The sequence below is a fragment of the Corvus cornix genome, chromosome 6 (genome assembly GCF_000738735.6).
Source record: "Corvus cornix cornix isolate S_Up_H32 chromosome 6, ASM73873v5, whole genome shotgun sequence".
Taxonomy (NCBI): domain Eukaryota; kingdom Metazoa; phylum Chordata; class Aves; order Passeriformes; family Corvidae; genus Corvus; species Corvus cornix.
In genome coordinates, this window is record NC_046336.1 from 5809985 (window position 1) to 5881706 (window position 71722).

The 71722-nt window shown below is 41.4% G+C and overlaps 1 protein-coding gene across 2 annotated transcripts; it reads left to right on the plus strand.

Annotated features, from left to right (window-relative positions):
* The first annotated feature begins 9247 nt into the window (after window positions 1-9247).
* CACUL1 (CDK2 associated cullin domain 1) lies at window positions 9248-54308 on the plus strand. Of its 2 annotated transcripts, XM_039553776.1 has the most exons (9): window positions 9248-9595; window positions 15713-15839; window positions 20068-20170; window positions 30703-30798; window positions 35239-35341; window positions 46212-46301; window positions 48740-48878; window positions 50708-50751; window positions 51253-54308. In XM_039553776.1, the coding sequence occupies exons 1-9, from the start codon at window positions 9337-9339 to the stop codon at window positions 51291-51293; spliced, it is 1002 nt and encodes a 333-aa protein (XP_039409710.1). In that variant the 5' UTR covers window positions 9248-9336; the 3' UTR covers window positions 51294-54308. The 2 variants fall into 2 exon arrangements, with proteins under 2 accessions (XP_039409710.1, XP_039409711.1); XM_039553777.1 differs by lacking the exon at window positions 30703-30798.
* Window positions 54309-71722: the final 17414 nt, after the last annotated feature.

Consider the following 71722-nt stretch of genomic DNA (forward strand, 5'->3'; position numbering starts at 1 on the left):
GGTGGGGGCTGTGGAAGAGAAAGGCGACGTCTGTCCCTCACATACCTCGCTATCAGACAGAGCTAATGAATGGATATGGACAGGGAGGGAGGCACCAGGACATATGAGCCACTCTGAGTCAGAGTTGCAGCAAACCCACAGCCTGACACTTAAGGATTTTATTGACGTAACGTCACAGGAGAATTATAAGGATAATGAGGATAGTTTCACAGATACTTATAGCTGCCTGGGAAAAAGCACAAAGGTGCCTAAGTGAGTGTTTTAACAAGTGGGAGATAAGGGCTTTTATCCTGAATGGATTAGAGGACAGAGTTGGTTTCCTGACACTTAATGAAAGACAAGAACTGGATCATAAAGAACCTTGAAAGTGCAGCTTCTGTTTGATGCAATGGAGAAGAGGGTCCAGAAACCCAAGAGGAGTCTGAGATGATTTAGTAACCTGGTTGGTTTGCTGGATAAAGGGGGGAAATAGCCACGTCTGTTGAGGGGAAGAGAAAAAACCAGGCCACTGTAACAAAGGAAAGAACCTGCTCAGGAGACCTGCACCTTTGGGGGAGTAAGAGAGTGTTAGAATCCTGACTTCAGAGAAATTCAGTCTTTCAGTGCTGACAGGCAATGATCTTCAAAAGCACACTGCATTTGACCTGAGGCCTTGGGAAAGGCTTCCCAAATTATGTGGTAGCACTGAGATTGTTACTGTGTAATTAAAAAGAGATTTGTTATGTCACTGGGTGGAATATGTAGAGATGTAGAAAATTAGGTTTATGGGATTTAGTAACAAGATGGAGGATTTTGGATGTGGGTTTGTTCTTCTTCTTTCCTCCTTCCTCTTCACAAATCTGGGTGTTCTTTTATTGGTTCAAAAAACCCGCAGTGCAGAACATGAATAATTAGTTATTGGATTATAAGTAAAAATAAATTAGTTGGCATTCCATAATTGGATAGATTGGACTTTAAATGGCCTTGGAAGTTAGAACTCGGGACCATTTTCTACCTTGTTAACCTAAGAGGCATATTCCATACAGCTGTGCTATAGATAAGAAATAATAAACATCAATTAGAAGAAGAACCCTGGCGTCTCCTGCATTTAAATCTGAACTCTGAGTAGTACAAGAACTCGTGAATCAGAGGCAAAACGACAAATAGAGAACTTAACAAGAGAGGGTGGATGCCAAAATGCTACCTGAAGCAGTTTTCAAGAAGGGCAGGATGTGGGACACGAAGGCCCAGGCCAGGGCAGCAGCCAGGTGGAGTGGTGGGACTGTGCCCAGGGAAGAGAAGGGAAGGAGATAAGGTTGTGAGTCCAGAGGGAGAGTTAAAGACATCTTTGAGGTTTTTGATATGCTGAGGTTGTATTGCTGCCAGAAAGGAAGGGAGGAGAGAAAGTGAAGCCAGGGACACAAACACAACATGGGCGGGGGAGGAGAGGCTGAAGGGAAGAAATAACTGAAGAAGTAGGAACAAAATTAGAGAGTACTGAGCAAAGAAGCCAGACGAGACAAGATTGTGGGTGGTGAATGATGCCACAGCTCTGGGCAGACTGAAGAGGATGAGGCTGAAGCGCTGATAGAGAAGTTTGATTAAGATAAGGCCACTTGCTGTGCTGGGAAGAGCAATAATCGTGAGGGCTAGAGGCGACACTGTGTGCCTTTGATCCTTGAATAACAACACATAAAACCCCCTTGCATTTGTTATTTCTGTGTTTAACTGTCTCTAAAACCTCTTTTATTCGTGTAATTCCTTTCACCCCAAAGTATTTTACAGAGGACACTAGTTTTGGCCTGCAGAGATTTGGGAGTGAACCAGAGCAGGTGTCAATTCTGGACGATGCAAAATGGAAAGTGGGAAGCAGCAGCAGGTCCCACAGAATACATGGGTGTACCTTCCTTTGAGAGTATTAAGTTGAAAGCAGATGAAAAAACCTCTTTTAAAAAATTAAAAATGAAAAATAATTCTCTTTACAACCTTCCCCACTTTGACAGCTTATGGGGAAAAAAAGTTTTAATGGACCAGTATCTCCTCCCTTATAACCATGGAAATAAAACAGTCTGGTTTAAAACTGAAGGCATGATGAATTCATGCATTATCTTCCAGCAGGAGGAACTGTGGATGCTATTTTTCCATTTTCTGAGAAAATACAAATAATGAGGAAGTCGATATCCAGTATCTGATACAAAACAAAGACTGGGCGCGCACTCTTTTGTTGCTGCACGATGGTAGCTCACGCCAGCCCAGATAAGTGCTGTGCAAATTATTTTCCAGAATGCCTTAGATGTGAAACCCAGTGAAAGATGTGATGAAGAAAGCTTTCCTGTCTGATTAAACAGCCCTAGAAAGGCCTATTTTTGAAATAGCAAGAGAACTGCTGCTTAACCCTTAAAAACATTGTGAAAGACAGTAATCAGCAGCAGGGCTCTGCACGGTAAGGCAGCAAAACATTGCTCTGTAAGGAAGGCGCTACTTGTTCTCCTTTATGTATGGTTTTCATTTGTGCAGTGATTCTTCCTCCCCACCCCAGGCTCCCTTCCCACATTTCCCCCCGAGAAACTCACTTGTGGCTACCAGAGCTATATTCTAGGCCTTCCAGTAATCTGCTGCTCACTCCTGGTGAGGATGTATCGCACCCACAGAGCCGTTATTCAAGCAAATCCCTGACTTACATTATCACTATTTATCAGTTTTCCTGTGTTATTGCTCAGAAAACCTTTTCTCCTCTGTGTTCAGCCCTGCAGATGACTGGCTCCACCTCTAGGCCAATTACAGTTGGCTCTACAGGGTGAGAGCTGCTTATGCTCAGGTTTTTATTTTCATTTTGGAGAAATCAAACCAGAATGTTTTGTTGCATCGATGGATCTCAGTCACAGGCACATTTCTATTGTTACACTTACCTGATTAAAGTCTAGGAGGAAGGAAAGTTTTCACTCTATTCACTCTTATCATGAAAAACTCCCAAATATTTCCTAAACTTCTTACGTAAATATGTTGATAATGTCCCTTTAAAAAAAACGATCCTCACTACTGAGAGGATACTGTTGGCATCAGGTAATATCAAAATACTTTTCCCTTTTCACTTTTCACTTTTTTTTTTTTTCAAATGACAAAAGTTCTCATGCTTTTATACCCAACACATTTTTATATTTGCATTCTCTGCTAAAAAGCTGGAAAAGGAAACATGGGTTTAAGACTAAAGCTCAAAAGCTTTGGGAGATTCTCTGAAAATGTCACTTAGCGCATACTTTTATGTACTTTATTTTACTGGAACCAAAGTTTCCATGGACTCTCACATACACTCTGAATACATTCTGAGAAAGAAATTAAATACTTAATGACAAAATAAACAAAATCTGCTCTGGGAAGTCTATAGAGTTTGCTTTTTGCTTTTAGTCAAGAAGCACTTATTTGATAAATGGGGTGCTTTTAGAGATCTTAAAAGAGATTGCACACCCCAGTGGAGGCGGAGGCTCAGCACAAGATTACTGGGAGATAATGGAGCAAGTCAAATGGGAAAACATGATGAAACAGCAGAAAATTTACATGCTGTTTTGCTTCTTCCTTTTGCATTAATAAAACTGGGGCTTTTGTGTTTATTTCCAAACGTTGCCTGTTGCTGGATGTGCCCACGTGCTGGATGACCTTCCCAATCCCGTGGTCCCAGCTGTGGACAGCTAATGCCAGGCTGGGAAACAGCACTGAGGAAACAGCCTGGGCAGCTCCAGCTGCCTGGTTCTGTAAGGGACTGAACACATTTTCAGAGAGTCTTTTCTGTCGCTTGCCCTGGCCCAATGTCACCCAAATAAATGAGACTGGCTGACCAAAGGCCCAAAAACCAGCCAAAACGAGGTTACTAATGAATAGCAGCCAATATATTTTATTATTTAACAGGAACTCCCCTTGATATTGGCTTATGGGACAGAATAGTCTGGTCATGCCTGTAGTTAGAAGGATTAACCCATATCGCATGCCACAGAAATGCTTGTAGTGCAAGCAATTTTTGCTTTATGCTAAAAGAATTGGGCTTTGTCTTGGTGCTGTAAAACCAAACCCAGATGAGCAAAATACATGTCCTGTTTTACAGGGTACACATGCCACCCACCCTGCAGCCCTCAGGGCTGGGCTTAGGACACTTTTATGTGCCTGAGTGATGTGACAGAGCATCCAGAGTGTGCTCAGCTGTGGCTCTGGCCCAGGGAACACGGCTGTGCAGGGCTGGCTTGTCTCCTGTTCCCATGGGCCAAATACTGAGCTATTCTCATATGCAGGAACTCAGTGACAGAGACCTTGAGATAATCCTGTTAAATAATTTATGAGGGAGGAACATGTCAGGACGTGGCAGAGAAAGGTGACAGGACATACACAACACAGGGCAGGTATGGAGCAAACCTTAAGCTCTGACCTTAAACAGAGCTTGTGGATAAAAGGGCACTACTTTTATGGGAAGCTAGGTGAGGCTGGTCTTGTTAATTATAGCAAATTAGTGTACTCAGGACCCTCACACCAGGCACAGATGATGCAGGGAATTGGACCAATAGTGGGGGAAACTGGAAAAATTTCAGTGCATATACTCCTGTAATCATTGTGCCCTTAATATCTTGGTGGTGAGAGCATTCAGACAGAGAAAGGGGAGCTGGTTTGAAAATGCATTTGTGTTTTAAACATTTTCACACAGTTCTGGGTTCTGTCCTCTTTGTAAGGCTGAGAAGTAGAATACAGCCTTGCTGAAGGACAGAAGCAGAGACACGCTTGAGCCTTGTGTAAAACTATCCCATGTACCCTAAATGCAAATGATCAAGCTGACTTTTTGCGTATGCACCCAGGGGTACCAGGAGCAGACCATGGTGCGACTCCTTTGCTCATTTCAGGAGAATATGAGCTGATTTGACTCTGTATTTTTGCTGTGCCCTGCAAAGCAGCTGTATGGGACAGCACACGGAAAGAACAGACATCTCTGGAGTGCCCATGTTCGGCTTTGATCAGCAGCTCACATCTACCCTGCTGTTCTCTGCCTGTTCCTTGCCTGCTCCCTAGCTGTGCACTTCTCTTCCCCACCAAAGGCACTCTGCTGGCACCTGGCAAGAGCACGCTCCTGCTGTCTTGGTGGGAATTAGCTGGAATTTCCTTTGTTCACAATAGACCTTCTGCCTGTGGAGGATGGCAAGGATTGTTCCTCTTGAGGCAGGTGATTTCTGCTTGTGCTGTGACACCTTCCACCGAACTCAGAAACTGATGCTTCAGGTAAAACGTGTGAACAGCCTTTATTTCCCAAGGACTAACCATATAAACTGTGTTTTTTTGGTTTTTTCCCCCCTAGGCAGAGACCAACTGAGACATTGTGATACAATGCAAGAGACTGTATATAGTTAGTGTGCATAGATTATATATAGTCATGAAACACTAAGGGTGGTCTCTCCATCCTTTAACTGGCACGTTTTCAAGAAGACTTTACACTGATCATCTTGCCCAAAGTAGGAGTTGCTATTGAAAGGGGTATGCCACAAATTGCCAGACTGCAGAGGGCCTATCAGTTCCCTGTGCCTGAGCAAATCATCAATTGTCAAAATATGTCTCAAAAATAACGAGCACCTAAACCTCCTTTTAGGTTTATCTGCTCTCTGCCAGCACTCAGCAAGGGGCTGTCTTATTAAGCATTGAAAGAGCTGTGTTGCATGCTCCTCCTGACACACTGCTATTTAAGGCTCTGCTTAGCATTAATTTTTCTTTCTTGTCGGAATTATTTTCTCTTTTTATTTTGTTTTTAGAACCAGAGCAATAAATCTGAAAAGCATTTTACATGCTGTGTTAGGGCTTGATTGAAACCCCCTTGAAATCAATGAATGCTTTCCTACTGACTGCAGTGGAACTGGTGCTTGGGAAATAACGAAGAAGTGTCTATTAAAATAAGGATTGTATCCATGTCATAATGTTTATTACCAATAGTGGGAAATAAACCAAAACATGCATGTCTTTTCCCAACATGCCTCATATATCATTTAACTGCTACCTATATACACCCAGCTGGGACACAGAGTGCAGAAACAGCTCTCCTGGGGTACTTAACAATTCTGCTTTATAAACACAAATAGATGAGAAAAACAAAATCCCCTTATCTGATTGATAGAAATGTTCATATAAAATTGAAATTTTGCAAGAGGAAACATCCAGCATTATGCAAGAGGAAACATGCAGTCTGCTTCTGAGAACCTGGAAGGAAAAGCTTCCTTGTAGTCTCATTTCTGTGAAGATCTGTGTAGAAAATATCTCTTTAATGCCTCACACTTTCCATGGATGGGTACTCTTAGGAAATCTCGATCTTCCTTTTTAATTTGTAGCAAAGCTTGTGGCTGCGACCTGGTTAACAAAAGTTGTGAGCCAAAAAAAAAAAAAAGAAGAGAAAAAAATATGATGAAGATGTAACAAAGGCTTGTAATACTTGTCTGGGTAATTACATACAGATCCAGGAGGCTGAAATGAAAGTGTGACATCTGCATGTTACTTTGTCATCAAAATTGCTGCAGTCTACTGATGAGCTAGTTACAATAGAGACAAGTCTCAAGTCTCCGAGGATGTTACAGAGATGTGAGGATCCTCAGGTCTTGACAGAACTGCATTTTTATGTGGTATTCTCAGCTATTAGCGAAAATAATTATAGTTGTGGTATTTCAAAATGTAACTTCGCCGAGAAAGTATTTAAAGCCTGAGTCGAATTTTCGCACGCTGATGAGGAAAAAAGGAAACGGCACAGAGAAGTCTGCGTGCAAAAACAAGGGCTGCTGCAGTGATGAACAATTTGATAGTGCCTTTATCAGCGTGCAGGCGTATTTTGAATAGCATGAGCCCTGGATGACTGTTGCAGCTTGTCATTTGCCTTATGGGAGGCAAGAAAGGGCTTCTTGTTTGATTGGTAAGATGAGCTGCCTTGTTGCACAAGACAATGGAGGAGAGTAGGCAGAGAAATGCTTGGTGAAGTATTTCTTAAGCTTTCTTGGATTCCTGCCACAAGGAAGTGCAGTGAGTGTAGTCAAAGTGAATGGAGCGTTGTGAAAAGGAATTAGAAGGGCAAGGTACCTTTAAAGATTGTGGTAAAAACCCCCAAACAAGCACCACCAAACCAAACCCAACCCACAGCTGGTCAATAAATTACAGAGATGGTAACAGAAATAGGTGTGGGCAACAAGAGAGCAGGAAAGAGAAAAGAAGGCATTTTAGAATTGAAAATGAAAAGAGGAAATTCTAGAACTGAAAAATGCTGGGTTTGTCTTACTTTTCCACTGCTCTTAGATGTTAACACAAGCACTTTTGAAATTAGTAAAACAAAGATAAAACTCTGCTGATAAGAGTAAGTTTCTGATTCCTCCTCAGGTCACGATGTTTTTAAATACTGGCAAACAATCTGAGACCCACTCCTGAGATCAGCAAGAGCAGATGAGTGGGAGGCTACAGTGGAGTTGCTCTGAGGGCTGAGAACATAAACATGTCTTCCTTGAAGCAGTGAAGATATGCAAACTCCATTTACTTTTCTTCGTGGTTATCAGAGAATCACAACACTTACCTAAGCTGAAAATGGTTTGCTGCTTTAGCTTTCCAAGTTTAACATCCATTATAAATGACTCTACTGGTGCTTGCATTACATTGCACATTCAACTCATTAAACACAAATTGTAGCAGAATGAACAAAAATGTCCTGTCTGTTCTCTTTCCAGATGTGGTTAAGGTGTAGATAGAAACAAATCAACAGCCAAAGCAGGCCTGTGAATATGCTGAACCTGTTATCTGAGATCTGTGCATGATGTGCCAAATCAGCTTTTGGACTCTGAGACCAAATTGTGACTTGCTGGTGCTTACCAAGGTGGAAATTGGAGAGAAATGTCAGTTGGTTTGAGCAGAGCATTGATGTTCAAGGTGTGATCTTTACATCTAAGGGAAACATTGTTAGTTCAAAAATCTTTAGTTAGTTCAAAGTCCCCCCAAGCAACAGGGACAAACTGTTTTCATCACCTGCCGTTATCAAAGTGACTTGAGATGGTTTCACAGTGCTGTGAAATCAGTGGCATCTTCTGCTTTTATAAAACAGAACGATTTTGTTTCATGCTAAAATAGAGCCTGGTGCTTCTATTTGAAAAACAAATGACATGTTTTTCACTTTTTATGAGACATTTTGGAAAGAAGGCAAGGCACCTCTGATTTTAACTACGTTCTTCACTTTTTTTTTTGTTTGCCAAGCAAGATCAAAAACCGACACAGTGGAAATCTATTTTCAGTAAAAACCCACTACCTATTTCCGTACTTCCATCACAGTACCCAGGTGAAAATGAAAATAGAACTTAAAGTAAGTGTACTTGAAGGCAACTAGGCAATATTATCAGAGAATCATGGAATATGAAGGGGTTGGAAGGGACCTTAAGGACCATCTAGTCCCATCTGCACTGCCATGGACACGGACACCTTCCACTAGGCCAGGTTGCTCAAGGCTCATCCAAATTGTCCCTGAACACTGCCAGGGATGGGGTATTCATGACTTCCGTGGGGAACCTGTTCCAGTGTCTCACCACACTCACGGAAAGAATTTCTTCCTAATACCTGACCTAAATTTCCCCTCTTTCAATTTGTATCCATTAATCCTTGTCCTATAACTTCAGTTCTCGGCGAGGAGAATATTAAAAAGTACTTTTTAACTGTTACATCGTTTATTGCAAGACAAACGGTTTTATACACTATTTGTGCAGGCTATTCCGCCTACTAACAGGAGAAGGGAAACGCTGTAAGGGAGCAGCGTTGTGCAGGGACTTCACAGGTCCCAGAACAGGCTGGGCTGGAAGGGACCTTAAGGATCGTTTGGCTCCAAGCCCCGCCATGGGGCGGGACACCTTGCACTAGCCCGGGCAGGTGCCGAAGAGCGGGGAGGGGGCTGACATCCCGATCTCTTTTCCAGAGGGTGGTCCCTTCCCGGCCGCCGCGGGCCCGCCAGGGGGCGCTGTCGGCACGGGGCGCGCTCTCCGCTCGGGCGCTGCCGGAGCCTCCCCGCTCCAGGGAAAACCTCCGTGGCATCGGAGAACCGGCAAGCGCGAACCCCAGGCGCGGGCGGGGAGGGAACCCGCGCCGACCGCGCCTCCTTCCGCGCTGCGCCAGTCGCTCCGCCCCATAGGACTACATCCCCCAGCATGCCCCACGCCGGTGCCGCCCGGCGCGGTCGCCGTGTTCCGCCCGGCGCGAAGTGTCGCGCGGCGCGGCCGGAGCTGGGCTGGGGCCCGGGCCGAGCCCGCCGAGCCCCGCCGGGCCTGAGGCGGCGGCGATGGGCGGCGGGCGCTGATCCCGCCCCGCTCCCGCAGCCAGGCGCCCGCCATGGAGGAGGAGAGCATGGAGGAGGAGGGCGGCGAGGCCATGATGGACGACCAGAACCACAACAACTGGGGCGCGGGCGGCTACGGGCGGCACCTGCTCGGGGAGCGGCTGCTGCCGCCGGCCGGGCCGCCGCGCCCCGCGGGGCCCGAGCACAACGGCGCGGGGCTGCGGGGCTGCGAGCCGGGGACAGCCGCCGGCAGGGCGGGGGCGGCCGGGGCCATCGCCGCCATCAACATCAGCGCCTCGACCTCCAAGTTCCGTGAGTGACCCGGGCGCGGGGGGGCCTCGCCTGCTCCGCTGAACCCGCTGCCCCCGCTCCCTTCTGGGGCCGGGCTCAGCGCTGTCCTACCCCGACGCGGGTCTCGCCCCGAGAGGCTTCTCGAAGCGAAGTCAAACGGGTTAAGGCGCTTTGGAAGGCTAAAATAACCTTTCCTCGCACAGCGCCCCAACTTCTGCTTTCCGGGCACGGTAGATCTGGCTGTAGACCTGGGAGAGTGAGCGTCGGCAGGGTTTTCGGCTGCTGCTTTTTCTGAAGCCTTTTAGCTTAGATTGTACTTTCCTGTAGACTTTGTCTCTCTGCCTGAAAAACCTAGAGATGAATTGGAAGCCAGTTTGGGATTGCTGGTGGCAGATGTGGGCAGAGCCCCTGGAAGGGGCATGCTATCCCAGAAGGGACAGGTATCTACAAAGGCCTGATGAGAACGACCGAGGATTAACTTACCCAAGTTAGCCCCAAAAATAGAATCATAACATTACAGAATGGTTTGGGTTGGAATGGACTTTAAAGACCATCTTGTTCCAACCCCCTTTCTGTGAGCAGGGACACCTTCCTCTAGACCAGATTCTCTCCTGGCCTTGGAGGGGTTCCAAAATGGCTTTCACGTGTAGCTTTTAACAAAAATGGCATTTTCCCCCTATTTTTTTCTGAGCTGGGATCGAGGGAAGGGAAGATCTTTTGCTATACATTTCAGTTCTACTTCTGTTTCCAAAAGTCATTTCTCTGGGCAAAATAGACCTTTTTTTCCCGTAGAATGTCGGAAAACTTGGATTTGGATAGTTAAAAGCACTCCTGGAAGTGTAACTGTGTAATTACCACGATAACATTTTGATGGGAAATGCACTTTATTTGGTGTGCCCTCCCTGTGCTCCCCAGTGCTCTCTCACCTGTCCATGTCCAGAGATGATCAAAGTCTCAAAGTTCAGGCTTCTGGATTTCTGCTTCTCAGGTAGCCTGGGTTTTGTGGCACATGGCCAAGGCTGGCTGCTTTGAAGTTGGGACTGCCGGGCTCTGTGAGCTCCCTGGTACTTTGCCTGCCTTGCTTGTCAGGGCTCCAGGTAGCTTGGGGTGGCTTCTAAACAGTCGAGACAGTTGAAATGAGATGTCGTTCAACCTTGCTAAACTAGGCTCTTGAATTCCTAGTCCAGACATTCAGAATCTTAGTTTCTCCTTCTGTGTCAGAATGAAAATGGTTTTCAAGCTGGACCTCCAGCCAGTGGGAAGGTGACTTTCCAGCTAATCCACAATTTATGTCTGAGGGGGAGAAGCAGCAGGAGAGCATGATTTTGCTTAGGATGTGGTTTCGGAGTTCTTGTTTTCACTTCTCCAGCACTGGTATCCCAACGTAATATCTTACTGATTTTTTTTTTTAAATTATTTTCCTGCAAAATAGAAAATTCTCTAAGTGAAATTCATTAGAACTTTTCCACTCCTTTGTGTTGAGGATAGTTGTGATGGTACATGGAAATGAATAGAACAAGTCCAGTGAAGTAGTGTTGACTGAGAAGCTAAAGGAGCTGAGTTGGGATCCTGCCTGATCTGATCCTAGCTCTGACAGAGGATCCCCTTAATCACCTTTGTTTAGTTTTCACACACAGAAAAAAGGGAGAGAGGTCGCTTTGGATGTAAATGTTCCCGAAGAGGGAAACAGCGAGTGCTGTTTCCCTGCTGCCTGCTCTGTCCCAGTAATGGCAGAACACGTGCGGAGAAGCTGTTTGCCAGTCCTGAGCTTGATAGGAAAGTTGTCCTCCGCTGCATGAGGCAGTTCTGGAGTTGAATGAGCAACAAGTCCCACCTTGCTTCATGAGGCAGAGGCTGTCCTGGACAGAGTATCCTTCCTGTCTTTCAGAGGGGCTAAATCCAGTTCTCCTTCCTTGAGATTTTGGTAAGACTGAGAACTAAAATTGGAATAATGCACAGTTCATTTAATAGCTTTTCTTAAATAGCTTTTTTTCTACTTGAAGCAACTTAAGAAAAACTTCTGTGTTATGGTAAACTTTAAATACTTACAGTTGATCAGCTTCAGTCATGGTTGTGGATTTATAAGGCAATAGTGTTGTGAAAAGTATTTTGCAAAGCACATGAGGGAGAAAAGAAGACTAAGAACTTTTAGTACTTTAAGGAAAACTCTTCTGTAACAGTAATTGCAGCATAACTCGATTGTGGTGAACAATGAAGAGTTTCCTTCTTGTTTCTTTTACCCTTTTCAAGCAGGGATGGTTATAAATGTGGTTGATGCCAGTGCCATTTGGGACAGGCACATGTGGTGGCTGTGTGCACTGGCATATCCATTAAATCTGTTGCCTTCCCTGTTGCATAACATTGTTCAGTGCAGTGTGTGTGCACTGCTGCGTAGGCAAATGGTCTGATGAAGAAAAAGTTGCTTTTACTAACCAGCCTTAATGCAGGCTGAGAAACAGGTTATAAAAATAGAATAGAATTGGAAGCAACCACAGGGCAAACTCATAAGCTTGCTAATGTATGCTGGGATGTGTCAGGCAGGGGGGCAGAGCAAAATCTATTGTGAAAACATGCACATGGGGGCTGAGAAAAAGGAAAGCACAGGGCCACAGTCTAGATGAGTCTTGGACAGCTGCCTGAAGAGTTTGTACACTTTAGCAAAATACAGAGGATTGTAGGGTGCACTGCTAATTGAGCAGTGAAGTTTTGTGTATGTCACTTGGTGAGATGAAATACAGCTTCTGAAAGATGCTTAGTTGCTTTCTTTCATTTTTATTGCCAGAATAAATGACAGATAATTGTCAGACTGATGTCTACATAGTTGGCAGTAGGTTGGATCAGCCATCCTGCTCTGTCTCTTGTTTTTTAGCTACAGATTTGAAAAAATGAATGTGTGTAAGGTTTTATTACCAGTTTCGTGGGAGATCTATATCTACTCTTGGTGGTTTGTTTTTTGTTGTTGTTGTATTTTTTTTTTTTTAATCTTAGTGGGTTTTGCCATTCTTTTTATTGAAGTTGATATCAAAGAATTTGGTAGCTTGAAGCAGCCAGTGTTTCCATTTTGACTATAATACTGATATATCTAGGTTATGATAGCTCATGCATATTCTTTTTTACTTAAATGGTTTCACTGCTGCATTTCACTTAAAGTTTTCCTTTTGAACTTTTTTGTGTATGGAAAAGCAGCTGTTGTTGCTCAAGCTTTACTTGTGAAGTCTTTAATAATTCTCTGGAAAATACTGACTTCTTTCGATTCTATCAGAATGATTTCTCGCCCAGCCCCACGCCCCCAAACTTGCTGAAGTTGGGTAATATCCTGCATTCTAGCATGCTTGCTTACAAAATATCAGTGTCACTTCCCAGAAACCAACTAAATTTCGGTTTGGGAGCAGAAACTGTTGGGCAAATCCTTTTAAATCTTGAATACCTAATGTAGGGATAAGCATTTAAGCATGACATCCTAAAAAGATAGAAAAGTAAAAACTTAAAGGACAGTCTGTCTTTCCTTGCTAAGGATCCGTGTGATTCCTTCCTTCCTGGTCTCGACCTTGTTCTTGCAGACTTTGTAGTTGGAAGGTCTTACTTTACGCCACCCTTCACTTTTGTGTGTGTAAGCACTGCCAGGAGAAAAAGGACATTGCTAACTTGTGGTAGTTGTTAAAATTTTAAAGTACTTTGTTTTCTGGATTAAAAGAATAAAAATAGTGATTATTCGGTTTATAGTCTTGGACTTCTAGCTATGTAAATATTGTGGTAGGCTTAGTTTCAGAACTGAAGTGTGGAAATCAAATTACATAGTACTTGTAAGAGACTTTTGAATGAGAATGAAGCTTTTCTAGAATGTTACTGTGAATTTATCAGTACATTTTCTATGCAAGTCTCATGGGGCTGTTCATAAAAGCATTTTGTCCTTTACCTGTGCAGCATGTCTAATGGGCAGACCTTCCTGTCTGCTGCTGTTTTTTTTTTTTCCATATTGTTAAAAAAAAAAAAAAATTAACATCTCAACAGCCTGGTAAAACTATTTTGCAGTATTCTCAATTCTTACTTGACTATTTTTAAAAAATTAATAGGGCTCATTTAGTATGTTAAACCAGATGTGGGCGTGACTATAAATTGAAATCTTAAAGCAGGACTTGGTCTAATGTTTATGCTGACTTCAGTGTAATATTTTCTGTGGAACAGAGTGGTTCTGTGGAGGCCCATCTTTTTTGGGGTAACAAAGTAAAAAACAAAAGCTCAAGTCTTACTGCTGAGTGTAAGCAGGAATAGTAAAAGTACTGTGTGGAGCTGCTCCTGAGAACATGTGCCTGGAGCATGGGCTCTGTAAGGGATGAGAACTCAAACAAGGCATTGCAAGGCAAGGAATAAAGGCTGAGTTTACTGCCAGGGAGGTGCTCTGCTGCTGCTGACTGCGTGGATGCTTTTAGTGGGGGAGCCGACTTGTTGGACTTGTTAACTGAAATGCTGGTGGCTGTGTACCCAGCCCTGTGACCACCATTCACCTGTTAGCAAACAGGGATGTCCTTTTGGATTGCACGCTGGGCTCTTGGGGCAGTGTCCTGCAGCACGTGGTAGTGGGGACCTGGCCACTGCTCAGACACCTTGAGGTTAGCTAGATGTGATTCTGTAACAGCTATGGAGCAAGGGTGGACCCATGGCTATAGCTGGGTGAAGAGGAGCCGGGAGTGCTGCACTAACATCTTTCTCTAACCAAAGTTTCTGGCTGAAATACCCTAACAAGACACACAAAGAAATCTGTAGTACTTGCTTGTACAGAGAGAGTTCCAACACTTCCTTGTCTCACACCTCTCTCTATTCCAGGTTCTCTTTATAATCTTTTTTTTCCCCGCACGGTACTCATAACTGTTTTGCCAATTTCCTTAGAATTGTTCCTCACAATGCTGCCAAAAGTGACTCACTCGGCTCCTTTCAACCCCTTGTGAAAATACCTTTCAAAAATACTGCTCCTCAAACCCAGCAGTGAATCTACATTTAAATGTGTATTTAAAATTCATCCCTAACCAAAAGATTTCTCTCCAGTGTTGTGTCTAAACTGGTCTGTGTGGGGTGAGAAGTATCTTTATTCTCTGTTCCATATAGCCCAGACTTATATGCGCAGTTCAGATGAAGAAATTATTTTAGATTTCCTGTGCTGGATAGTTTTGATCCTTTTTTATTTTGATAGATTTGATTTGATTTCATAGCTTGAATTCAAATCATAGGTTTGGTTAAGGTGCTGTTGGTTGCTGAGGGCTTTTTTGAGTGGGTGCTGTGAAGCCGTGGTGGTGTGACAAGGCAGGGAGGTAGTGCTGAGAGTACGGCCCTGAAGGGAGGGTGTGAACCTGTTGGAACTGAGCCACGAGTGGTTGGTTCAGAAATCCTCCCTGAAAAGAGAGATCCAAACCCTTCTGTGGCTTTGAAGGCACCCTGAGTCACTGGTGCAAGAGGGTGCAGTTGGAAAGCTCAGGAGGAAGATCAGGGAGCAGTGGGGAACGCTAATTTAAACACCTCCTATTCTTCCCTGCGGTGATCCTTATCTGGAAAAGGAGTGTAATTGTCCCTGCTAGAGGGGAACTGCAATACAGATACAAAAAAGTTGCCTGGAAGCCTAACTGAAGTTGAAGGCAGAGGGAATTGCATCAGCTTTTAGACCAAGGAAGGTGCTGGTCCCACCTGAGACTTGTGAAATTAATACATCTGCTGGGAAGGATTATTCAGAAATAATAGTAAGTCTTGGCCAGAGCTTGTTCTCCTGAATGTGAAGATGCCATGTTAATAATTGATTCTGAACTGCCACAAAGTTACATAATTCATTAATCTGAACTAATCTTTTTATAAATTTTTGTCATTATATTTTCATCTTAGAACTCCCAGGGGTTTGCTTTTCCTTGTTACTTGGGCCCCAGAGAAATACCCAAGCATTGATTTGGCAGGTTTCCTGATTTCATTTTTTGTAATTACAAAGATACAAATTCAAGTCTGGACTTTAGTTTTAGATGAGGTTGTCTTGGTGGAAGTGAGCTGTTCCCAGGTCTTTTGGCCTGCTTATTGGTGTGGTGTGAAATCACAGAGCATTCACTTGCTTCTAGTCTTTTAGGTGAAGTTACTAAATCTATTCTTGTCTTTTTCTTGCAGTAATGAATGTTATAACAATTGAAGACTATAAGAGCACATATTGGCCAAAGTTGGACAGTGCCATAGATCAGCTTTTAACTCAGAGTCCTGGTGACTACATCCCTATCTCCTATGAACAAATATACAGGTAAGGAAATACTTTAAATACTACACAACTTATTTTTTCTTTAAAATGAAATGTTTATTTGATCTTGCTGCCTATGCATATGGGAACATATAGACAAATGGGAAGGTTATGTGAAATACAATACTGTTTAAATAGTTAGAATGAGTAATAGATAACATATCTTGACATACTGTGTTAACAGGAATAAACGTTAAAGAATTAAAATGCTGAAAACACTAACATTAAAATAAACTCCATCACAGTTGCTTAATGTAATGTACTAGGAAATGTATTAAAGTCTCAACATCCTTTTCTCCAAAGAGATTGGCATGGTAGGCAGTTGACTTAATGTGTCAGAAGGCTTCTTTGTCATATCTAATTTGGTGTGGTTGATGTGCAGAAGGAAGTAGAAGCACCTGGTGCCAAGGTCCTTTGATGTAAATTGTCATTTGTGTGTTATGCCTGAGGTGGCTTTGGTGTGTTCTCCTCTTGCCCAGCCATATGCAGTTCCTGGCTGTTGAAGGACACTCCTTTGCATCTCCATTCTTGTCTGGAGAAGGCTTGGGCTGTACCTGTCTTGGAGCTGCAGTTTGTTATCTAATCACACACCAGAACTGTCCTTCAGGCTAAGCTAATGCTCAGTACTGGTGATGGTGGGGGATTTGCTTGCCCATCGTACTGCTGCTCCAAAATGCTAAATGCTTTAGAGACCTGGCAGTTTCTTAAGAGATTAACTAAAATGGAGATTGTTGTTCTGTAGGTGGCAGGTATTCAGGGTGTTGGTGAAATGGATGGGAAGTGGGGGACTGCTGCTGGATTTACTGGCCAAGATAACTGTTAAAACCCCTGGCCCTTGCCAGCATCATAACTGTAGCACTGCTGTCTTGAATTTCTTCACCAGTGTTGCCCTCTGCAGAGTAATGCTGCCAGCTCTGTCACTGAGGGCTCTTTTTAGAGACTTGCAGCTCTGTTGCCTCTTGCTCTTAGCCACTTTATCTCTGCCGTTTGAAACTTTGGATTAGGGAAGCAGATAAAAAAAAGGCAGGTGTTTAGTTTTGCCCCTTAGTTCCTGTTGAAAACTTCAATAAACTTCCTCTTTCCTCTCCAAACTTTTGGAACTACTTTTATCAGGACTCAGATATCATGTGTATAAATAATTGAGATGGTCATTTGAATTAAGAGAGACGGTTTTAGTGTAAGTAATCAAAAACCTTCCCAGCTCAAAATCCCCAATGTGCAAACAATCTGCAGTAGGACATATCTCAGAAGTCATCTCTGATAAAAGTAGGTGTGCAAAGTTAATGGTTTAATTATACCTAGTTATGGTTTGCACATAACTGGAGTTTATCCATGTCACCTTTCTACTTCTCAAAAGTTTTATTTACTGAAGGACTGGTGGGTTTTCAGTTTCGCATGGATAACCCCTGTACATCTGGGGCACTTGGTGCAGGACTCTAATGATGCATGGATAACTGTTACATGTGTTTTACTATTACCAAAGCTAAAGATTTTCCATAGTTTAGTGTTACTGGTAAAGCTGGTGTGTGTCAGTTTTGTTCTAAAAATTTATGTCTGTGGTTGTAATTATTCTGCCACAGCCTCTTCCAACCAGGAGATAGATTTTCGTTTTTTCGTTAATATTTTTAGACTGTTCCTTTGATTGACAGTCTGGACAAGATAGATTGACAAGGGAAGAATAATTGATTTTTTTTTTTAATTGAATTTAATAAGAATGTTTGCTTGGAGTATTGTTGAGAGTCTGTAGCAGACTTGGAGTTTAGATCTTCTCTGCTTCTAGAACTGGAAGAACAGCCTAAAGAACTAGGCCAGTTCTTTAGTCTGAAAGATAGAATGTTTCTTGAAGTGGTTCAAACAGCTACATTTTTTTTTTTCTTCACAGTGAAACTGAGGTGAAAATACTACTGTATTTTTGGTCATCTTTGTGCTAACTAAAGGAATCGAGGCTTCCATAATGCAAACTCAAAATACATTATTAGAAACCCAAACTGCTATATTTGGCATGGTCAGTGATAGCTGTAGCTGCCTACTCCCCAGCTCTGAGAGCTGTAAGATAACTTCCAAGGTGTGTATGCAGATAATTACCATGGACCAGTTGATCAGTAAGGTATCAAAGTGTCATTAGTGTCTGTTTTCAACTGCGAGCCCAAAGCCTGCCTGTGGATAGTCACTTTCTGTTACTAAAGGGTTGGATAAATTGGCAGAGAGGTGTGAAGGAAGGTTTGAGATGAGGAAAATGTGCTCAGCTAAGTTGCACTTCTGGCAGCCTGCACTGCCTCCCAGGTGCAGTGCAGTTTTCTGTTCCTCAGGACAACTTAGAGAGCTTGAGCGTTCATCCCTGTAAACCACTGCTTACCCTCCAATGTCCTTTTTGGGACTTCCTTTTCCTAAGGTGTTTGGTTATGTTAAAGAACTAACAAGCTCGTGACTTCTTTTGGGTAATATCAGGGTAAGGATGATTCACAGAATTAGCCCACAATCAGGAACTGAAAACAGGATCTCAAAATGGGGAAGGAATCTCTAAATAGAAGTGTTCAAATAAAACGTAAACATACCCTGTGTATACATGGGAAGACTGGTGTGTGACTACAGAACATGTTGCAGAAAAGAGGCAGCAATAGTCTGTGTAACACTAAGGAGAAGTGTGCTTTAAAATTCAGTTTAGTTGCATGCAAATAAAGCGGTCAGCTTGTGAAAGTGGCTGTGTACTAGTTAGCTATGGAACAAACAAATGTATGGCCATTTGCTGTGGTTACCCAGCTGGCCGATTTTGTAAGAGATACAAATATCAGTCTCACTTTTCTTATCAGTGTTTCTCTCTTTGATCCAAACTAAGCTGATATTTTTGCTCTTAGAAAATGGTATTGTACCAAAATAGCTTTTGCAGTTGCTTGTCTCAATGTAGGATCTGCTATTGGTAGACTTGATGTGAAAGAAAAAGGATGACCTTGACTGATAATATTTAAATAATATCAAACTACAGATACTTAGTTATTTTTAAAATACAATAATACCAGAGGTGTGGGGGTGTCTTTTGGTTTTTAAGAAATAACATGGTTCACCAAATAAGCAGACTTTCGCCATCTTTGTAGTTTGCCTGTCTTAGCACCACCTTCTCAGCAGAGAACTGGAAAGTCTTAGTTCCTGTACACAGTGTTGCTGCCCTGTAGCTTTGGGCTTTTGGGGCCCTTGAAAGCCTGCAGAATTCAAGGCTGGGGTCTGGACCTCCCTGGAAGTCAGTTGTTTGCACATGTCCTAAGAGCAGTCTCTGGCCTAAATTGCTCGCTGTTACAGTTCTTGGTACAGAGGAGGGGAGAGGGGAGCAGAACAGAGGAGATGTGACTTGCTCAAGATACCAGGTGAAGTCTCCCTGGGCCTCTTGGGTTTGGCAGCTAAATTTCAGAATGCTGACTGAGGAGTAAAAGCTGCTTGGTACAGATGAATACTGGTGCTAGTCCTGACAGCGATGACTACTCTAATAATATCTTGCTGAAAGTAATACATGTATTTGTTTTACAACTGCTGTAAATATGTCTTCAATGAATAGCTTTATTTTGCAGATGTTATATTGCAATATGAGAGCAATAAAGTGTTAAGAAGCAAAGGTAACACTGAAGACCAGAGTTAACACAGCAAAGCCATGGAATGCAGAATTAAAGTTTTGTTGCTCTTTTTCTGCATCTATCTTTATTGTGAAAGTGTAGAATTTTCTTCAAATATAAGTAACAAAGAATGAAGTAACATGCTTGGGTCTGTAATTTTAGAACTTTTCCCATTTCTTTTTAAAGCTACCATGGTTTTGATGCAACTTCTATAATACTTGTCAGTGTTACCCTTCTTTTAGTAAGGGTTTTGCCCTAGAATATTCATAAAATTGTTAAACCTGTTTATTGTAATGGAGACTTCATTCACATAGGAGAGACAAAGCCAGAAGTAGGAATGTGCTGTTGACAGAATTGTCCTGGCTGTTTTGAAGTGCACTGTTAAGAGAACTCAAGTTAAAATGAGGTTGGGGAGGGGGAATGGGATGGACACCCCGGAGCCTCCAGGGGAGCGGTAAGAGCCTGCTGGAACTCATTCCAAGCTTCGGACTGTATTTAAAAGTTCAACAATCATTCAATTAACTCTATTATCCTCTAAACTGAAACTTGAACAAAATGTTTTGAAGTCTGTTACCCTTCACTGCAAACTGTTGTAAGTTCATTGTTTGTTCCTATATTTGTTTCTGCAGTTGTGTGTATAAGTGTGTATGCCAGCAGCATTCGGAACAGATGTATAGTGACCTAATAAAAAAGATAACTAACCACTTAGAGAGAGTCTCAAAGGAGCTGCAGGTAAGAAGCTGCACAATCTAATTCTCTCTTTCCTGGGATCTGTGATTATATCAGAGCAGCATGTAGGTGGCCCATGGAGGGGATTGCTATTAAGACTGATTTACATTAACTTACAAAATTGTCTACTACTTCATTCACTAATGGGCTGTCAGACAGAAAACCAGCTACTAGGTTGGCACTGCCAGACCTTGGAGGTCTCAACCATGTGGAGAGCAGTGGCTAAACCTGAATAGATGATACAGAATGAAAGAATGGAGAATGGGAAATCTAAAGTATAATCTGGAATGTAAATACCTCAGTCAAACATGATCTGAGCACATGAGATAAATGTCTGCCATTCCTGTGTAAATGTGTATAAACTGTTTATGGTTCTTGTGCACCACAAGCAGCACAAAACGGAAAATCTAAAGGAAAAAATTTAGGTGAATTAAATATAGATTGTGAAGTATAATTTAAGAATTACTGCATATGGAATTCTGTTACAGCTTATTCTGCATTTTTCTTGCCCATCTCTAGATGTCAGTGGTTTACAGCAGTCGTAATATATACAGTTTGTATTTCCCTATCCTTCTCTGCATCTTACTTGTGCATCCATGGCTGTTTTCATGTCTATTCCTTGTTGAACATTCCTTTTAGACTAGAATCTCCAGATATGTACTTGAAATTGTCACTGCTGTAGCAGCAACACTGCTTGATTTTTCCCTGCAGCTTTTTTCACTTCCGTAACTGATGTCTGAGTTCTGTACTCAACTGCAGTGCATGAAGTAGAGATGCCAAATATAAAGAAGCTCTAAACTACAGCAGCTTCTTCAGTGCTTCTAACACATTGATAACTAATTTCTGTCAGCCCAAAACACTCTTAATGCTTTAACTGCATCAGATATTTCTGGCTAAACGTGCATTCCCACGAAAATATATAGCACTGTGATCTCTCTGATGTCCTTTTTGTTGCACTGTTTTCCTCTTGTGGCTTTCCTTATAAAGAAAAATAACTATCCAGCATTTAATAGGCATGGTATTTGCTAGGTTCTTTCTTCTTTTCTCTTTTATGTTCTCTTTATTCCTCATGGAGTGACAGCCTCAGTGTTCTGTAAAAATTGCTTGGAGTTGGTGAACATAGTATTTAAAATAAAGCCTTCCCTTGGTTCTGCTGAGCTGGTGCAGCCTGTACATTTTTTCTCCTGTTTGTGAGAACTATGATTCATTTCAGCTATACAGGTTTGACCAGTTCTTCTGATATATCCCATGGTAATACACTGCTTTAGTTTGATTTCAGTTTGGGAATACCCCAAATTCTTTACTCCGTGCTAGTCCTTGACTCCTTTCTCTTAAGTCCCAGAACTGAGGCAGCTGATTTTAAAGTTTGCTTTAGCACATATGAGCCTAAATAATTCTGCCTAAAACCAAGGCTGCCTTCTGAACATCAGCTTGCTGAAAGAATAGTTGACAACTGTTTAATGCAATCTTAGCCTTGCAAAAGCTTCCTTATGTAGGTTAGACACACCTGTAATATAACAGGATACCATCTTTGTGTGCATTATGTGAGTTTTGTCTGACGTGTGAACATGACTTGGCTTTTGGATGACAAATGGATCTTTTTGAGCTGCTGGAGGTAAAACTCACATGCCTCAAAAATTGTTCTATAAAGAAACTGTTTTAGCTGTGGGTTGTGAAATTTACTCTTAAGAAATTACTACAATGTATTTTATTATCCTGATACTTCTTTGATCTTAATACATTTTGGTGACATTCAGTCACTCGGGGTTTATGTTGAAAATGCAGTTCTAGATCTTTATCCTAGCAACAACAGCAAATTACTTTGTAAATGTTAGTTGCTTGGAAGTTTCTGGTTCAGACAGGCAAACAATAAAAAAACCTATATATGTGAATCCTTTTAATGCACAGTTTGTGGTGTTTCGCTTTCTGACATAATCTCATTCACCTGCCAGCAACATTTGAGAGTTCTGTTTGTTTGGCAAGCTATGACTTGATGCAGGTTGTTAGTTTTTAATGTTCAGAGATGCAAAAGTATCCCAGTATAAGCAGGAATGTTGGTGTGTGTCAGAAAACAGATGGTTATGGAAACTGAAATGTCAGGCAAGTGCAATGTCTTGCTCTGGACAGGCCAGCACCTTCTTTGCATAGCACTATAACAGCTAAATGGCAAGTGGGCTGCAGAATGTCTGCCTGTAACCAACATGCCAGAGCAAGCTGTCTCCTACAGGAACCACTCATCAACAGCCAAACCAGTAAAACCCAGATACCAAACAGTAAAAGTGGGAGCACCTCAGGGGACTGGTCAGACTTGCTCTTGCATGGATTTAGTCTTAATGGAGTTTGGTTTCTCTCTCAGGGCATTCACTGCAGAAACTCCCCATATATATTTATTTCCCCCCTCCCTGTGTGTGTTGTCTGAGCAGCTGGCCACAGCTGGAGTCAGCAGAGTGATGGACACATGGACACGTGGGTGTCCTGAGCTGGGTGTCCCAGGCACTGTGCTGGCACAGTCAAACAGTCCCTGGTCATCCTGTGTGACTTCTGCTTTTCCAGACTGCAGGACAGCTTGTGTGGTGTTGGTGTTGCCCTGTGCATTTCTGAGGGATTGTTTCACAGCTTTTCAGCTCGAGAGAGTTACTTTCAGTGGTGGCAGAGGCCATAGGAAAATGTGGCTGGGCTGGTGTATTTTTGCATGTTGGACATGGGGTGCTCACTGCAGTGAGCAGTGGTTTTTTGAGTGAGTAATGATACATTTAGATGAGATGAATTGCTTGTCATCAGGCTGATATGGGGCCTCCTGTATGCCAAGCCATTTCCAGCTCCCTCATTACTGGATCTGTAAGTTGGTGATCCTTTCTTGAGGCTGCTGTGGAGAGACTCCGAGCTAGGATTGCTTTCCTTTCCTACAGCTGATGTCTGACCAGCTTCTCTGCATTAGTTAAGACTGAGTTTTGCCATGTGGAACTTTCAGTAATTGAGTATTCAATCTCCCTAATTCCTGAGTTGATAGGAATTTTGGATTTTGTCAGCTTAAAAAAAATAACATGTTGCTGCAGAAAACACAAATTAACTTGTTTCCTGTTGTCTTGAGGTCTGTGAAGCCTGTAGCATACAGATGATTTTTCTAGGATGCTGTATTTGGAAACATTTCACTGGTAATGGACATGGGTCATTATGCTGTGGTTTGAAATAATGTCAGCTGTTTTTGTGGGTAATTGCTGAGTCATTCAGATGTATGAGGTAGGGTGGATACACAAACATATGCTTTCAGATTAAATACGTCTCTCTTTAAAATGAGTAAAACTGTATTTGCATTAGGCAGTAGTGTTTCTGGCTTAATTTATTCTTATGCACTCTGATAAAGTAATTTAAAATCAAGCACTCTTCCCATTACATATCTCTTCAGCAAAAGATGGTGGAAAGTACTTAAAGCATTGACAATCAGAATGTGCTGTGGCTTTGAGCTGGCTTGTTACAAACATAGCTTTTTTGTGCAGGTGCAGTGGAATATTTTCCTTTTAGTTAGAACAAACTCAGTGCTTCCTTTGTGAAATGACTGAGAGCTGAAAGCCATTTATTTGTCATGTTGCACCTTTTTTTATCTAGAGGAGAGAGAAAAAGGGATCTGTTGTTTTCTGTTTGTGGTGGGGTGTTTTTTTTATGATAATGTATTATATTTTTTTTATAATGAACATGACTGCACTGAGGAGTCACTGGTGTTGGTAGATAATTTGCATGTCTGCTGTTTGGCCCCCAGGACCTGCAGGTTTATAGTCTTCGTTGTGCAATGCCAGAAAGGTTTCCTGCCTGATATTAATCTTTACAACTTCTCAGCCTCTTGGCTTGTCGGCTCTCAAACCAGTCAGTGCAGTGCATGAAAGTATTGTCCCACTTGCTGTTTCCTTGGGAGAATGTGCATGGGAATCAGGTGTCCTCAATGAGGATTTTAGGGTGCTCAAAGAACCCCTGGTAAAGGTATCAGGAAAAGCAGCTTTAATATTAAAGTGAAAGCATGACAGAGTTCATTGTCAAGGCTCACACTATAACTACTACATGGTTAAAGCACGCAGAGGAAAATCAGACTAAAATCAAGCGGTCTAAAAGTAAAATCACCCAGAAATGATCTGTGTGGTGGCAGGGAATAGGAAAAGGGTAAGGATAGGAAGGAATGATGGAGACCCTCAGAATAAGTCACAAGGTTCAGAGTGGATCCCTTTGCCAAACTCAGCCTCCAACTTGACCAGCGGTTTAGGCCTAATGGTTTTAACAGCATTTAAACTTAACAGCACTTAATCAATAGCCTAATATAAACAATTTAATAAAAGATTCTATAGAATTTACAATAAGCAAAACAATAACTCACAGGCCTGTCTTGCCTGTGAATCTAATGTACTTAAGAATCTAAGAGAGCAGCATTCCCAGTGTATTTGCTGTGGCACATTCACACCTAAACACACACAGAGTTAAAGGAGGCACTGCTGTCATCTGTTTTCAAGTATAGCTTAGCAATATCTTGTTGTGGACAATCTGTTCTTTCCTTGCCTTTTCCTGTCTTATTTGCTGTCTTGTGTTTACCTTCCCCTTGTCCCCTGTGATTATATGGAGTTTCCAGCCAGTGGTGAGGAGCCGGTCATCTCCTGCACCTACTCTTTCTGAAACACTAATCTGATTAATACAAATGCCTTATTCCAAACTTCAGATGAGGTTCTGAACTTCCTACTTTATTTGTGTTTTAGAAACTGTTGTCTATTGAAGCTTAAGTGGCTCGTCATGTTTACCCTGTGGGTTTTGCATGTGGTCAGGGTGCCGTAAAAATGCATCCAGGTAGTGCTTTGAGGGACTGGTAAAACTGAATTTCTAACGGTGGGCAGAGTTACATACAGGGGACCATCTCATAGCAATTCTTGATATTTACACTTTAAGGTAGTTTTACTCCAGATTGTTTTGCAGAGATGTATTTTGCTTTCCCTCCAAGGTACACTGGTGATTACATTACCTTTATAAAGTGCTGTATTGTAATGGAGCAGTTATGCCAGTCTGTGAAATACAGCTTTTGGCAGCATCATCTGTGGCTGCTTTTTGTGTACACTTAGTAAATCAGGTTGCTAATGCAGGCATGATTAGACTTTAGTAATGTACTTCTGCGAGGCCATTTGCTCCACCCATGTGAAGAAGCCAATTCTTACTACACTGTTTGTATGGGCATTGTCTGACTTGGTAGCTAAAGGAAATACAGGGAGCCTACTTCAAAAGTCATGCTTATTTCTTGTAGCATAGAAGTAACACTTAAATTACGTCTGGTAATTTGAAATCAGTTGATTCCCTGAAATAATATCTGTAGATCTAGCAGTTTCTCAAAGACTTAAATAGAAAACAAATCTGCCTCCTCTATGCTCTGCTTTTAGAAAAGATCAGAAATAGAGGTGGAGAATGGAAATTGAGAACTTTTTTTCTAACTCTTTCTTAATAATTATGTTAAATCAATGGTGTTTCTTGGAGTCCATTTGGGCCATCTGTTAATATCAACAGTTCATTTTTTCAAGAGGAGATGCAGACTGGGCATTTATCTGGTCCATAATATTTAAAATGGGAAAAAACCAAACCCAAATATTCAGAGCTGTAGGTATTTATCCATCAGTTTTTCTGGGAGAACATTGCTTAATTGTGTGTGTCTGTGAAACAAACATTTACTGCTGTGAATCCCACTGAACTGAATCCGATCAAATGGATGATTTGAACTCAGATGGTGGAAACCGGAAGCACTATAGATGTTTGTATCTTTATGTGTGGACATCAAAAAGATGGCTTTTAACTTAAGTAGTAGGGGTGACCATATTGCCAGAATTGCCATTAAAAATGACATTACCATCAGCAAGTTAAGCTGAGAGAAGCATTCTTGCCTGCAGCTTTTTGGAAAGGCTTGTAGTCCTGCAGCTCTGTTTAGTGCCTTGTCACACTACACTGGGGCTGCAGACCCTGATGCAATTACAGAAAGATATAAGTAAATACAGCAGTAATGAATATATATTTAATAGGTAGAAAAGCTTCTGAAGATTTCTTACTGCTAAACGATTTTGATGGTCTTTAGATACAGTGTCTTTTTGTTTTACAAGCATGTAGAGTGGGAATGGAACATGGCCCACACCTGCTAACCTGCTGTAAGACAGTTACGTGAGAAAATGTCATGAGGCTGTACAGCTTTGAACAGGTTTGAGTGCAGGCTTGACTAGGAAGACACAGCCTTTGAATCAGTTGTGCTTTGGTTTGATGTCTGTTTTTTGTAAAAAGTTTTAATAATACCCATGTCTAGTGAGGTAGACCTGGGCATCACATACATTGCAAGGCAAGGTAAACAAATTATATTTTCTTGAGAAAGAACAAAGAGTGGTTTAGAAGATTCAGACCACTTACATGAGTAACAGGTTAATTTGTGTAGTCATAGCCATTCTCCCTTTTCACTTGGCAGGCGTGGGAGAGATGCTGCAGCATATGTGCTGGCATTTTGGCAGTGAGCATATTCCCAGGAAAATGGAACTGCCCATTCACCATAGGAGTGTAAACTCTACTAAACATACCGCTGATTGTGCCAGGTGACTCTTCATAAATAGATTAGCTTTGTGTTCCTCAAGCTGTTGTCTCTGTTTCTTTCTTGTGAGCCATTTCCAAGTCGTCTTGAGCCAGAAGCTGCCTTCTGATTTCATATGTTCAGTTTAAGAGTGATATTGAGACTGGTTTTCAAGCTGAAAAAACCCAGATCTTTTTCACATACATAGTTTCTTGCCCACAAGTGCATTGAAATGCCTACATATTAGATTTCAAATAAGGGAAAGGTAATTCACTATGCAGGATCTCCAGTTGCTTGTTTTGACTATCTCTTGTATGTCATCCTTTCTCAAATGTGTTTTCTTGTTACTTCTCATTTCTGTTGGTGCTGAGATGTCCTCTGTGGTGTATAAGGAGATGAAACTGTGTCTCTAGCATCAGCTTTTAAACAGCAACCATAATATTTTATTCTAAGAAGCAGTTGACTCACAACCAAGCTGAAGATGTTAAACAAATGCAACTGCATCAGAGTTTGAGAAATCCAACCAAACATTGAATGCTCCTGTGCACAGACACACAATACAGTTTTTGCTGGAAAACTGTTCTTAACCTTATGAGTGGTAGATAAGAGCAAATGTAGGAGAGGATTTTTACTGCCTGTCTGTATGGAGTGTTTTAAAAAAACCTCAAACAATCCAAAAAACCAATAAACTTACAAAAAAACACCCCCAAACCCCTGAATTGACAGTTTCATAAGATTCAGGATGAGGAGTGAAGGAATGAGGGATCCTCATCTTTCCTGGAAAACCTTAGGCTAGGAGTGTGTATTTTGTATCTTTGAATAAGCTTCTGTAATACATCCTTCAGGTAAGATAGGAGTGGATGTAAAGACTTAATAGTTGCTGGGGAGTTGTAAGAAGTAAATGTCATGCTTAATTCTGCCCCTCCCCTTGTAATTTAAACAGCTGAATGTATGTGTTCTCTTTTTCTGGACTAGGACCAGGAGTAAAAAGTGTCACCCAAAGCAGTTTTTTGGGTTTTTTTCTTGTAATAGCTATATGTGAATAAGTATAGATTTTAAATGGAAATTATGCTCTAATGATGGCCACTTAAAATAAAAATATTAGCAACTTCTGTTTACTCATGAATTTGTTGCTATGTGCTGCTTTTTAGTTCACAAAATTCAAGTAGTTTGTATAAAACTAATCCAGCTTCAGTTGCTGTCCTGTAAATGTGGATGTAGAGATGTGGAGAAAGATCCTGTGCTCAAGCAAATAATTGATTTCAGTTTGGAGCAGCCGTACTATAACTGTGATGAACAGAAAACAGATTGTTCTGTTTTCCCCACACAGATTACAGTACTTCATAGGTGAGCTGTGAAAATACTGTTATTGATTTCTATTTGGCTTGGGTATTTTGGTATTTACAAGTCAAGCTTTAGTTGAGCAGAGTTTGATTGTCAAGCTTGCTTTTTTGTTGTTGTCCATCGCTGTTAATGTCTTGGCTGTTGAGGCTTGACATGAAACACTGCCAGAATAAAACTGAAAAGTGACATTTCATGCTGATAAAGCAGACAACACCATGATTTATGCATTGCAGAGGTTAAAACTAAGGCCTGATATCTGCCTGACACTAGTGGGTGCTTCCTCTGAAGCTGTCAGGACCTCTTTTAGCTTTTTCTGGTTTTATCCAGAGCAGTTGTTTTCCACTGATTGCAAGGTGTGGTGGTGGTTCACAGCTCCCAGGTATCCTTCCATTAAAACACTCCTGAGGTCATTCTCAGGAGACAGCTGGGTGTACAGACGTTGTTCCCTCATAAACAGCCTCCCTTACTGTGACATGGGCTTTGGGAGCGGAGCTAGCAGATTTCTCATCTGCAGTGGAGAAAAAGGGTATCAGTGCTTATGTCCCCTGTCGAAAGTGTGGCAGACTGGCTGTGTGTACTGCTGAGATTAAATCTGCACTGCCCAGCTTCTGTGTTTTTTTCTTGTTGGCTTTATTGTTGTTTTGGTTTTTTTTTAATGAAAATGGCAATCTAGCAGCAAGAGAAGAGTGGTGCCCTGTGTCAGGCTATGGCCTCCGTTTGTCAGACGTGTTCTTTCAAGTAGAATTTTCCTTTTGCTTTGATCTTAGAAGCTGTATACCAATCAGAGGATATAACCATATTTAAAGTTGAGGTTGTAAAGGAGTGAAGCAGGAATACATACTGCTTAGAAACGCAGATTTCATTGCATGTTGTTTGCAACAAATTATATATGTAATGTGTATATGAAAGGGAGTCCTTGGAGCTCATAGCCACTTTTATACGTTGTTGGCATTTTGAACTAAAATTTGTTTGGCCACCCCTGAAAACTGCATTTGCAATAAGATTAAAACCTTATGATCAAAATGAGGAATAACCATGTATAGCCTTTGGCAACTGCATATGGAATAACACTCTTTCTTCCTTTGCCAGTTTTGCTTTCCTTTCTGAACTGTCTGCTCTGTATTGGTGTTTGCTGTGAAAATTACCCATGTGTTCATTAAGCATATTAAGAAGGGAGGCAAAAGAAGCTATTTTAAAGGAAAAAATCCCCTTTCATAAATTTAGAACACTTAATAGAGCAAAATATCCACATAAATTTTAACTGTTCTCTTAGGGCCCCTGGTGAGTGTCTGTACAAAGGCTGAAAATGTTTGTGGAGATAGCTTTAAGTTCTGATAAGGTGGTCAAGGTGCAGCTAAGCCCTGAGTCTTTCTCATGCCACAGATGCTTTGGCTTTTCGGAAAATCTTTGTTTTCTTGCAAGGTCCCAGTTACTGCTGTATTCTCCATCTTCTTTTGGCTTGGTGCTGTCAGAGGGGAAAACAGTGCAGGGGAAGAGAAGTTTTGCTTCTCATTAACAAGCAACACCTTGCCCTTGCATTTGTATAGGTGTATCTCTATGTGAACAGTAGGAACTCAGGCAGCCACCCAGCCCCTCTGGAAAGACAGAAGCAGGGGTTGAGCCAGAGGCAGAGCAGTGTATGGGGAAGGATTGGGGTGGAGAAGTGGATAGTGGAGGAACATGTTACTGTAGCTCCACTTCCATCTGTGGGCATCTAAGTGCACTTCTGAATGCTCCAGTGCAGCTCCCCTGCACACCTCCAAATGCATATTGTAACAGAAACAGTGGTTAGTGCTTCCCATTTTTCTGGTTCTCTTCTCAGTTTAACTTCACTTGCTGCTGAACAGATCTTTTAAGCTTCCTTATTCCCTAATTTGAGAAATAGGGTATTGTACCCAGAAAATAGCACATTCAGATTTTGTGTAGCCAAGTTTAGGCTGGGGGTCCAGGAGGAAGCAGTGTGCTGGAGCAGGTCAGGGGATTTCCCCAGGCCTGACCTGGAGCACAGGACCCGCATGCAGAACTCTCTCTGAAAATGTTGCTTTCTTTGTGGTCCTTCCAGCTGAACCCCCTGAACACTTGCCTTGCCTTAGGTGATCCAGCAGTAGCTTAGAAGGGTTTTCTGTGGAGGACAGTGTTCCCTGGAGCTGGAAGATGTGCCACTTGCCAGCTCAGCTGCAAAGCAGCAGCTTAATGCCACCCTGCTCTTGTGGGTGGGAAAAGCTCAGGGGAGTGGGAACACACACTGCAGCACTTGTGCAGATTTGGGTATGGATTCTAGGCATGACAGCTGGTGCTTTCAAAACAAAGCCCTGGTCTTTAATAAGTGTTTTTATTTGCATATGCTAAATGTCAGTTTGTTACAGGCTCACTGTATTTCTTACTGAATGGACCTTGTGCGGGGCACTGATGTATAGTCCTAGGCAAAACCTAGTTACTGAAGGGAGATTGGTTTTGCTGGAGGGAGTTAGAGCAGAAACTCTGGAATGATGTGTGGCTTGCTTTGTGTGGACCTACTGTATCAAATCCTTTGTAGCTGTTTGAGTTTGCTATGAAAGCATAGCCCATGCTGTTCCAGATCTTTCTCTTGTTCAAATTACAACCTGACTTTTACGGTTTCTTGCAGGCCAGCCCTCCAGATCTCTATATTGAAAGATTTAACGTAGCTCTTGGACAGTATATGGGAGCATTGCAGAGCATTGTGCCTCTTTTCATATATATGGTAAGTTTTAGAAAATTCTTTTCAAATGAATATGTCCATACACAAGATGCTGACTGAAAGTGAAAAGAATAAAATGGAGCTAATAATGATTTTTGACATGTAAAACTTATGCTTCATGCCTAGTTTTGGTGCCTGCCTAACAGTACTGATCAAGTTGTATGGGGAAAGGAAGGGGAAGCTGTGCTTTTTAAATGCAGAGTTTTGCAGTTGGTTTCTGCCCTAATACTTCTTTCTGGGAGTGGGGAGAATGGTTCTGATTTTGATGGGAAAAAAGCCATCTCAAATAGTTCATTACTTATATCTTTTTGAACAGAGATAATTTATTGACTTGTTAAGTTTTGGCTTCTTAGTTTGGGCAGGTTGTGGAGATGATTGTTTTTTACTTTCAGATAGAACAGATTCAGAAAAGATGGGAAGAAATGTGTCTTGGAAATGTCTTTTGGTACTTGATAAAGCTATTTAGAGTGTTGGATAGATGAAGACAAAATAATGTTTATAGCACTGTCAGGCATACTTGGAGTGGTTCAGAAACCAATAATTTACATCCTTTTTGTCAAAGTACCAAAACTTTTATTGCCTTTTTTTTGGTGGTAGTGAATAACTTAAGCTTGAAATTTGTCCTTCTCCCAGAAACTTTCCTCGTGTTGGCATTGCTTAGAAGTGAAAAAAAAAAAAAAAGGGATTAAATAAGCCTCAAACTCTTCAAAGTTTTTCTGATTGGTAGTTTCACAGAGTTTGGGGAGCAGTATCCTTTAGAAGGATCTCCTGTGTTTCAGTGAATTTTGGTAACTTGCTACAGTATTTTGGCATAGTGTTACCGTACAGATTTGTTGCATTAAAAGAGGAATTTGCCTTTCTGGAACTTGGTGTTTTCTAATCTGCCCTTTTATTTGGTTCCGTTACCTGTTGGTTCTTCTTGCTGCCAAAAGCAATGCTGACTTGGCTCAGCTGTATAGCTGGTTTATAAGGCTAATGGCAAATCAGCTGTCAAACTTTTTCACTGAAATAATTTATTAATCAGTGTTGTGCATGATGTGGGAAATACCTCTAGAGAAGTCAGGATGAAAAATGTTTGTGTTTCTTAGTTTTTTCTGTATGTATTTGGAAGTACTTTTATGTGCAGGTACTCTTGCAATCTTACGTTGTAGTGTCCAATCAAGTTTTCTCATATAGCAACAACAGTTTCCTCTGTTTGGTCCAAAGATACAACTGAAAAACAACTGCAAGAGGTGAAAGCCTAATTACTCTACAGTCTAAATTACAGCTTTGCAGTTGCTTTAATAGATACTTTTCAAAAAGTTTTGAAGTGGACCAAGTTGTTAAACTCTGCCTTTATGTCAGAGGTGACGAGGCTTTCCTTCTCTGTGATTGCTTTAATCAGGAGTTTCCAAGGCTGTTGAGTTGCTTGAGGACTTAGTTCTGAAAGGATAATTATATTGCTGCTTAGGAGAACTTTTAATGTGCATTTAAATATTTTTTAAATCTATGAAGCTGAGGAAAAACTAAAGCTTTTATGTAGAACTGGAATATGGCATAGTATTTTGTCTTAGGCTTAGTCCTGTGTGTCTTAATAGCAGCAGCAGCACTTTTCTTTCCTGATACGTACCAAAGCAGGAAAGGTGATTTCTTACCCTGTGTGTGTATGGTGACCAAGGGGTGTTTCCAAGCTTATCAGGAGGGATGGTTGAGAGGGCTGACCTTGCAACTGATGGGAGTTTTTCTTTTTCCTTCTTTTGCTGGGAGCACTTTGTTTTTTTCATTGGTGATGGATTTTTTCAGTCTTAGGCTGCTGCAGCAGGTTTGTCAGAAAAGCACGGAGGCCAAAAGACCCTCTGAGATTCTGTGGCTTTACGCTCCTTCAGAAGTTCAGGGATGTAACTGAAGGTAAAATTAAACTGGAAGTTAGGGTAATACACAGTGCTTTATTCCTAGCAGAAAACTGGTTTATAAATTTAAGTGAGATTATTCTGGGTGCTTACAGGTTGTACATATCACAGTATGCTATACACATGAATGAAAAAATATTTCTGCTTGAATAAAAAAGTAGAATTTAGATGGTATATTTTTCTTACAGAATTTCAGTTTTTCATTTTACTTTGAGATATAGCTGAAAATCTGTTATTTTATCACATTATGTGAGCCTAACATTTGTGAGCACTGTGGTTTTGGGATAGTTAAAATTTATTTCATTGCCTGCAGCATATTGTTATCCCTACTGGTATTGCACTTTGTTGCTTATCAGCCAGAGGGCATTTTGTGTGTGTCTGTATACACAGGTATATGCAAGTATGAGGTGGTAAGCACTCCTATATACTGTTTTTTCTTCTTTCAAGTACTTACTGATCTCCTCTTAATATTAACTGAGTTTTATCTTTTAAGATTTGCCAGATTGCTTTATCGTAAGGTATTTAGTAGAATTAATGTTTGTATCATACCTGACTTTCTCAGTTACTCACATCTGCTTACCTTTTAGCTGTCAGTTAGACCTTTATGTGACTTGAGACATTTTTCTAGAAATACTGGCACAGCCTAGGTAGTGACGTGTTATACAGAAAATCTTCCTGATTTACCCCTAACAAGGATGGGGAAGGTGACAGCTCTTCTGCTCTCTCCTTTCAGCACTGTGGATTGGAAATGAAGCACTTAAGTTAGATGCTCTTTCTTTGTCTATTTAAGCTCACACAAGTGGAACATATTTTTGGAAAGGTGTTTCCAAGTGTACAGAATATTTTACATTTGTTCTTTGTTTGTACTGTCTTGTAACTGCTGGGTTGTGGGGGTTTTTTTTGGTTGCTTTCCTAGTGAAATTACTAGAATTAAAAGTTTAAGCTTTCCAGCTCCTGAGCAAAATGAGGCACCATAATTTGGCCATCTTGTGCAAAATGGTTTAGGAAAATGGTCTGGTGAAAGGCTGTAGTGTGGTGTGTAATTTAACACTTTGTCAAAGTGTATCTTTACTTGCTGTGGGTTTCTGTTGCAATGGCAATTCACCATTGATCAAAACCATTACAAATAAGTTAGTCTAATTAGGTTATTCTCTCTGCAGAGCCTTTCCCTCAATCTTTGTTCACAGGTCCAGGTGAGGGGAAACAACTGAGTTGTAGTCCTTGATAAAACCTCTACAGGCAGGATACCTTCAGGAGGGAACCACCAGCAGCAAGTTTACTAAATTTAAAAAACCACCTTTTTAAGGCTGTTGTCTATCACTGCAACAAACTTAAACTACAATAGGGGCATGTATTCAGCCCTCAGACTGCCTTTGTTCTACCAGGTTCAGTCTTTATTAAAGGTGACTAACTGCTGGTGAAAGTTTGCCTCAAAAGTTTTAAGGGGTTTCTGCCTGGACAGGTTGTTACGGTGTGTTTGTAGTTTTGGTAATGGCCAAGAGAACAGGTTTCACACAAAAACATGAAGATTGCTCTCTGTTCTGAGAGTTTGTTCCAGTTGTGTTAAATGCTTTAGTGAACAGGAGAAAAACTTAATTTAAAGTGTGGAAAAACCTTTCTCCCTTAAGATATCCCTGTTCTAGTAAATGCCTCAGATAAGTGGGTTATTTTTGAGTTGATTTTCTGGTAGGTTATCTGTTTAACTCTTTTACACCATTTGTCCAAATTATTTAATTCAGCTATTCCACTTCCAAGCTAGCTTTTTAATGATAGGAGATTTATCTTGAAGCAACTTTTTTCCCTCAGCATTTAAAACACGTCTATGAATAAAACACAGACAAGAAATCTTGCTATTAATTGCAGGCTGGAAATGGAGCATTGATACCAAATTAGGTATTGGGGCCCTCGAGGAACTCCTGAATAGAATTATCTCTGAATTTCCCTCAAAGAGATGAATTAATTGTTAATGCTGAATGGGTCAAAGTAATGGAATCCTAAAAATTTTAATGTAGTTCACTTTTGTATAGATTTATATATATCACTTATTTCCACAGCTGATTAATTCTGAGTAGCTGTCCTCTGAGATTGTCAGTGAACCACAGAAGTGGATAGTTGTACTGAGGATTTATTATTGTAACCTATCTCTTTTAATGGTTTAATTGCTTTTAGTCATTGTAAAAAATATTTTCTTTCATTACAAACATAATGTCCAGCTGTATTTTGGCATTAAGAGAATATATAAAATTTTTAGAAGTTCTAAAATGAAGTGTTTTGTGTACAAGCTCTCCATTCTGGATCAATATGGAGATTTAGTTGTAGATACAGAAAACAAAATAAATAGGTATGGCTGTATGTAAATAGGTTTGTCACCAATGTTTTTTGTTGTACAGGAATGTTCTGTTTAGTTTAAATGCAGTCACCAAGGAAACACTTTGCAGGTGAAATACTCTACGGATTTAATATTCTGAACTGTTTTTATTCAGGGAGAAAAAAAAAGTTTACTTTATTTGCTATTATGAGAAACAAACTTGAAAACTTCTGTCTTATTTTCCAGAATAAATTTTACATAGAAACCAAGCTTAACAGAGACTTAAAAGATGACCTTATAAAGCTGTTTACGGAACATGTTGCGGAAAAGCACATTTACAACCTAATGCGTAAGTAAAGCTGTTGACTTTTCTTATAATGGAAGCCTGGAGAGCCACAGTGCTTTCAGACACTATGAAAATCCACAGCAAATAGGGATAAAATGCCAAATATTAGTGAACTTCAATACAAATTCCTTTAAGGCATGAGAAAATGTGGCACAGTTCAACTTTCTTTTTTTTCAGAAATCTGACTTTGTATGAAGTAATGGTTTGCTTGAGATCTGGGGGAACCAGTATTTGTTTTCCCCTATGACTTGTGATTATGGCATAATGAATGTTTTATTGTTCTGTTGTTTATGCTGTTGCTTTTTAACTTCCTTACCAAAATATTGACAGGTGTCATTAAGAACGTGGTGTGGTCAAAAAACTGTGATACCTCTGGGGTTATTGCCATGATGTACTCAAGTACTGCTGTAGTTGGTGAGCTGCAGAATGATGACAGCAGTTTCTCTCTAAGGTTAATGGGTTAATGCAAATATAATGTGCTTCAAGTGATACCCACAGGAGCACTTAACGGGAAGCGTGACTCCTGTGGTGAACCACAATGTTTGTCTGAAACCTGCCACCTCTGAGAGTGTCTGTGTGAGCACAGGGAGCTTGCTGCTGGCCTGCTTTGCCCCTCAGAAGGGCAGCTAGCGAAGCATTAGAGCGATTGGAGTGGAGTTTATTGCTCTTTTTTTCTTTGCTCGGGTAGCAATGCCCTGCTCCCTCCAGCTGAGGGAAAGGAGCTGTGCTGTTGTTTCAGGCTCACTGAGAGGTGACATCCTGGGCAAGGGGTGGGTGAACAGGGTGTCTACGAGGCCAGGGAGCCTGGCATTCTGCAGTGATGGGAGATCATCAGCTCTGATGAGGTCTTCTTCTTGCCATCTGAAAAAGTCACTAAAGAGCAGATCACATCACCTTGGAAATAGCAGAACAATGAGGAGTGCCCAGCCATGGGCCTGATGTTTTCTTTTGTGCCAAAGAGAACTACTGGTATCATGAAACCTGGTAAGATGATTGCTGCAACAAGATTGTGGAAAATTTGGCTGATATTGCCTTAAAATGTTCACATTTTTCAGGCAATTTTTTTTTTTCCAGTGGCAAAGCAAAGGTGTAACACTGAATAAACCTGACATAAGCGATGTCAGATGTGTGTTGCTAAGTAATTAACTTTCTGCAGTGATAATAGCAGAATCAAATAGAAATTGCAGATGAATTGTTGAAAGGAAAAGACCTGTGGTGTTGTGTGTGTGTAATCAGAAATGCTTTTTCCCAGCTCTGTTAATTGCAGAAGTAAAATGAAAAGAAAAAAATGGAAAAAAAAAAAGTAAGCTGTCTGTGTTGCTGTATATGAAGTGTCTTGTTTAATGAGCAGCTTCCTTGGGTTCATTTCAGTCTGACCATCAGTTTGTTAAAGCTATGTTATTTGGATTTTATGTCCCTTCTAAGTAAGATGATAATTCTGACAGGCATGAACTCCTAACTGTGATCTGATTTAATTAAGTCTTGGATAAGAGGATCTATAAATTGAGTTAAAGTATGCCTAAATAAAATTTTAAACTTGCTAACAGGTTCTTGGGAAATAATTGAAGATACACAGCACATGATGTAGTACTGCAAATGTGCTGAAAAACTTCTAGTATTGTATTTTTTTCTGCCTTTCTTAGCTGTTTTTTTCTAGCTTCCTGAAATTCAAACCTTCCTTTTTGGAAATGTCAGGGCTCTATGAAAATAGAATGCAAGTTGGTGTTTGTTATTTGCTTTGCTTCCCAATGTCAGCGTTTGGTGCTCTTTGCTGATATTTGATACAGATTTGGTTCAGCAAAAAGATGTTTCTGTATTGTGAAGGGAAAAAAGTGCAGATATGAATGGGGATACTTTGGAAATGAAAGTCAAGTTGTGATCTGCATGGAGAAATGAAATCCTGGGGCTGTTTTTTTAAGATATGTTGCAACTGCCACTTCAGTGAGAAGAAGGATGCCTTCCTTCTGTTTGAAAAAAAACCAAATTACAAAATTGGTTTAATCCATTTGTGATCTAGACTTGGAGGCTCAGAGTAACATCTGCTCTCACTCCTGAAATTTGTTGCTCTGTTTTTTTGTACGAAGTGGGTTTTGTTTATAGTACCTTGTCATTCTCTCAGAGCCTGGAAGCTGGCATTTCTATTTGAAGCTGTGTTCAGGAAGGACTGTAAGTACATTTCAGGTTCATTTGATTTTTGAAAAAGTTCCTGCTCCACTCCAAAAAGATGGGGGGGAAGAAGCCGGAAGAGCAGTGCAGCCCTGATCAGCTCAGACTCCCCCAGGCTGGGTTCCCTTGTCCCTGTGCTGGCTGGTGGGAGGCTGGAAGGTGCAAGATCAACAGCTGCAACAATGGTCTCTGTGATTGGGAGCACTTCTCTGAGCACTTGGTTGCAAAAATTAGAGCGATCAAGGTGTCAATTCATTATTTACAGAGGAAATATTGCCTAAGTGAACATTACTTTGACAAATTTTTCCTCTACCAATGCCAATTTGGTTCCATTTAGGGTTTGATAGATGAAATTTTTTTTTTTTAAAAAAAGCACTTCACTATCTGGAGCACTTCAGTTAAAGTAAATGCATAATAAAAACCCACAATACACAGATCCATGAACACAGTTGTGTTTGTGAAACACTTTTACACCCACACATTTATCAAGTCAATGCTCTTCAAATTAAAGTGGGTACATTTGAACTAAGTGAATATAACCTGATTATTTTCCTTACAAAGCCAAAGCTGGCTCTTGCTGATAAGACTGCTGCATTCAGTGGCAAAGGAGAAGTTGCCATGTGTAGAAGTGCTTAACTGAATGTAACAAGCAAAGATACAGCATCTTATTTACAGGAAGCTTCAGAAATGAGGGTGGGAGGGGGAGAAGATGCAGATAATATCCTCATGTCACTAGGGAAGGGGTGGTGGAGAATGTCATCTTTGTTCCTGCTACAGTCCTGCGTGAGGTGACTTGTAAGCAGAAAAGCTCAGAAATAGGTTTATTTTCTCCTTATGCACCCACTGTCTCTTCTGATAGTCCTGCACTGCAATTTCCATGCCCTGGAAACATCCTACCTGTTTATTCTCATCTAGAAAAATGGCAATCACTGCATGAAAGTGCATAACAGCTTCTGAAACTCTCTACTTCTAGTACTTGCAGTGGGTAAAATTCAATGGCAGAGTATTTGCAAGTAACTGCCACTCTTCTCCTTTTGGACATTGGCAGCTTAGTGCCCAAACCAAGCTCACTTTTGAATCTAACAAAAGAAGAAAAGCCATTAAGGGCATAGTGTTGTGTCTCCTTGGTGGAGAGATCACTTGGGTTTAAATTACAAGAGTTTGCAATTACTTCTGTTCTCTTCCTGAAAACTAAAGAAAGGACGGTGAATGCTAGGCTGGAATCCTGCTCTGGGAGGTTGGTGAGGTTCCCAGCCATCTCCATATTGAGCAAAAAGCAACAGAAACTCCAAGCTGGTCATAGAGGTGAAAGCTGGTTTAGAGGGCAGTCTGAGTCAAATATATATAGAATTCTTTGCTTACAGCACTGTTTGTGGGGGTAGTAGGATGTATCAGATTGATTATGGCACTTCCAAATAAGCCTTATCATATCTCTGTAGTACTTCAGCCATTTATATCTGTGTGTGTAGGGGCTGTTTCTTGCCTTAGACATTATTGTTGTGAGTTCAAGAAGTTTTTTACTCTTCAAAGAGCAATGTGCTGGTACAGATCGTTCAGTACAAGTTGGTTCTTCCCAAAAAAACATCTGTCTGCACTTTTGTACAGTAGTTACTCAACTGGGAAGTCAGGTGAACTTTATGAGAGGGAAAATAGCTTTGTGCTGCACTTCTGATTTTGTTCCTGTTGCCTGGGGTAGTTACAGAATCAGCCACTGAAGCCTGAGCACACAGAGTGGTTACTGTGTGTGGATTCTAAAGGCACGCAGGCAGTTGCAGAGTGTAGTTCTCCATGTCAGTGCCTGTGTGGGTTCAGAGCTAAAACCCAGTGTAAAAATACATCACATAATTTGCTGAAGTAGAAGTTTTTCTCATGGTTTTCCAAGGAAAACTTCTTTGAAAAAAGTCAGGAGGAGGGAGACCACTCACAGTCTACTTCATTATGTTTTCAGCCTCTAGCTAATTACAGAGGAAGCCTTTTCTCTGAAGATTTTTACATATGACAGCTTTGTTTCTTCCCAGTTAGGTCACTTGGATTCAGATGAGGGGAAGAGATCTTGTTGTTCCATTTTATTTTTTTGTTGGAGGTGTATTAAAGTTCAATAGAAGAGCGGTTTATGTTGGAAAAGGTTTTCCTTTATAAAAACAGGAAAGATATTTCCACTGCATTGGTGTTTTCTAAAAAGTACCAGAAAAGTTACTCGAGCATTGGAAAGGGTTGCTAACAGCTCTTTTAACAATGAAGTTGTCCAGATTTTTGATGCAGCAGTAGAAATGTAATGCAAAATTACAGAGAATGAATCTATTTATAGCTGTTAGAGGTTGATGAATGTAGCTGGCAGGATGTTGCCTGTGCAGGGATTCTCCTGTTGTTGTGCAGTGGCTCAGTAGGAGTGTTTGTTGCTCTGTGGGCACCCAGCCCTACGTATTTAGCAGCTGTGTTTTGCTGTGCTGACCTCCCAAAGCCTGTTGATGTCAGTGAAGCAAGGGACCCTCCTCATCTCTTTGGCTGTGTGCTGCTTTGACAAAATGCCTTTCACTAATAAATGCCGTATCCAGCTTTTGTTTGTGAATACAGAGCTCTCTGTTTGAGAGGAGCAGTGCAAAAGGCTGAGAGAAGGACTGATTGATGCCAAGTTCATGGCCTGACTCTACAGCTACAACAGAAGTGTGCTGGGGTTTTTTTATTCACTCCCCATGCCTCACCCTTTGGCAGAAATACACAAGAAAAAGATGGATTGAATTGACATTCACGCTGTTTGAGGTGACATTTCTTTCCCCTCCCTCCCTTTTGACATCTGTCTCAAACAATCTGCATATGAGAAGCAGCCTGTTACTGCCTTGATGCACAAACTGTGGAGAAAATGCCCTGACAAAGGGAGAAAACACTCTCATGGTGTTTCAGCTTCTTGCAGAGAGCATTGCCCCCAGCCTTTCTGTGTGCTGCTGACAGTGAAGGAGTTGTTCATTGTGCTTCTCATTTCCGTGTCACATCTAATGACTGTGTTTCATAAGGAAAATGATCTTGTTCTTGAATGTCTGTCCTGAGTTGGTTTTGACAGAAATGCCTAGAGCATCATTATAGGTTTGGTGCAGCAGAACCATGGGCTTTTATCTGAAAAGTTTGGGCCCTGTAGGCAAAGCTGGGGGTTTCATTGCATGGTTTAGGCTAAGTCTGCATTAATCAGTGGGGTGGTGTAAAGGGAGCAGAGTATAAAACACCTCTGTGTTGATGTTGAGGACCCAGTGCTGACCTTTCCCTGCTTTTTGGAGAGTTTTATTTCCCACTTGCTAATGTCTGCTCCTTTGGACAGAGTGCCAAGGAGTAGCAGTTCGAGCACATCTGGTTTAATCTTGCCCAAAAGGAATTGAAGTAATATGCTCCAAGGCAGCTCTGTCATACCAACCAAGGAGCAGCAAAGTGGGGATGATCAGTGAATTTGCTTCAAAATCACATTTCTAATCTGAACTAAAGCTTTAATATAGAAACTGCCCTCAGGCTTTCGAAATCATTATTCTTTTTGGTTTGGGACACAGAGTGATGACAGAAGCAATGTGTTTTAAAAATGTCTTTTTGGATTACTGAGGCCCTTTCCTTCTGTAATACATTGGATGATATTCAGCCTCTAGACACTGCTTTGTTTTCTCCTAAAACTCTGAAAAGTTAGTATGAGAAGAAAATCTGCACAACTCCACTCTGCCACGTTCATAAACTATATCTCTTGCTTTTTAAGTTTAGGAATGAGACAAAAACAAAGGGAGATATCGTTAAAAAATAAATATTAAAAAAGGCAGAATTACTGGCCTGTGGAGTGTCTCTGTCCTTAGAATTAGCATATGTGTCAGGATAGGTAAAATAAAATATTTCTTCCTCAGGGCCTTAAAAATGAAGAAAGGTAGTGGAGCACTAGGAGGAAATAACAATTAATTCCAGTGTGTTTGTGCTAGACTAAAACAGGGTGATTTCTGTTAGAATTCCTCTGAAACAAAAAGCTAATGTAGCCTTTTCTCCAGCTATAAAGCTGTTGAGGTTCCAGCTTCTGACAGTAAATGATTTGGGGGGCAAGAGGGTTCTCTAGCAGAAAAGGTCCTTTTTTTAAGATGTAGGGAAAGGATGCATTTATTCTGAAGTTCCATATTAAAAATAATTTTAAAAGAAATTTATGCATCTACAGGATTGTAAATTTCAGTATTTAATTTCTAGCTTATTTCGTCTTGGCAAATAGTTTAATCACTTCAAATTTCCAATTCTAACCTTATAAACAATGTTCTCCTTCCTCTCCTTCCTTCTTTCCTTCCAAATATTGGTAGACACGGTAACTGAGATCTGTGAATCTGGAAATCAGCTGCAGTATTGTTCCACTTCTTTTCTGGCCTGTGGGGAGGGTACTGAGGTGCTGCTATTGCAGAAAAGTTGACCATTCCTTCAAAACTCTTGTCACATTAATGTCACCCCTTTCTTAGACTTCAACAGTTAACCCTGCACTCTCCAGGGCTAAATAAAGTAGCTTTTGTAGCTGTTAATCTTTTACACCCCCTGTGCTCTGCAAATCTGATGGAATAATCAATATTTACACACTGAGCAGTTTAAGGGTGCCATTGCTAATACTGAAGTCGCAGCTGTAATTTGACAGCTAAGGACTAAGTAATTGTGTTGTAACAATACTGGAAGCAGTCTGCGTTGTTACCAAGTACTGTAGAACACATTCAAATTCTTTAAACAGCAATCTACATGCAAATTTTGCCTCTGAACTAAACCTTTCATCCAAGAGTTTAGGACATTTTAAAAAGTTGCAGCTACGTTTCTTATTTTCCTTGTTTCATGTTGATTAAGTTGCAGCACCTCAAATTAAGTTGGAAAATACAGTCTCAAGTAATGACCACCATGGTTAATCTGGCTCCTTGTCAAAGAAATAGGAGTAATATTCCAATTTCAATAAGGCCTCATAAAAATATAAATGTGAAAATACTACCTTATTTTCCAATTATACAAGTCCCAAAGCATATATCTCTACATTTATAGCTGTGTTTTTCATATTTATTCTTTTTACAACACTGAATATTTTCCGTGTGATTAAGGCTCAGAATTTTTATTTTGTAGCATTTTTATTAGGTACTTAATAAAGCTTTTGGTCTATGTAATGAGTATTTTTAAAGTAAACTGTGGCTTTATTAAATGCCTAGTGGCAAATGTGTAGTAATAAAACCAAATTTTTATCTCTTTTCTTTTCTGATCTACATTTTAATTCATTACAAACTTATAAAGAATTTAAGTTGGTAAAAATTTGTTTTTAGTTCTGTTTAAAGGAAGATAAAATACCAGGATCATGAGGAGTTTGATGTAACTGCAATTGTGAGGGTTAAGCCAAAGAGAAAGTCAATTTTCATTCAAAAGGCTTTTGAAGTTCTAGGTCAGTAATTAACATGGAGGAGCTGTACCTAGATTAAAGGAGTGAAAAGGTAATAAATGATCAAGCTTCATCAGACAATTTAATAATAAAATAGGCAGCAGGTAAAAAGACCCCAACAAGCCCAAAATGCCAAATAACAGCAATAACAAACAAGCACAAAAACCTGACCAACCTTAGAGAAAAAACCCACAACCCAAAATGGCAACAACAAAAACTTTCAGCTGCATCTTGGGCGCCAGCAGTGGCAATTCCCTCCCTGTTTAATTGCTGTTGGCATCTGGGTTCGATCCAGTGCTTTGCATGGACTGGGATAAAGGAACCATCTTCAAGGTGAATGGGATTTTATGACAGTGAAGTGGAAAGGTTTGTGTGGTCAGATGGACCCTGGATAATTTAGCTGAGAGAAAGGCAATTTATCCTAGTACAGATTTGACTCTGTGGGATCTGCAGGTCCTCCCAAGGGGCAGAAATGATTTAGGTATGATTTGTTAAAATAGCCTACTTTGTAGTTCTGTCAAAATTACTACAAAGGGAGGAAAAAACCCCTGGTTACTAACATGCAAAAGTTTCACTTTTCTGCCAAAAAAGTTACATCTTTGCTAAGTAAAGAAATCTGTTTTCAAAGGAATGTTGAAGAATAGAAAAAGCTTTTTAGAACAGCTAAATCCTAGTTTTTGAAGTCAATCTTGAGTTATAAACAAGTGAATTTGAGCTTGTTAAGATATCATCTGCTACTCCTGGAATTACTGGGCTCCTGGATCTTGCCCCAAGTGCCCCACTGTAATTAGGAAGTAGCTTAGTGTTCAAGGGTTCTCCAATGCTGCTGTGCAGTAACAAGGTACCTTGATTACTGCAGAGTATCTGAAGTGTTGCAGGTTCATACCTGACTTATTCCAGTGTTGTTCATTCATTGTTCCTCAAAAATCCTTGAGTCATTTTGGGTATTGTGTCTTACCTCAGTTCAAGAATCTTTCAAATCATCTTGTACCTTTCTGCAATTAATGCATTTCATCATGGGAACCCACACTTCTCTTCTTTGATTCTGCCAGGAGTTATTTTCAAGACTATTTACAGGTTAATTAACCTGTTTGCATGTTAGTTAGTCTGTAGAATGTGATATTAATTCATGAACACTCTGGAGGTGGTCAGATGGTATCATGGTGTCATTACCACTCTCATTCAGCTGAGGTTCAGTTTTATTCTGCCTCTCCCTCCTCTATCTTTGTAAATGCTGCAGGTGCAGTTCTGGGAGTAGGTAGAAGGAGTCTGTGCAACTTCTGTGTTGCAGACTCTCACTAATGATTCTAATAAAGCAAGAGTCAAAGCCTTAGTATTTGTTAGTCTTTTATAAGATTGTAAAATAACAACAGAGATAATTTCAGCATGTCTGGCAGAGCTGTTTCTATTCCTTGAGTGAGCCTCTCAAGAAGTCATACAGGACTGAATGAATGTCGAAGTTTGTTTCATTGCAAAACTGAAAATGAATTTGTGTGCAAAGAAGTTTTACATCTTTGCATCTTAATTTACAGCTTTGTCTTTAAATTTACATTGAGATCTTTTGGTTCTATCCAGAGGGGAGTCTTGCTTGTTCTTACGGAAATTGTTCTGAAAACACAAATCCTACAGCAGTGCTGTTCATTTTTCGAGGCTTGATGTCCAGCTTTTGGACAAGCTGGGTTAGTTTAAACTGTATGGCTTATTGAACAGGATATTCTTTAATTTTCTTTATTGAGAATCAGGTAATGCATGCCATTGCATTGTTACATTGTTGAATATGATACTGTCATGCTTTTATTTATTGACTGTAAGTCAGGCGTGAGTGATTTAAATCTGCAGTGTAGTAAGTGATATGTGCATTTCCAGAAAGCAAGATAGGAAATACTAATTTCTGAAGCTGCAATAAAGTGATGAAGATTTTTTGTTTTAAATAATTTGTTTTGCATATTTTAGGAATGTAATTTAATGTGCACATATTAAGAACAAATTCACAGTTCTTTGGGTACTTTGCAGTTCTATTGGTGATGCTTAGGCTGAAGTGGCCACAGTCTAATTAAATATATAAATATTTGTGTATGCACACACATTGTTTGGATTGTGCATTACTGTCACATTATAAAGCACTATGCCCATTTTAATTCAATGATTTCCAACTTTCTTGGCTGCCAAGAGGCTGTTTGACAAATCTTTAGGAAAAGGGCTGTAAATATGTCATTACAGAACAAATCACAGGCTCTCACACCCTCAAGGCTTCAGCTGAAATGAGCAAGCACTTTTAAGATGGCTCTTTGTAAAATAAATGCATCTATAACAGTTAAATATAACAACTGTGATTACTTGAAGGTTACAAAAGAGTACTTCGTTTTAATTTCCCTATGACATGAGCACTTAAACAGTTTCAGAAAGATAAGAAAAAACATGCTACTGAAGATTTTTCTTTCTATTTAAGTATTCTAGTGGCAGATGCTGAAGCCAGAATTGGAGATGCTCTGAAGGTTAAAAAGCAGAGCTTCTCCAGTGTAAGCCAAAGAGATATGTCCCTTAGGTAGAACTGTAAGAGTCAGTTCTCCTCCATATGGTGGGCGCAGAAAGGTGCTCAACTGCTTGGTAGAGAAATGAAAATCAAGAGGTAGCAGTTTGTTTACACCTTCTTAATTTCTTTTTGTGTGTGTATTTCTGTAATTCAGATGTATGTACAAAGCTCATATAAATATAAATAAGGATAAAAACTTGTATATCATAACATAAACAGTAAATGTGCTATTGCCAGGTTTTTCCTCAAGAGGAAGGTGCAGTTATTAACTTGTGTTTAAAGGAAAAACTTTTCTTCTTCAACATTTACAATTTTAGCACTACATGTGCATAGACTTTGAATCCATCCTTAGTTTTGTGTGCAAAATTCTAAATGCTGTGAAGTATGGATTTGTGGATCTTCAGGTGTTTAACACACTTGGTATAAGAGTGCTTTCAAAAATAAATTGTTTGCTTCAGTTCTGTGTCTGAATACTTAAAGCTAAAACTAATGCTTCGTTTTACCCAACCCCTGCTACCTCCAATAAATGAAAAGTAAGTTATTCCACATTTTCACTATACATAATTTGAGCAGGATACTTCTATCTAAAGGTGATGTTTTATTACTCTTGAGAAGAAGTTGAAATAGGACACATGGCTGTTTTCTTTGTGAGGACATCAGGTACCAAAAAAAGCACAATTACTGTATTATTTTGATTAAAAAGAAATCTATGTGTAAGAGCCTGTATTTCTTGGTTGGAAAAGTTGCTGATTGTGTTAATTTTGTTGCAGCTTTACTTTTGGAAGCTCAGTCAACACCGTTTCAAATAACTCCTTCAACCATGGCAAATATTGTGAAAGGCCTGTATACACTACGACCAGGTAAAAAGGAAAAATGTTTGTATTGATCTCATCTTGTGATTGTCATTTGTTTGCCAAAATGTGTCTACTCTCTAATGGGTGCACTGTTAATAGTCAAAGTGTGTTGTGTTTTGTGCATCCTAATGCTCAGTTCTACCCTGGTTCTTGTTGCCCATCTTGTTGGTGACCTGGGCAAGGTACCATGTAAATACCAAATACATTTAAAAAAAAAAAGCCAGCCCTCTCTTCTGGAGACAAAGGGAAGATCCATTCCTTCTCTATAGAAATAAAGAAAGAAGGATATTAATGGGTCAGTCAGGGCAGAAATTTAGAAGTATGGAAATGGTGAAAGTTGTGTTAAGAGTCACTCTTCAAACAGCCAGGTCTTCAGCATGAGTTGCATGCCGAAGTTTCTTCTATGAAGCCATTTTTTTTTGGTATTATTTCTAATTTAACTCATGAACACATCGTGACATCTTATGCAAACAACAGTTATATTGAAAGGAAAATGGTATTGCAGATTTTAATCAATTTTGGATGAGAATCTTTGGAGATTCCCTAAGTTTTGGAGAACTGAGGAGAGCCTTACCCTGTATTTGAGAAGTTTTTAGAAACAGGAAGTGTTCAAAATATCCATAAATAAGTGGTCCCTGTTTCCCTTGCTTTTACAGTACTGACAGTTTCTTACTTTGGCATGACTGAGAGAAGGATTGTGCCTGAGCTTCAGTCCATTTTTGCTTTGAAGTCCCCATTTATGTCAATAGAAGTGAGGATGGGAATCCTTTACAAAAAGCTTTGGTGCAATATTTAGCATGTGTACAAACCAGGACTCTCTATTTACAAAATACACTTTCTGTAAGCAAAGATTATTTTTACATCAGCAAAATTAACATACTTCCATCAATTTTAAGACAATTCTAATTTCAGTTTTAGAAGGTGTTCAGGACCAAAGATAGAAGGGTGCATACATAAGTATAAAAGTGTTACTCTTTTGAAAGCAATTCAGGGTGGTTGTTCTTTGACCACACTTCATATTGTAGGTGATGGACTTGTGATTTCGCAGTTTTCCATTTCAGATGATCCCTGTCCTGCTGTTCACAGCACAGCAGACACTGGTATGGGTTGGTATCATGGGCCTAACCAGATTCTGAGTAGTTGAAGAGCCCAGAATAGACTTCTTGGTGTGAAAGGCTGTTCTTTGGTGATCCTAGTTCTTGAGGATGAATTCTGAAACAGTCAGAGCAAGGGTTCCTCTGAGGCAGTGCTGCTCTCTTTCTCTGTGGGATTGCTCCATTGGATGTATCATGGGACTGGTGGGCAGATAACTGGGAGGTAAAGCAGAAAGTGGGGCCAGTGGAAGGTTTAGAGCAGCCTGTGAAGTGTCTGCAGTGCAGAGAGCAAAAGGAGAAGCGAAGCAGACGTGGCTGGCAGCCAGGGGCTTCCCCTCCTCTTTCTGTTCCTTTGTCTTCTCTTCAGGTTGAAGGTATCCAACAGCTGTCAGACTTCAAATGTTGCCAGAGAAGAATCTCTTTTAGTTCTAGCTCGGTACTGGGGCCAGTCCTTTTTAAAACCTCTATCAGTGATCTGGATGAGAGGTTTGAGTGTTGGTTTACAGGACAGTGGGAATTGTATAAAAATTTGTGATGTTCCTCAGTGAATTTTAAAGCATCCCTTTTTTTAAGCAAAGATCAAATTTAAGGTAACTCCTACAGCCTGTGGAAGGTCTGGCTGCAGAAATAGTTGAGGGCTATTTATTTTTCTCAGAACTTGCTATACAGTTGCTGTAAACCCAGTTTTCCTCGTGTGCTTAAAGCCTTGAAGCCTTAAATTGTCTTGCTCCTGTAAAACAATGTAGAGAATGAAATCAGTGTAGAGAAATGAAATCACATTTCTGTCCTGAAGCTGAACTAGTACAGGTTAGAATTACATTATAAACATTAAAAAAGTGCTTGTCTGAGCTTTGGAAGATCAGTGAGAGAAATGCATGAATTCCTTTGAAATGGGGATGGAGCAGTAGGGTTGTATAGTGATACTACTGTGCTTTTTAGAAGAAAGGCTGAGGGAAGAGAAGGGTACGTTTTGGGGATAAATTTCTTGGAGTAAGGTCTTACAATCATTATCTAATTATCCAAGTGGGTTTGCTGATCATCAGTTGTCTGTCCTTTAGAGTGTCCAAAGGTCCTGTGAGATGCAGCAGGAACTGAATTTCAATTTGATGATGAGGTTTAGAAAAATAGTAGTTCTTTTATCTGCATGTAAACATTTGATTTCAACAGTCTCATTATTTGTTCTGCTTTAAGGCATGGTTTCTGTGGATTTTGGAGTTTTTCTTTTTTTCTTTTTTATTTTAATTCAAGATCCTAATATGTATTCAAAATAAAGTTACATTTGTCAAACAGTAAAATTTTCACAAAATATCTCTTCTGTGTATTTTGTTATTGCTTTCTCTGTTCTTACAGAATGGGTACAGATGGCACCAGCTTTATTTTCTAAATTCATCCCAAATATTCTACCCCCTGCTGTGGAATCTGAGCTTCAGGAATATGCTGCTCAAGACCAGAAACTTCAAAGAGAGCTTATTCAGAATGGATTTACTAGGTAATAATTATTAATTTTCAGGAGTGATTATGCAGGACAGTGCTGAAATGGTAAAAATGGATACACCTAAAAATATTGAAGTAATAATTTAAGAGTTAATAAAGAAAACCTTCACAATTCAGTATCTGAAATATGGCCTTATTTTCAATGTCTTTTGAGCACTAACAACCCTGCAGATGGTACCAAAAAAGTAGATGATTGGGAGGCTTGAAATTTTTTTGTCAGATTGCTTGCCATTCATGCATTCCTGTGTTTTGGTTGTGTTTCTATTGCATGATCATGCTCCTGTTCAGCCTTTACTTTGGCTGTTTATTTTCTATAAGCTCTCTTTTATTCGTAGTGCTTCTGAAAATGTCGGTTTTCTCCTTACTTCACTTTCAGCGTTATTTATACAGTCAAGGTGTTTATTTTAAACAGGCATTTCCCATCTGAGTATTGAATTGGGGAGGGGGAAAAGGGAGAAGAACAAACAGTAAAAGACACAGCAGAAACTGTTCATACTGTAAATTGTTCCCTCTGGGAAGTGCCTGTTGCTCTGTGCTGTTCTATTTTTCTGCCCAGACAAAGGCACAGCACTTTCCACCATTTCTGCAGTAGTTTGACAATCTAAGATCAGGCTGGGAAGCCTCGTGCTCTACTCCCAGGAGGTTCATTTCTTCCTAAAGAGAAAACATCTTCATCTTTCAAGTTACCTGTGCAATGCTGAGAGTCTGGCCCTGTAGTTTGAACACCCAGTAGATGTGGGTATGTTTAGTGGTGGGTATATGCCTGCATTTCATATCCCATGCTTTTCCTCAAAGGTCACGTCTCTCTTCAAAGCTTGTTAAATTATTGAGCTTCAGAGCTCTACTATTGACCCAAATGCAAATGACGTGGTGCAGACTCTTTCCTTGTAAGGCTGTCTGTTGAGGAAAATAATTTTTTGAGAGATAAGCATAAAAATAAAACCATAATACCCTGGGCTGAGAAAAGCAGTGCATTTGGCCCAAGAAATAGGAGTGTGAGACTTTGTAACCAAGTAGGCATTTAATGCTGACAAAAGACTGTAATGTACAGAACAAAACAAAAAAGGGAACAATTTGGTGTTGTCAAACTTTCAGTCTTACTGATTCTGTAGGTGGCTGATAATAGTTCTGCTTACAAGTGCATTCCATCAGTTTCACACTGCTTAGAGAACTAAACGTGGCATTTCAAGTAGTAAGTCTATATCCACAAAACCAAACTGGTTTTTCAAACCAAACTGGTTTGAAAAATGTTTTTCTTTAGTTACCTGAAAATGAGAGAGACTTGGCTCTTGAAGTTCTTTCGGTGGTTTATAAAACTGTGTGAAAAAACTCTTAATCTGTCAGTCTGAAAAGATGCTCCTGAATCTTACAGACTCTCAGCAAGTCTGAGGTGGCAACACTTGCTCTTTAAGCAGATTTTAGCACTTAATGGTGTTGATAAGCTGCTGTTGTTCAGCTAGAAGCTGATGTGCCATTACTGCTGCTGAATACTCCTCACTGTGCTGTGTTCCTCATGGTTATTGCTCTCAATCTTACTAATTCCGTAGGTGGCTGATAATAGCTCTGCTTACAAGTGCATTTCACCAGTTGCACACTCCATAGAGAACTAAACGTGACATTTCAAATAATAACAGTCTATATCCACAAAACCAAACTGGTTTTGAAAAATTTTCTTTAGTTACCTGAAAATGAGAGAGACTTGGCTGTGAAGTTCTTTTGGTTGGGGTTGATAGGGACCTTTAAAGGTCCAACCTCCGTGTGAAGAGCAGGGACATCTTTAACAGAGGTTTTCATGAAAATACCTTTCTTTGCCTTCTCTCCCAGAGGTGACCAGTCACGCAAGAGAGCTGGAGAAGAGTTAACTTACAGTAAGTATGGATCCAACCCTGCCCTCCAGTGTGCTCCAGCCCCTCACAGCTTGGGCATACAGGTTGTGGTGGACTTCTGGGTTCTCAGGGTCGTGGGGTGTCAGAGGCTGCATCTCTGCATGTAACAGCTGTCTGCAATGTAACCTTTACCATGCCAAGAAATGGTACAAACTGCTTGGATGTAGAGCCATTGGGGAATGGTATCTGTTCTGGTAGTGCTGTTAATTTCTGCTCATTTTATGGCCCTCTTTCCACCAAGTTTCCTCTTGTGCTTTCAGCTGAGTATGTTCACTTTATTCCCCACCGTAAAATGTCATACAGTTTTAAGATGAACTCTTACTATAGGCTGAAATGAGTGAATGGGCATTTTTGTGGTGTATCAGCTTCTGTTTACACTGTTAATGTTTCACAGACACTGCTGTGTTTTGGGGGAAGGGTGGCGAGGGACATAATGTGGAATTTTAATATGAGAGAATTTCTTTACTTTTTATATCATTTCAGATGGCTCATCAGCTTGTGCAAGCTCCAGGGGATACAGATAGTGAATATACTCGATCAGCTTCTATTCCTAGCCAGAACAGACACTGGAGGAGCACAGGTGGTATCTGGAGCCTCCTTTGGCAACTGCTGATACTCAAGCTCTGACACGAACTATGCCTCAAAGAAGAGTTTTGGACTTTCTTCTTTATATATTAAAATGTCAGTTGCTGCTACAGTTGGGATGACTTTGAAAGACACAATTCCTTGGTCCGGCCTATCAACAAGCTCTTGTTCTGCAGCCTTTGTGAGGAATGCACCTTGAAAAACAATCCTTTCGAAGTGGAAATGGGCAGCCGAAATCAGCAGCTTCCAGAAGCATTAGAATGGAAGAATCCTTTTTGCACTCTTTTCTTAATGTTAAGGACATTCTTAAAACTAGTTAACACGTCAGTGTATTAGATTTTAAACTTCAAGTTATTTTCTGGAGCTTCTACTTAAATAATAAGAATAAAGTTTCATTATTTTGCAGTATTTGTTTGTTAGTTTAAAACCTGTCACCTTTTAAGAGTTGGTCCCATATAAATGTATCTTCTGTCAGGGAGTTTTGAATTCCAGATTTTTCTTTTAGCTCTTTTTTTTGTTACTTGATATTTTGAAATCTGTTTTCCTATGTGTTTGTACTCTGTGCCTTCAGCTTGTGCACTTTGCGACTTTACAGACCATATTTTGTTACTGCAAAATGTGTTCTTGAGGAAAAACTTGATGTGAACAAACATGCTGCAAAGTTGCACTTTTCTCTTGCATTAGTGGGAAGTGAATATAAGGAGGAAGGAAGAAAAGTTGAACCTGTCACCATCACTAATAGTGACTTGGAAGTTTGTCCCCATTTATTTTTCACATGTATTATTGTTTAATGCAGGGACCAACTCTTGTAGAATCCCCCTTGCTGACTTTTCATTGGCCTCAGGAGTTTGACTGGATCATCCTTGTCCCTTCCAACTCAGACTGCTCTGTGATTCTATGATTCCATAATTGCAGTAGACGGAGATGAAAATTCCAGACTGAACAAAATACCAAGATGTGATTTATGTTGTGCTCTGTAGAAACATTGTGGGCAGAACTCTCCAGTCTGGTAGGTCACCAAAGTGCATCTCCATCAGGACAAGATTTGCACTGGGCTGAACAATGGTACCTGTCCAACATCACCTTGTGGCTCCTGTGCCATTTCTCCTGGTGGGGGGGATGTGATGGGGCTGTGACAGTGGATGTAGTCAGAATCAGGGATCTGAGGAGTGGTGTAGCGTGTTCATGTGCCCATCTGCCTCCTGCCTCCAGTCTTGTGTACTGGAGATCCAGCTGAGCCCAGTTCCAGGGGATCTGGGCCTAGGGGCTAAGTCTGCTCATTGTGATGTGGATTTTAATCAGCAGTATGGCTAATGCAGCTCTTTCATGAGGGGAGAAACATACTTGAAAAAGCAGTTTGATTACAGGGTTTGGGTTTTTTTCATTCCTATGGATTTTTTTTTATCACCTTTAGTTACGAAGAGAAATAGGTTGGTAATATAAAAAGTCTTTCTGAAGTGAAATAAAAGTTTGTTCAGTTTTTTCTGGCACAACGCTTATGCCTGTTTCAAAAAACAACACAAAATACCAACACAACTCCTTTCATGCTTGTATGGGTTCATTACACAATGCAAGAAAAAAAGAAAAAAAATAGATGCGGCAGGGACAAAGTTTCTTTTTGTTTTGTATCCAGGCTTTATGTCAGTTAATTGAATTCCGTCAGTGTCTCATCAGCCACTTTGGCAATGTGGTTTGGTTGGAGGGTGGAGGAGGAAGAATGAGTTTGACACTGCTGGGATTGACAGATTCAAATATGATTTCCCTATGTGTTTCTTGGCATATTTGCAAAGCCTGTTTAATTTTGAGGAAGTGTTTCTTTTAAAATGAAAACCTAATGCTTCAGTGTTTTGTGTTCAATGTGGAACAATGCCAGCAGTCTGAACTCATCCCCAGTAGTGTAAACCAAGCCACTCTGAGTAGGGGTTTTCAGGTGTTGGTAGTATCTGCTTCGACCTTGCTACCAGGTACTTAAAATGGAGCAGAATTAGATAAAATCAGGGGGTTTGAAAATTTTGTTGAAGTGTGCTGTGGAGAAGTTAATGAAGGCTAATAAGGAACAAAAACAATTTGCCAGCTTCCAGGTTTTTAAAGTTTTGGCTTTAAACAAAGATAAAACCTCTGATAGTGTCCTTAGCTTTAAAAATCACTGTCTGCTGAAATGGCAATATTCTTGAGTTAAGAATAGATGCATTAACCTAATTTGGTTAAAGTTTGTTTACAACTTTATTACCATCCTAGTTCACACAGTACAGTAACCAAGCTCTGTCATCTTTGTCAAGGGATCAGTTTTTCTCTGTTCTTAAAGTAGTTTTACTGGTTCAGGTTTGTAAGTAACATGTAGTGCTTTTGCTTCATGTCTGAGGCAAGGGTTTAACATTCATTTTCCATTGCATTATGTTTGGGACACAAACTTCTAGAGTGACAATTCCATCAAAGGTAAAGCATTCCTGTCAGTGTGGTCCACTGTGTATGCACTGAGTAGGGCTTGGATGCTTCTAGTCCTGTGTAGCACTGTCACCACTGGCCCCCATGCCTGAGAAATCTGTTTGTTAAGCACTGTATTATGTTGTAAATTTGGCATTACAATTCCTGTATGTTTTGGCATTATTTACATAATGCTGAAATGTTGTTTATCTGTTGAAGACATTATCATTGTGACTGAGCATGGAACAGAATACAGGATACTATACTAAATTATTTTGTTTCTCTGTAAACTTGCATTTTACTTACAGTCAAACTAACACAGCCAACTTGAGCATTGGTACTGTAAAGCCACAATTACCAACAGCATGATCCTAACTTCAGTATTTAATTTAACCAAATAACTTGTGGTGAATCTGTTGCATCTGTAGCTTACTCTGTTAAGCAGTAAAGTTGGTTATACAATGGGTGTCCTCTTTATGTTGCACTGGTTCTATAGCCAAGCTTGCTACATTAAAATATTTTTAGATTAATTTCATTTCTTTATTTGAGAAGTTGAACTATTTAAATTCCACATGCTGACTAATGGTCAGCAGTTGTTGATACATGGTTCAGATGGTCTTTGGCACAAATGGTGGGGTGGGGGGCCTAACCAGATAAGTACCCAACTCTTCTTCAGGTGCATCTCCTTCCTGCAGTTGTTGGGGAAATGTTTACAGTTTAATGCATTGAAGAAGAAGTTTTTGACTCCTGCAATTTGATAGAAATACCATCAGCCAGACTCATCCCTTTTAATTTGTCCCTGACATGATTATTTACTTTCTAAAAACTAAGAAAACCAAACAAACCCCCAAGAACTACAAAGGCATGTTTTAAGTGACTGAAAAATGTTTTTCATGTACACTGTGACAACCCCAGTGAAAGGAGTATTCTGTAGAACTATGGAATAAAAAAACAACCACTTGAATTTGACTCCTGTCATCAAGCCAGCTCCAGCAGAGAGAAAACAAAGAGTTTTGTTTTGTTTTGGTTTTGATTTTTTGTGTGCTGCATTGACATGCACAAGGTATCCAGAGGGCACTTAGTTCAGCTCCCAGTGTGGGTCTTTAGGATCAGTTGACTGCAACCATCCTGGATTCCATCTGGCATAAACAATTATCTTTTTGGTAGCTTACAAACTTCAGGTATTGGTAACCATGGCAGGCGTGAAACGGGTGGGTGTACTCTGGCAGGTGTCATTCCAGTAATTACAGGTTATGGGAATTTGTCCCAGGGGATTTAACACAAATTAGTGTGATACTGGCCCAACAAGGTATTTTTATGCCTGTTAACAGAACAAGGCTGAAGAATCTAAATTCCATCCTTGTAGCACTGAAACAGACTGGCTTTGAATGGGGACCAGAGTCACCTGTGAGGGGAAGTTGTCCCCTGTCTCTGTCAGGAGGGACAGAAGATCAGCATTACTTCATGAGCAAAACGAGACAAATTCGCTGATTTGGCCTCACTTGAAAACTTGACAAAGTGCTTTGTACTTGGCTAGAGAGAGTGAGGGAAGGGATTAAACCAATGTGTCTTGATCTAACTGGAGTGACTTGTTTAAGGGGATTCCAAAATTTCATAGGCAATGAGTACTCAGAAATCCCTTCTGGCTGTCTCTCTGTCTCTGGAATGCTCCAGATACACTTGGTTAATGTTCTTCTTTCTGGGCTTCTGCTATTTGACCTAATTAGCACAGAACAGGAATGTTGACTAGCCTAATGATGACAACAGAACGGATTTAGTAATAGCACTTATTGCCTCATTAGTGTTGTTTTTCAATTAGTCGTTACTTAGGAAAAACTGTTCCAGTTCCTATGATGACCTGGGTCAGCACTGGATTCTATTAGAGAGCAGCAGGTAATTTGTTTGCTATTACTCGTGGTTTGCACCAGTTGCCATCTATCAGCAGCCTGTATGGGTTTGGACAGAGAACAGTTCATAAATTAATGTCTCAGGATGGTCGGTAGGTGCTGCCCTGTGGATGAGGTGCATTGCCAGGATGGGAGCCTCTACACAGTCACCATGGGAGAGCTGATGGAATGTAAACTCACCTCTCACCTCCACAGTCGCCTGTTCCTGTGGCAGGAGTGGCTGAGCAGTGACATACAACACGTTTGAAACAGGTCAGGGCTTGAAATCTAAGGATTATCTATTCCTGACTTAAGTTCCCTGTATGGTCAATGTGAAACAGAAGATTTCTCCAGCAGGTACCACACCGCAGTAAATGGATGTACTCCCAGATTTCTGATTTGGGATCTCAGTTACTGGCCATGGGCTGCTGGTACTTGAACCCACCTCGTGGAAGGAGCTGGAAGCAGAACTTGGCAGGCAGGGCCAGTCCTACCTGTGCAAGAGCAGAAGGAAAACAGGCCTGTTTGGTTCTGTTTCTTAATTACTTTTGTATTAAGTCTTTATTGAGCAGGTACCTGCTGTTCCCAGTTGCTTAGACAGCCTGACTTGTTTAAGGTACACAGTTTGGATGTCTGTTGGAATGGATCAGAATTCCATCCAAGCTACGGAATAATAATTTCCCTTAAAATACAGAGATGCGTCGTAGCTGGTGATTATCTACTTTTTTTGGAAATAATCTCGTTATCCTATTTGTTCCCTCAGTTACAACTTCTGAATGCATATTCAAGTGAAATGTGCTTTCCAGTTACGGCTCTGATCTTCTGCAGAGAATGCCATAGTTACAGATATGCAGGGAAGGGACACCCACAGAGTAAAGTGAAATCCTGCTTTCATACTTCTGTCTCGTGTTTCCATCTGGGAATGTGACATGGAATGAAAAGCTGTATGCACTATCCTTCAGTTCATTCATGTTCTGGCATAATAATGTTTTATTCTTTCTTTTTTAAAAATTCCCAGCATTGATTTTGCCTGTTCTTACTAACTGCTGTATACCAAGCTAACCCTTCTTAGAGCTGTCTGTTAGAGTGCTGAGATGTCGTTTGTGAGTAATAGCAGCTCCTCCTTGTGAAAACAGAATTAGGATCACGTTTTCCCAGTGCATCACTTTGTAAGTCACTAATCAGATGTGGTCTGGAGCTCTCACCCCCTTGCTGAGTGAAATGAAGTCCTGTAGCTCTTTGTAGTCAAAGTTCTGCACTTCCCTGGCTGATGGTGCAGGAACGTCACATTTCAGTGTTCACCTTCTTGTCGCCTTATTATTAACACAGCAATGGGCAGGACCCCAGTGCTGTGGTACTGTGATGGTGACCTCTCTCTGTTGGGAGCAATGTCAATTCCTGCTCTGTAGCTTCCCAGTGGCAATTTCTTCATGTGGAAAAGCTTCTCCATTATAAGAATTGCAGGGCAGACCTAAGGGTCTGAACTCTCACATCACAGGTGACAAAAGTGCAAGTGGAAATTTGTCATGTCATGCTCTGACCCTGCTGATGAATTGGGGATTTCCTTGGGTGAAAGGAAACAAGAAAAATGTTTAGCATAATATTTAATCTACTCTATTTAGCAAAGAGTTTCTGCAAATCTGCTGCAAACTCTCTGAACTCGGACTGACAAGCTTATAACTTGCCAGGCCCTCTTATCAGCTTGCCAGCACAGCTGCTCATCTTGTGAGAATCTCCTGGCATCTGAAGGTCCAAACTGAGCGAAGGAGACTGAGCAGAGCAGTCCAGCAGCCTCAGCTGTTCTGGCTGAGGTTTCACATCCACAGTTGCTGCAGAAGGGGCTGTTTCATCTACAAGGCACTTTAATTCCTCATCATCACATTTGCTTTTCTGATTGTTACTTTAAAATAAGCCACAGCTGTGATCTGCAAATGTCAGGAATCACCTTTGAGGCACGTTTAGCAAAGCCACTGTGCCCCTCCTGAGCTATATCATCTCTGGGCTCTTGTAAGAAATCAAAATCGTGGTTTCCTGTTTCCGGATCCTGGGTGGGATGGGCATGGAGGGTCTGTGTTCAGCTGGCAGGGGCTGGGTGCACAGAGGTCCCTGAAGCGTGGGCCATGTGTGCTGCAGGAAAGTTTTAATTACAGGTGTAATGACTGTGTGTATGGCCCAGGGCGAAGCTTCAGGGATGGGAGGTGGTTTGCCTAATAAACAGGGAAACAAAAGATTGTCCTTTGCTCTGTATTTATACAAGTGAGTAGAAAATGGCTTTAAGCTGTAAGAGAGCAGGTTTAGATTAGACATTAGAAAGAAATTCTTTACTCAGAGGGTGGTAAAGCACTGGCACAGGGTGCCCAGAGAAGCTGTGGCTGCCCCACCCCTGGCAGTGTCCAAGGCCAGGTTGGACGGGGCTCTGAGCAACCTGGGATAGTGGAAGGTGTCCCTGCCCATGGCAGGGGGTGGCACTGGATGAGCTTTCAGGTCCCTTCCAACCCAAACAAGTCTGTGATTCTATGAAAAGACCACTCTCCCATGGGTTTTTGGGAAGAAAGGAGCAGAAAGCTGAATCAAGCTGGGCAAGCTACCAAACCAGTGCCCTGCCAGAGCAGCAGTGACTGCTCCTGGCTGGTTGAGTGCACTTTTCCATGTGTTCCAAAGTTTAGAGCTATGTGTTGATAAAAGTGTGCTGAGGAGAGCAGGACTACTCAGCCTGGGTGGGGGAGGTATGTGCTGGGGTGGGCAGGATGTCATTGTTTGTACAACCAAATGGTACTTGTGCTTCCTTTTAGCTGTTCCCAGGGTAGGACAAGCCACCCTTAAACTGATTCAGCTGCTTTGCAGCCAGTCGTTGGTTGTATATAAAGTATTGCAAGAGCTCTATTGATTTTTAAAAGCATAATACATTGATTTTTAAAACATAATACATTTGGAGCTAGTTCCTAGGGGAGCTAATTCAACTTTCTGCTGGTCTGCATCCTCAGAGTGACAGGTCAGGATTGCTTTAGTCCGATGAATTCTTCTTCTGTTGAATACAAACAAATGCTTTGCCCATTATTATATTATTCTGTTTGTGGGCTACATTCGAACAGGAAAAAACCCAACATGTCTGGCTGCTTTTAATTGAACCATGTGACTTATTTGATTTTTAGATCAGTCAAATTAAGGCTAATAAACTGAATTTAAAGCAAAAGAAGGATATTCATACAGAAGAAATAATTCTTCTCTTGGCTAGATAAATTTCAAACATTTGAGGCTTGGCTCTCAGTATTAATCTCTGAGAATTTTCAGAATCATAAAGAGCTAATAATAAAACTCCAGGGTCACGTTGGACATGACAGCTCATGAGCAGAACGGGGGGAGCACTTCACCACTTGGAAGTTTTTATCTTTCACCACATACTGGGGCTGTGAAAAACTTGTGTGTGCCCCAACAGGCACAATTTCAGTATTTTTTAGCTTCTGCAGTGTGTCGGCTGAATTGTGTCTGAAACTTGTAGTTTTTCATGTGGTTGTCAAACATTGTCTCTATTTCAGAAATCCAGTGCCTGGAATCCTGGGTGATGCTGGACACTTTCAAATCCTCATCTTCCCCCCTAGCCCAGGGCAGAGTCTGGACTACTCAGTGTGTCTCTAAAAGCAGGTGCTTTGAGGAGAAAGGCTGGGACAGGACAAGACTGCTTCGTTAAGGAAGAGCAGCAATGCACGTAGGCGGTCTCTGTCCCTTTCTGAGGAGAAACATCATGACCTGAATTCCTCTGGGTTTAGTAATCCTGATCTGTGCTTCTGGCCGTCCAAACGTGCTCTGGAGAGCCTTTACACCATCTTAGAGCTGTCTGCATCCTTTCCCCTGCGTGTCCTTGAGTGCTGCTCTGGAGTGGGCCGTTCATCTGCTGCAGCTGGGTGAGGCTGCAGCTGTCAAGGCAACTTTAATCTCTCTCCTGTGTGGATGATGTACTGGCAATCCTTGAGCAATGTTGCATTTTAATTCCCCTTAACGGCTATTTGCAAAATGGATGAAAATATTGACAGCTTGATATTTCAAAACAGATTGAAATCTTAGGTACTTCTAACGTCAACATAATTGCTTTCTCGGGAATGGGGGAATTAATTTAAATATATTTAAATTTTCTACCAGCAATTCTAGTCTCTTATTCTCTAGGTGTTGCTGTGCTGTCAGTCAGGTTCTCCTGATTTGTAGGTTCCTACATTGTATGATTTTCTTTTGCTGTCACTTTTCATAGCCTACTTCAATATGTATGAAGTTGCAGATGTGTTCTCTCTGGTTTTATTCTCAAGTCATACAAACCTGTCACTTTTTCTGGCTTTCACTCTGACTCAGAGCTGTCAGAAAGGCTTATTACCACTTGGTGGAAAATTCCTGGAAGTCGAAGAGATAAAAACACCCAGCTTTAGTAATCTGCCTGATCGCTGAAAGACACTAAGAGCCACTCTTTGGGAACATCTGTGTGCTGAAGTTGGATGTGTCTGGCCAGCCAGCAGTGCCGGCCATTGCCTCAGTGTGTCAGGGGTTTGCTTCACCACAGAGTAACTTCTTGTCCATATATTAATAAGAAAATATACTTTGGGTTCCTCTAAATCACAGAACAAAACTGGCACCACAAAATGAAGAGACGGTTGTGAGGAAAACAGTGAAACAAGGTGACAAAAACCGGCGGTGAAGGGTGCCAGGGTACAGACACAGACTGAGGCTCTGCCCCTGCTGAGCTCGGCAGGAACTGCCCTGCAAAATACCAAATGCTGCGGTTTTGAGCTGAGGTCTTTGTGCAGGAAAGTGCTCAGACATGTGGCTGCAGCCACTCTTGCACAAGGAAGGAAACAGCACTCAGCTGTTCCTTAAATTATGTACAAACCAAATAGGGATGTTGTGTTAAACTGGGACATGTGAAGGATCCATACAGAGTCTGGTTAGACAATAAATGACACAGTTTATTAGAGTCTGCTGAGGTCTTTGACCTCAGAGTTCATTGCAGATCATTTCCTTCACCAAGAAACGGTAAAAGAGATGATGTGGGCTCAGTTTGCCTGCAGTGTTTTCTGAGCCTTGGTGGTGGAGGGGTGGAAAGGCTTTCCCCAAGGAAATGGCTCTGCTCAGAGCTCCTAAGGGATGGCAGAACTGAACCAGCTAAAGAAAACACATCTGTGGCCATACAAGTGGTCAGCCTGCAATATCTGCCAAACACAGATTGCCCAGTGCTCTTTGGGCCATTCCCTGCCCCCCCACAGCCACCATGGTGCTGCTGGGGGGTACATGAGGTAAATGCCCAGTTGCTTTGGGCAGAGGAGGCAAAATTCATCCAATCTTGTCAAGCCTACAAGTATATGGATAGATAGATTTCTCCATCAGATAACAGAGCTGCCTGGCCTCTGGGTAAACACAGGGAAAGCTGTGGGTTCTAGTAGCAACATAACATTATACAAAATGCCATTAGGAAGACCAGGACTTCCCTACTTAACTTGCTCCAGAAGGATTTGTGGAATTGTTGTGCAAGGGACTGTCAGACCAGTAATCTGTGTGAGGAAAAGCAGGTATAGGTATTTGTGCTGTTTTCAAACTTGTAATTATGTCCTAATTCTAAGTGCTGAATGCTTTTTTGAATTGTTCATAAATTGCATTACTCCAGCATTAACATTAATTTTGATGTTAGTGAGTAACTGTGCTTTGTGGAGGTCATTGAGTTACACCAAGAGAAATCTCATTTTAAGGGAGGGAAGGGAGACCTTGTGACTGGTACAAAAGGTCTCCTTATGATTATGCCATAAAGTTACTTATCAAAAGTCATTGGGGGTTTTCCCAATTCCCTCCTGTATAAGATTTTTTTACATGTCTCTGCCTTGGTAACCACTCACAGGCACTTTAAAATGTCTAGTTGGATGCTTACAGATCAAGCTCAGAAATGTTCTTTTTTTTTGTTAGAGATTTGATTTTGATGAAGCCACTTTGATACTTATTTTTAATGAATTGATTCTTTTGAATCATTTTACCAACTCTCTGCTCACATTGCTCCCTTGAGATGAAAAGGTGGTGTAAAATGACTTGCTGCAAAACCCTGGCCTTGGTAAACTTACTTTTTTTGATTGGAAAAAAGGTGAGCAACAGAGCCTAAAGGCTTTTTGATTTGCATTCAGAAGTTCTTGATTGATTGGCTTCTAGGGGATTACCCAGCATGAGATGGCATCTACGCTCCAGTGTTGCTCATGGAATAGTCTGGTTTTTTATCTAAATTCCTGAAATCAAAAGTATTTATAAAACACATTGCATTATTGATAAATGCACAACTTTATTTTAGACCTGTAGCTATGATCTTGCACAAACAGAGGCAGATGAGAGTCAGCAGTCAGAGATTTGTTTGATCAAAGACACTCTGAGCACTGCAGTGAAAACCCAACATGATTTCACCTGCTATTGAGCAGTGCCCAAGTGTGTACCTGAAGTGACAGCTTAAATAAACAGCGAGTAACCAAGGGCCATGAAGTTCTTTGAGATTTCAGAAATGTGTTGGTCTGCTTTAGAGATTTTACCCTGAGCAGTCATTAGTAATTTCCACACACTCTCTTTGGGGCAAGCATTTTTCCAGTTCGGTGTTCCTTACTTTGTAGTGCTGACTACAAATTCTTCCTTTTTATTTTGGGCATTTATTTAGTATTAACAAACTTCCTGGTCCCATGCCTCTCACTAAAGATGTTCTTTAAAAGAGTGACACAAATTACTGTTGGTTTCCCATTGGCCATGAATTCACTTTTCATTAGGAACTGCCTCAAAAGCAGCGCTTGCTTTAATCAGCTCTTGTCTGCTTGTTTGGAAAGGCTTGCAAGGTTGACTGCCTTTCTCAACTTGATCTGTGCTCACAGTAATGAGGCATCAGGCTAATGAGACCACTGCCATTACAATTACCAGCTTATTAAATCCTAATTAGGGACCCAATGCTGTCGGGTGCTGAGTGCTGGTTGTAGGCAGTTGGATATTTTCCTGTGCCCATTTTTGATCTCCAGTTGAAAGCAGCACTTGAAGAGCATTGAGGCTCCCTGTTCACGTATCAGGTCTGTTTCAGTGCTAATAGGGTAATTGACTCTAATGATGTTGGCCGGTGTGTAATGGTCAGAGCTGCCGTTCCCTCCTCCGAGCAGCCCAGCATCCATGTCATTGTTAAATGGGCTGTGATTCACATGGCAGAAGGCTGCAGGATGCTGAAGGACAATATTTCCTATATAATGTTCTGTGGCAGGTTGTTTTCTGCACATTCATGCACTGGTGAAAGGAGTTTGCAACTTTATTGTTCATCAGTGCCAATTAAATACAAATTCAATGTTAGCCAGACATGCTTCCTCCTGAATAAGCAACTCAATTCTGTCCTCCTGAGGCTGGAGAATTTTAAATGCACAGTGTCTCTTTTGGAATCTAATTTCCACCTGACATTCCCGCTGCCTGCTCTCTGTTCTGTGGGTGTTATTGAGCTGAGCAGGTAATGTCAGGAGAGCAGCAGGGCACTTTCCAGAAGTGTGTTACAGAGCGTCTCTCTTGCCTGCCAAGGGCTGGTTGTTTTGCTGTTCTTTCTGCCAGGGCAAGACTGTATGAGCTCTTCTTGAATTTCATCTTGTGGAGATGAAGTTTTAGGCTCACCTCTGCCAGCCTGTGGAGTTCTGACGTTCCTGGCAAGTGTGGCTTTGCAGGATGCTCAGCCTGACAGCAGTGGCTGCTCCCAGGTTTGGAGAGGCCTGGACTGTGCTCCCTTCTCACCCATCAACCCCAAATCCTGAGCTTAGGGAGTACCTTAAAACTGAAACCTGAAGGTACAAATGCATCTTGCAACACGTTCTCTTACTGGAGGCCAGGTGTATTCCTCCAGGTCTGGTAAGACTCCAGACAGGTTCTGTGTGGAAACTGCCCAGGTGGCACAGAACCCACGTCCTGCTTTTTACTGCTCCTTTTAGTGAGTCTTGGTCAACTTGTTGTCCATGGGAGTAAAATGCTCACTTGCATCTCAATCCCATTTCTCATTAGTAACCTTGCTAATGAAATCCCAGTAATGATGTGGACTGCTAAAGTTGTGCCTCATCCAATCCAGCCTTGAATGTTTCAGGGATAGGGCATCCACCACCTCTCTGGTCTCCCGCTGGGCACTCGTGTGAAGGCAGCAGGGGAAAAAGTGGGCTTTAAGTGCTCAAGCTTAGTCCAAATGATCCTTTATGCTTGGCTAAGAGCTTTCCTTGTGTCTGTTTTGGGGCATCTCTTTTGTTCTTAAAATGGACTTGGACTGATCCAGAAAGAATAAATTCTGATTCTGGGTGCCAGCCCCACATGTCAGCCTGCTCTTACCTTATTCCATGAGGAAAATCACTGTCCCAAAGTAGGAGCCTTTGAGCCATGAGACACCAGATGATTAAGAGAGTATTTTCTGGTTTTTCAAGCAGGCAGATGATCTGCAGATTATGTGGTTTTTGTCTGTTTGCTCCTAAACACTCTTCTCAGAGCACCCTGTGTATGAAATGGGCTAAACACTAAATGAATGAGTTGATTCTGGCAGGGCTAGGACAGGAAACTTATCCAGCTCTGCTTGAGGATGTCGTGGCTGTCAGGTTTGTAGCTGATGTTACAGATGTGATTGATCTCCTGGGCAATGCTGGCTCTGCACCCCACCAGGAGCTCAGTACTTCAATTATGTGAAATTTGGCCATTCCTCATGTAACTCTTCTGCCACCACCCCCCAACACAGACCTTCCTTTCTGTGCTGTCTGCAAGGCTCATCAGCTTTTCACACTCATATCTATCACGTCCAGCAATTTCTAGTGTCACATCTAGAAGCTTTCTTACATCTACCCCACTTTCCTTAATCCCAGGCAAGGGCCTCGTAGCAGTCACCCAAGAAACACAAAGATACAGGTGTGATGAAACGTTTTGCTGCCACAAGTGAACAAACCAAGTTCCTGTCTGCTGCAGAGAGAAGCAACACCCCTTCCCTAGGGCTTCTCATGGCATAGCCCTCTGTGGGTCACTGTGGGAATTTGAACTTCTGCAGGAGAAGTGAAACTCTTGACAAAAAAGCCACAAGAAAGATTAAAATGTTTGCATCTGGGGTGCTGTTGTTCATCCAGGAGTTTTAAAGAAAAGGGTAGAGTCTTCCAAATACACCCCTGGGTTCAGCAATTAGACCCAGAAGAAATGATCGGCTGGATTTTGAAGCCTTCAGCCTCGCAGAGACCTGTACTTGTTTGTGTTGCTCTGAATCCCAGAGAAAAAATGAGGAGTCATTGTTAGGCACTGCCCAAAGCTCCGGAAGATGTGAATCTGTGATATCAATCTCTTAATTACAGCGGTTGAATTTCCTGAAACCTTTATTCTCTGGCATAACTTCATTGAAAGATCCTGGTTGCAATTAACCTTTAAAGGACTGCTGAATCCCTTAATGCATTAAGAGCTTAGGGATGCCTTTTGATGGCAGGAATTCAGTTTCTGGGCTGTCTGGGAATGGGTAATTTCCACTGCCTCTCCCCTATTGAGATTTTGCGCTGTACACAGCTCCTTTGTTCTTATTCATCTCCCCGAGGTCTGCACTGTCACACCTTCATCCGTGCCCTCGGGCTTGGTGCTGCAGCCAAGGTAAAACCATCGAAAGTCATGCATAAGTGGCTGCTGCTCAGGACAGGCTGCAGGAAAACCTGTGGTCTCTGTTTCTATTGTTGGCAAGTGTTTCTCTGCAAAGACAGACCCACGGAATCCCTAATAGGGCGCTGAACCACAGACTCCTGAGGGTGCTGCATCCCTTCCCACTTGCCCTGTGAGCAGCAGATGCTGCAGATCTCACCTGTGCCATGGCTCAAAGTTCTTCAAAGGCTCCATTTATTGCTTGAAGGAAGGCTATTTACGGCTTGGCGTCTTACACTGGCTTTTCAGGGTTACAGTTCACCAAAATAAACGTTCCTAGACTTCTCCAATTTTCCAGCAATTTGACTACAGCAGTTATTTGTGTAACACTGTTTCTGCCTGGCCAGGAGATGCTGTTCAAGCCATTAATTGAAAGCGGGAGTCCTTAGAGATACCTCTTGCTGTGTGAATGGCATGTTCTGGCTTTCACACCCTTTTGTGCATCTACTCAAGTGGAAAACAACCATTTTCACTATCTTGCACATAAGATATGAAGTTTAATTTATCACTGGAAGCACTCTGAGGTGATTGATTCTGGGACCAGGAAAAAATGTGATTTTGCTGCATGCTTGGTAAATTGGTAGCTCTGATTTACAGATCCTTAACAGGCTCTCTGAATAAAAGAAAATTATCCATGGTGGTGGTGGAGATGCCTCTGGGATAACAGAGCAGAAAGAGAAAAGGGTAATGAGAACTTGTAGTGATTGATAACTGCAGGGAATTTTGATCAGATTAAGGTAATTACTGATGGGATGATGGTCATTAGTACTTTGTTTTTAATACAGAGATGAATTGCTAAAAAGCAGAGAAGTGTGCTGAGATGAACAGGAATCATTCAGTGCTTATTTTTTTGCTGGTGTCATTTTTTTTTCTTGCTAATCATGATGCAAAATAAATGGCAAAACGGGCTGGCAAATGTGGGTGACTGAGCAGGGAAGCAGTGTGTGGGAGCAGGGGGAAGGCGTGGTGCCTGTGTATGCTGCTGGTGGGACCACCCCTGGGCAGGGTCACCATTCGTGGGCTTAAAATGAAGGAGGAAAAGTCGAGTATGGGCAGAAAAGAACCAAAGGCAAGAAAACAGCCTGGCAGCAAGAGTCAAGCAGACATGCCTGTTTATCTAATGGAAATACTGACTTGATCAGAGCAGGCTAAAGCCTTGGAGATGATTCTTGGTATTAAAAGGGCTCTTTTATACAGCAACATAAGTAACAGAGAGAGGAACTGATCAGAAGTGAAGCTGGAGGAATTAGGAGCAATTTCTTTTTATGATACCAACTGCAGGAAGAAGCTGCTGGGATGGTGGCAGGTTCTCTGTATCCAGATGTCTCCATGTCTAGACTGGCTCATTGCTAAGAACTCCATCTTTTGCCAAATTTTTCCTCAGTCAGCTGCAGACTTTGCTGTTTCCAGCATAGGCAGGCTGCAGCTACATGTGAGGGTGTTTCAGGGACCTCTGTGTGTTCATCCCCCTGCTCCACCACCGGTTCTGTGTGTCCCTCGTCTATGGGCTGGTCTGAGGAACAGATTTGCTGTGTGACAAGCCCAGTCCTTGGGCTTTAAAACATCTGCTTAGAAAAACATCCCCCATCCCAGTGGGCCAGAGGCAGGTAGGGGAGAAATCGCCTGCCACTGAGCTTGGTCCTGCCCACAAACCCTACTGAAGGTAAACATTTCCAAGAGGAGCTATAGATACTTTTGTTAAAAATTCCTGTGAGAGTCCTTTAGTGAGCTTTAGATTCGGCAAGTTCCAGGTTTCTGAACAGGTTCACATGTGTAGTGAAACTCCTACAGCCGTCATGTGAACCCTGATTAACGAGCTGTGTCACACGGGTGAGGCATCTAAGGCTGGTATGGAGCCAGATGGTGATCTGTTAAGGAGAACATCGTGTTACTGATGCTGATGCTGATAATTCTGTTTTTGAGGTAGAGGAGATGAGCTCAGCCTGTTGCAGCTGGCTGGGAATGCAGATGTATGCTGAGGGTGAGGATGAGCTGCACTGACATTTACACTGGCAGTGCCCAGCGTGGATGTGGACAGACTCAGGATGGTGGCACTGATGAAGCCGAACTCTGGTACCACTGGCTTCAAAATAAACAGCTTGAGGAATGAAGTCAGTTTTGGCATGTCCCCTGAGGAGAGGCAGAGGAGGCAGTGCTGGGAATGAGGTAGATGTGAAGAGTCCTGTGCCCTGGGCAAGGGTCTGTCTCCTGCCCTGAGGAGTTTCTCTGGGCTGTGGGACCTACAGACAGGTTTTTTCCTCCTTTCAGTAGGAAGCCCTCTGCACTTTGTGAAGTCTGCACAGCTTTCGTGAGCTGGAGATCCGGGGTTGCTGCCCCTTCCCTGGGTGCAGCAGTGGTGAGATGCTCGGCATCTGGGGGGATGCTGGAACCAGGGCAGGTGCTCGTGCAGATCCAATGGATTCAGCAAGGGAAGCGCTGTCAGCAGCAAGTCTGTAACCAGTACATGCCTTGGCTCTGCTGAGAGGAGTGCATTCATTCACCTTCATTTTAGAGGGGATTCCTCAAGGGAAAGGGAAGACTCTCAAGGTGACCAAAGAGCAAACAGTGGACTTTGGGTGTGGAGGAGAAGGAAAGAGATCAGGTTTGATATTTGTTTGCTTTGTGTTTGCCTTCCAGGCATCTGGTGTAAACTGCAAGGGGAAAACAAGTGGGCAATGACTCTGCATCTGCCTGTTCCTCTCCTTCCCATCCAGGTCTGGATTGTTCCAGTGAGCTCTTGGGCAACTGCAAAAACTGCATACAAGATGTGCTCTTTGCCGAGCTTGGGAATGCAACCAAGCTCAAAACCAAGCCCCAAGTTAGCCCCAGGTTTCATGAGCTTGTGCTTTGTATTTGAGAAGATCCTCTGCTCACCCATAACGTGAAAACACCAGCTTGAGCCAAAGAGAAGTAACATCTCAGGAATCAAAGACTGGCCTAATACTGATGTTGAGTCCTTCTCCCTGGCAAGGCAAGCCAAGAATAACTGGAGGACTCCCTGAGTGTGATATCCAAGCAGTGGATTTGACTGCTGCCCTTCATGAGTGAGGGGAAGCTTTTTCAAGCAGGGAGACATGAGATAGTGAGCTGCTCCCTGATTCTGAGGTGGTGGTCCAAGTTCACAAAATGTGGGGAACATATCTCACATTAAAATGTATGTCTGGATTTGTAAGCATTGAAAAAACCCCTGATCTTATTAAGAACAAACAAAAAAAGCCACGGCCTTTGGCAGAATGAAATATCTCAGTCTGAACGCAAGACAAATTGGTATTTCTGTAAATCCCACAAGGAGAAGTTGTACAGATTTATTCTTTTGCTTTGCATCTCATTTTAGTCTCTCATTCCTTCTGCTTTTTTTGTGGACTGTTCCATTGCTTGGCTGTCCTGGGAGCTCTCTTGTCTTGCTTGTACACACCACCACGGGAATTTGCCTGCAAAGAGCCTTTTCCCCTAATTTGCCCCCATAGCCACGGTAAGTCTATGGAAATGAGGTGGTGCAGCTGTGCATAAATAATCACCCAGGTTTGCCCTGTAATGTGCCACTGGCTGATCTGACACTGTCCCAGCACAAAGCTCCTTTGTGGGTGGCTCCTTCATGCCCCTGCTGGGAGCATCCCATGGTGGCACCAAGCTGTTCAAGGAGGAACAGTTCCTGCTTGGGGCCGTGGGGATGGGTGGGAGGTGGCAGGGGGTGAATGGGGCTCCTCACCCATGCAGGGGCTCTGGCACAATCCCTCCCTGCTGGAGTGCTCCAAGGAACTGTGCCTGCACCGTGAGCATCCATCCTCTCCTCCTGCCCAGGAATAACCCAGCAGCTTGGGGGGAGGTTCTGCTCTCTTGGCTCTTCTTATCTCTTCAAAAGAGACACCTCCTCCACCTCCTCCTCCTCTGGACTTGCTGAGGTGGCAGCATGGCATCACATTTTCAGGCTTGGCAAACTCCACCCACCTGCTGCTTTGGGTCTGAGCTGGGATTTTGTTCCTTGGCTTTTGTGGTGAAGTGGGTGAGCCCTTTTCTCTCGGCAGCAGGTGCAGAGGGCAGACCCTGTCTGGACCACGCTGCAGACTGGAGTTAGCTCCCAAAAAGGGGGTGAACAACAGAGAAGAGGGAGGGTTTTGTGCTGTTGGCTTGTGCCCATGGGTTTGTCCTTGTGGAAGCAGAAAGCAGCTCACCTTCGTGGTGACAGCAGCTCCTCCTGCGCAGGGTGGGGCTGGTGCACGGTCCTTGCTCAAGCCTCAGGTGGATTCAGCATCCCTCTGTCCAAGGGAGAAGCTGGATGAATAACTCCAGGGTGATAAATGGCCCACAGCTCTTGCATACAGGCTGTGACTGGCTTCTGCTGGAGAGGCAGATAAGGCTGGAGATTTGGAAATCAGCAGGCACGTGGATGGTAGCAGGCAATGCTGATGAGCAATGCCGCTTTCCAGATATTGTTTTGCTTTTAATCCTGCGTGGTTTTTGGATGGCACTGCTGATGGGGATTCTTGTCTTAACTGGAATTTACATGGAATCTTGCTTCTTGGAACAGGCTGCAAATCCCCAACCCCCAAATTACGCAAACTCAGTGCAAGGTTTGCTTTCACTTTTACATAAAATCGTCACTATTTGTAAATGACCTTCCCTGACTTTGGGTTGTCACAAGGAGAAAATACATTTTCACCAGGCATGTGGATATGGAGTCAATTTCCACAACAGCAGGAAATTAGCCAGGGCTTGTTTAGCTGCTGGAAACTTGCTTCATCTGGGAACAGGAGAGTGAATGTTTCTGATTGTCAGGCCCAAACCAGTTCTTAGAATGCTGTACAGCTGCATTTGCTCTGAGATCTGCACTCTGTCTTGCTCTTGGCCGATGGGGTGATTTGGGATGATGAATTTTCCTGTGAGCTGCTGTCCAGTCTGAACTAAAAAGTAATAAATTTAGGTACTAATCCATTTAGGCTGAAAATGTGATTCCAGAAGATTTTTGCTAAGTGCAGTCCCGTCCCATGAGGGCAGGTGCCCTGTTGGTTGTAAAACAGTTCTAAATGTATTCATTTATTTTCATGAATGCTTGTCATTGCCTAAAGTATGGTCAACCAGGAGTGCACCCCTGTTAGATTACCTCTGTAACAATCCTACTGAGCAGCAGATGAATATTTTAATCATCTGTTTAATGGTTGCAGGAGACTCCACTGGCTTGACAGGTTTTAACCTGATCTGGTGAAGGGCTCAACAGAGGGAACTGACCCCAAAAAATGAATGTGTGCTGTGATTTTGGAGAAAGGTTAGTGACTTGTTTCAGTTGGGCAGAAAAAGAATCACTTTCTTATTTGGCAGCACTGATTTCTTTTTTTATTTGAAATGTTGACTTTTATTGAACAGTTTCCCTTATTTAAACTTTGATCCAACAGCAAATGTTAGTAAATGGGTTTTAATGACCTTTCAAGTCAAACAATTTTGTAGGCTGACTCCAAGCAGAATGTTCTTGTTTGCTTGTCTCAGTGATGACTTGAAAACAAAAATTTCTAGCTTTATTTATTTGGACAGAAACTGCTTTCCAAAGTTCACCCTAAACCCCTGAAAAAAATCATTATTTATGAAGTTTTGGTCACTAATTGAAAAACAATATCATTTACTTTGGCTAAAGCAAATTTATTGCAAGTGCAATTTAAAAATAGAAGTATTCATTTTACAATTAACCCTAGGTAGTTTTTACATTTCAAACTAATATATAGGGATACTTTGGTCATGACATACAGTTTCCTTTAAGGTTACCTTAGAGTGCTGAAACTGAACCTATGTAATTTTTTTTTAGATTTTAATGTAGTTGATGAATTTGCCAACATCTTTCAATGACCTTTAGAACTTGGATCTTTCCAGAACTGACTTAATTAAGGATGAGATAGAACCAAAGTGAATTTTTTAAAAGTCTGTTTTATTGCTCCCTTTTAAAATTCTCCTTAATTATTCAGCTGTCAGAGATGGAATGGAATTTATCATTAAGTTTTTCACTTAGATAATTAAAGGAACCTGCAGCTTCAGTAGAAATGAAAGTAGAAAAAGGCAGCAGGGTGCTGCATGTGACAAGTTCACTTCCTGGCAGAATTCTTGGGATTATTTAATTGTCCACCCAGAGGTTGAGGAAGGTCCATTGAGTTCCTGCTTTTGATTTTTAAATCTATAATAGAGTATGCAAATGCAAGAACTCCTAACAGTGCCCAGCTCAGCTCTTCCCTGTGTGTTGAGCCTGAAGGTTATTACAAATACAGGTTACAAGATCCAGTCCTTGGTGCTTCTGTTTTTCCAAGTGCACCCTGAAACAATTTCCTGCCCACATCATCACATTGAAAATCAGTTGCAGGGAAATAAAAGGACATCTGTTAAGAAGAACAGTGTGTGATACAGGGTCTTACATG

Bases quoted from the DNA above. Each gene is read 5' to 3' on its own strand.
- CACUL1 (XM_039553776.1), top strand. From the start codon at position 9,337: ATGGAGGAGGAGAGCATGGAGGAGGAGGGCGGCGAGGCCATGATGGAC. The intron at 30,799-35,238 runs GTAAGTTTTAGA...CTTATTTTCCAG, and splicing joins TGCCTCTTTTCATATATATG to AATAAATTTTACATAGAAAC. The intron at 48,879-50,707 runs GTAATAATTATT...CTTCTCTCCCAG, and splicing joins ATTCAGAATGGATTTACTAG to AGGTGACCAGTCACGCAAGA.